Genomic DNA, 72,089 nt, shown 5'->3' with positions numbered 1-72,089 from the left:
TGCCAATGCCGGCAGAGCAGGGATTAAATTCTTAGTGGGGCGGCAAAGAGCAGAAGGCCCCTGTAGGCTACTGATTCTGATGTGTGAAACAGCAAACCCAAGACATAGGTGACAATTCTGAGTGTCTGTGTGTCAAGTCGAGCGCGTATTCTTGCTCAGGGTTTGACAGTGTTGTGTAATCTCGCCGCCTGTCAGAGGGATTAACTCGGTTGACGGTCGACTCAGGAGTTGCACAGTAAACAATGGTTTGTATAAAACATCACAGAGGTGTGAGCCCGGATTTGAACAAGGATGCATCCCGTTTAGGTTATTTGAAAGCATGTATTCTGCAGAATGCTTATTATCATTCCGCAGTGGGCAATTATTGCCAAACGAATCCAAAGGCAACATATACTCAGGCTGTTGTAGACAGAAAATAACAAAACCCACTGCACTCACGTTTTTTCTGTTGCAAGCATCATTGCTGGCTATAGATGCTGAGAATTCAGCAGGGCTGTCAGCTGCCGTCATCTCTAACCATGGATGATCACTGGTTACCATGGCGACATAACATCTTCCTAATGCTGTTGCCAGGCACCCTCCATGCTGGTTGAGGGTGTGGACATATGGTAGTCTGACAAAAAACGTGCTGGTTTTTTTGTTGTTGTTGTTGTTAATCTGATCATATACAATCAATGCAAATTAGACTTTTAGTCAAATATCAGTATTAGCTGTTATGAACCCCCCCCCCATTACAGCACTGGTGTGGCTATGCATTTCTTTCCACCCTCACCCACTGCACTGTGTCATATTATTGCTATAAGGTCATGGATTACATAACTGATTGTGCAATATATCAAAATGTCAGGATTGAATCCAACCCCTCCTGTACCTCTCCCTCCCCTCCCTCTCTCTCTCTCTGTACTCCTCCTGTGCAGAGTGAGAAGCTGTTGATCAAAGGAGGGCGGGTGGTCAATGATGACCAGTCTCTCTATGCAGATGTCTACATCGAGGATGGGCTCATCAAGTGCGTATATAAGGAGCTAATCATGTTCACCCACTGCAGAGGCAATAGAAACATTGATTTTTTGTGCTATGGATATTTTTTTGTCGATCATGATTTTGCTTCTTCCTTCTCTTTATGTTTTCCATCCTCCACATCCCCTTTTCATCCCCTCTGCTATACTTTCCTGCACCACATCTTTTCCCATCATCTCTCCACCTCCTTGTTCCTGCCTCCCTTTTATTCCTCCCCTATTGCTTCTTAATGTATGTGATCTTGGCAGGCAGTTGGGGGAGAATCTGGTTGTTCCAGGGGGTGTCAAGGTGATCGAGGCTAATGGCCGTATGGTGATACCAGGGGGGATAGATGTCAACACCTGTCTAATGAAGCCCTATCTGGGCACACAGCCTGTTGATGATTTCCTCCAGGGCACAAAGGCTGCACTTGCTGGAGGCACTACAATGATCAGTGAGTGTGGATGCCTAGATGCATGCAGCATACAATACACTGATTATGTCATGATGTTTGCGCTCTTTCCATCTTAACCATTGACCTCTCTCGCCTCTCAGTTGACCATGTGACCCCCCAGCCTGGGGACAGCCTGCTGGAGGCATTTGAACGCTGGCAGGAGGCTGCTGATAAGAAGGCATGCTGTGACTACTCTCTGCATGTAGACATCCCCCAGTGGAATGAGGCTGTTAAAGATGAGCTGGAGCTGCTGGTACAGGAGAAAGGTACATCAGGTTTTAGTTTTTCTATAATATTTCAGAACTGTCACTGCTGTAGTTCTTGTTTCTGCTCCACGTTCATCCCCGTTTTGGACCCACTGCACAAGAACAATCGGGACAGATTTAGAAACAATTTGGCCAAGTGCTGAATCCTCTTATAGCGAAGGCGCAGCCGAAAGCCATTGTTCTCATCATGGCGCTGCCATGGTGGCAGTGTATAAATTTTGCTTGTAATCGGTTTTAAGTAAAAAATCACTTTTCTTTTGGGACAGCTACAAAACAATGCAGTAACAGAGCCAAGGCAGCTGCTTGTGTGACCAATTTTCCTTCAGAAATAGAGTTGAAATTATTGCTCTGCATGTATATGCATGTATATGCAACATATATGCATGCATAGTTTCCCTTAATCACTTTCTTCTCATGAGTACATTGTTTCTTTCCCCTGTTGTAAGGTATCAACTCCTTCCAAGTGTACATGGCTTATAAGGATGTATACCAGATGTCAGATTCAGAGGTATGTTTCAAAAATCACTCCTTCCACTAATCAATAACACTGCACTAATTTCTTGATGTAAGCCTCTAACTTTATGTTCTTTCCTTTCACTATTAATCTCTTTTTTGTTCTTCGGACTCCTCCTCCTCTCAGCTCTATGAGGCTTTCTCCTTCCTGAAGCAGCTGGGTGCTGTGGTGTTAGTTCATGCTGAAAATGGAGACCTGATTGCTCAGGTAAGTGGTCCATTACCTCTTCTATTTTTTTTGTCTCTTTGTGGCAACTGACAACCTATACCTCTTGCAGAACCATCGCAACCGGTCAGTGTATTTACTCAGCCTCCAGACACAGCAGTTTACTGTGGTAAAATAACCAACAGCATATAATGGCTGAACTAAATCATGACCAGTCATCTACCTTTTGTAGTCCTCCACTGCAGTGAAATACATTTTTGTTGCATAACTCTCCAGCTCTCAGAGGGAGAAAGGATTAATGCTGCTGCTGCTGCAGCTGCAGCTGAGAATGACAGGTTTATCTTAGGCCACCATTACTGTTGACCATTATTGTACTAATGATGATGTAATGGTGATTAAAATGGTGAAGGTGCTGATAATGCTGACAGCAGTGATGAATAATGGTAGTCGTGGTCATGGCGATGATGGTCCTGCTTGAGCGGGAAATTATGGTGAAAACCATGATGTATTGTGGAGATGAATGAGGGTAATGAATGATAATGGGCGCGCTGATGAACGATAATGATATACTTGTTAACCTGTAATGGAAATAGGTATCTGGGTGATGAAAAACCAGCAGAGGTACCAACCATTTTGAAAACAAATAGTGGAACGAGAAAAGGAAGGGGTGGGGGCGTCTGGTTTTCATCCTCATTTCTCTGTGCTCCAGACAGCGCTGTCAGAGGCACAGCGGCTGAAGCCAGCACAAGCTCCCCACGGAGCACTGGCATTTTAGGATTACAATACACACTTCATGTTCTTTGATAGTGTGACAGACCATGAGATTTACATTTCACAGCCAAGTAAAGGCGTTGAAGTGTGAGTCTTGTGTGTAAAACATGACTTGACAGTTACTGTAGGTAATGCTGACAGTTACTGTACTGTGTAGGAAGATAATCATGTAACCCTTTCCATCTGCGTTTTAGGAACAGAGAAAAATCCTCGGAATGGGAATCACCGGACCCGAAGGACATCCTCTGAGTCGTCCTGAAGAGGTGATTTTCAAACACCCTCACTGTCCAAGTAGCCATCCTTCATTGTATTAGTTTTAACAATTCCTCACTTCCTTTCTATGCAGCTGGAGGCTGAGGCGGTGTTTCGTGCCATCACTCTTGGTAATCGGGTGAACTGCCCCGTCTACATCACCAAGGTGATGAGCAAGAGTGCAGCTGACACTATCACCCAGGCCCGGAGGAAAGGTCAGCCTCTTTTTTTTCCTTCCTACCTTTTTTAAATTTTGCTCATCAGGTTTGAATCATTTCATATATCTTATTTTCTTTGAATGACTCTTCCTGTGTGCACTGACATGTTATGCTCATAGTCTGAACTTTATTGTCCTATCTTCCTATCCAGGTTCTGTAGTTTTTGGGGAGCCAATTACAGCTAGCCTGGCCACTGATGGCTCTCACTATTGGAGCAAGAACTGGGCCAAAGCGGCTGCTTATGTGACCTCTCCTCCTCTGAGTCCTGATCCAACAACTCCAGACCATCTCCACACACTCCTGGCCTGGTACGTCTTGAACCTTTTCAGCAAACAATAAACTCCCCAGTGTTTTACAATAAGCAATGACAACCTTTGAGGAAACCTGATAAAATATGTGGCCTACAGTATATTGCATAAACACTAAACATGTAAAAACTTTTCTAATTAATGCAGAGTGAGGACAGACAAAGTGCTTAATTTTGCTATAACCTCTGCACAAAGTTAAATGCAAATCAGCCGGATGTCACCAAAGGAGACACCAACAAGGATCTAACTTTCACTGTTTGCCCCTAGATATTCGCTTGGTATTCATGCCACAGACAACTGCTAGTGTAATACACAATGTCAGCCCACCGTTTCTGAAAAAGAAAAACAGATGGAGAGAAGGTGAGGGTGTATGTATAAGGAGAGCATCGGTGGAAAAAAGGGTGAGGGAAACTTAATGGTGGATAAAGGACTGTATTCATTTTGAAGCAACTTTAAGCTTATAATGTGAAATATATTATGATGATGGTAAGTTCAGCTGTAATTCATTAGTATCACAGACAGGGATAAAGTGCCCCACACCAAAGCCACCTCACTTCTTACCTCAGACCTACACTCACACTCACACACAGACAAAATACACAGACAATTCTGCTGTACACTTTTGACTGTCCCCGATTCCATAAATAGCACAGGAACTAGAATCCTTCATCATCTGTTGCCTTGGCTACCAAGTGCCTCCCTGCTCCTTCTCATCCTCCTCCTCCTCAGTGCCCTCCACACCCCCCGCTCCTCCAGCCTTCGTCTGCAACTCCAGCTTCTCAAGGCGGGTCCGTGCTGTCACGCCAGTGGTGTGATCCTGCTGTTGTCTTTGAGCTTCTGTTGAAGCGACAGGGTGTATTTTTCAGTTTTTTTTTTTTGCAGTGATGTGAACAAAAGAACAACACTTTCTCTCACATTTCAGCAAGGCCCATTATTTCCATAATGAGCACTGTCTTGGCATTGGGGCAATGATCCCACAGCTCCCTATCATGGAGTAATCACTGTAATTAACAAATGAATAAAAGGCCTTGGATGAGAAATGATTATAATGATAGCTCTTTATCAGTCAAATTCAGCTCCTTGTGTGCTAGCAGGTAAAGTGAGGAAACGCTATGATGCTTTTTGGAAACACAGTGAATCTTTGTGTGCTCTTGTTAATGCTTAGGGCAGTGGTACTGCAGCTGTGATGCACTATTCTGGATGGTTCAGCTGGCTGGTTTTTCTGCCCCAGGCCACAGCATGACTTGTAGTTTAACTCACATGCTCACTGAGGACACCTGGTGGCTAATAGAAGAAGTGTCTCTTTGTGTTTATCATTATTGCTTTAATGTGAATTTTTTCTTAGATTTTTGTAGCTAAATATCCTTTAAATGAGCACCTCATCATAGAGTGTGAGCTGTATTCAGCAGTTCAAGACATTTAAAAATTCTGCAGAGAATAATAGAACATTTGACAGCTTCATAACTGCAGGGTTAAGGGTATGCTGATAATTTTGTAACTTTTTTTTTTTTTTTTTTTTGGCCTTGATGCAGTGGGGACCTGCAGGTGGTAGGCAGTGCTCACTGCGCGTATAGCACTTCCCAGAAAGCAATTGGTAAAGATGACTTCACCCTCATCCCAGAGGGAACAAACGGAGTGGAGGAAAGAATGGGTTTTGTCTGGGACAAGGCCGTGGTGAGCAATGAGTGTGTGTGTGTGTGTGTGTGTGTTTGCGTCTTGTGTGTAGCTTTGAGTGTGAGTTTTGTCGTCTACCAATTTAAACAGCCATCTATCTGTCTCTCAGGCTATGGGGAAGATGGATGAGAACCAGTTTGTGGCAGTCACATCTACCAACGCTGCTAAAATCTTCAATCTATACCCACGTAAGGGCCGGATAGCGGTGGGCTCTGACGCTGACATTGTCATCTGGGACCCTGACAGCATCAAAACTATCATGGCCAAACTCCAGCAGTCGGTGAGGACAAAAAGAAAATACTGCACAGGGAAAGGAAAGATGAGAGAAAAGGGAGGATGGTTAAATCGGCAGCTGAGGGAGAAATGCTGCTGGAGGGAAGGTTTCATATGGAAGACTGCAAAGTGTGAAAAAAAAAACAAAAAAAAAACAAGTGAAAGATCATGAGGGTGAAGAGAAACCTGAAATCTAATTGTAAGTGATATTCAGTCAAGTCTGGGATTACTGTGTACAGTGTGATGCCTCATTGCATGAGTGCAGTGGGATCAGAAGAATGCATGCATCACTGTCAAATTAATTGAGACTATATGTTTAAAGGAAGCTGAAATGCCATTTGACAAGTGAATATGAGATTTATCTTTTAAAGGGACAATTCACTCACAAAGTATTTCTACTACCTTCTAAACAATGGTTGGGTGTGGAATTTTGTATTGTCAAAATGACACTGAAAATAACCATCTCTTCAAAAGAAAGCAGTTCCAGTGAAAAATGTTCACAGTGAGAACTGCGGATTATTGGAACCCTGATGTTTTAATCCTTAAAGCACCACAAATGAAACTTCACCCACTTTGTGTTGGGGTGGTAGCAGATACCTCAGAGATGAGATACCTATTCTTTGTCTCTTTGCTTTACTCCCTTTTTCCACTTTCTTGTCTTGTATGCTTTATGTGTGTCCACACACAGGCTTCAGAGTACAATATCTTTGAGGGGCTGGAGTGTCATGGAGGTCCAGCGCTGGTGCTGAGTCAAGGCCACGTGGTTTATGAGGAAGGCAAGCTGCAGGCTCAGCAGGGCACCGGTCGATTTATTCCCCGCAAGCCCTTTCCAGACTATGCTTACCAGCGCGTTAAGTTCAGGAACCAGGTACAGAACATGGATGATACACACCAATGGCAGTATTAAAAATGGGACATTAACTTATTAATTAATTAATATTAGATGGGCTCTCAACATCCAGTGTTGGCTTTCCATCTAGTGGCACAATTTATTCTCTTAGTTGTCATAGAACATGCTTAAAAATACATATCAAGAACACATACATAAGTGTGATTTCGTTTGGTATTCCAGTATATTTATAAAATGCAATATAAGGCTATATTCAGCATTGGATGATGAAGTCCTTGACTTATTTCCATTGCTGTCCCTGGTGTTTTTCTGATGCATCAACCTTCAATGACAGGCGGTAGGTGTACTAAAAAGTGTGGTTTGTCTTTGTGTCTCTGTGTCTTCTGTCCAGGTGAAGGGGAAACAGGGTGTTACTCGTGGGATGTATGATGGCCCTGTGTATGATGTCGTTCCTACCCCCAAATACATTACTCCCGCTCCGTCTGCCAAAAGTTCACCCACCTCTCACCAACCACCACCAATACGCAATCTACACCAGTCCAACTTCAGCCTATCAGGTAACGTGCCTTTACGCGAGATGGAACATAAAAATCAAGATGCATTAAATGACACATGGTGGGATTGTATAGGAAATATTGCTTACCAGATTAATTTTAAGTACATTAATCTAATATTTGAATTTTGTCTCTATTTTTCTCAGGGGCACAGATTGACGACAATGTCCCTCGTCGGTCTGGCCACCGTATTGTAGCACCCCCCGGTGGTCGCTCCAACATCACCAGCCTTGGTTGAACACTCGACTGTGCGCTAAGTGTGGTTGTTGCGGGGTTTCACCTCCTGAGTGTGTGTGAGTGTATGTGTATGACTGAGAGTGTGAGCACACGGGCATGAATGAATACCTTTGTATTTTTTTGGTACAACGGTGACACGCTCTTTTTAGACCATTATGATTTTATCAGTTTGCCTTGAGTCCATGGTCACTGAGAAGAAGCACATATATACTTCCAATAAAGTAAGAGTGTGATTTACAATCAACCAGGTCATTCAGAAATATGAAAAAACTCACAGACTCACGATCGGGGCACTCACACACACACACATACACACACACACACACACACAGATCTGGTGTTGGACCCCCTCCAAGCACCTAAATGTGACCCCAGTAATATGTCATAATGTTGTTGTCTCCTTTCCTGTGAGCATGACTTCCTCCTTAATGTTCCTCACGTCCCCACGTCTCACTGTGTGAGTCTGCTCAGACATGGTGCTCCTGTCCATCCCTCTGGTGGACAGCTGAAGAAATAACAGATTTCTCCTGCATCTGGTTTTCAACATCTTAGAAATATTTGTTTCAATGTGACTCAAGTGGATCAGTTATACATATTGCATGGACACATCTTTAGATTTTGCACTACCTGTGGTTTATTGTTACAATGGAGGAACACTTAAAATTGTACTGAAGGCACATTTGTTTCGAACAGCACAATCATACAGTATCCTTATATTGGTAAATGTCTGCTTTGAACACATACAGCAATTACATTCACTGTGGGTAGAGCCAGTTGTTACCAGGTTGAAAACACATTCATTCATTTTAACATTATTGTGAACTTCAATAAAAGCAATGCAACTTCCAGTCCACCATCAGATATTATATGCAAATGTGTCAATAATCTCCTATAAAGTGTTAAGTAGATGAGCAGTCGAAACAAACACAAAAGCAGCTGTGGAGTGCTAAATGCGTTTTTAGATTGCTTTACCTACACATTAGCATTTCACAGTGAGAGACTTTATGTGTGTGCTAGTTTTCTGCCAATCTCTCATGCCAGAAATAGATCTTTGTTGTAATAACATGCACAACTCACTGCTGTAAAAGGGCTTCAGCTCTCGCCACCACTCTATCAAACTTCACTGAGAATCTTTTTAAGCTGTTTTTATTTGATTGTGTCAATTCTGGATGTTTTGGTACAGTTAGTGTTTCTATGCCGCTGTTTTTGTTGCTGTTGTCTGGTGTCTCCAATGGAACCACTAATGATCAATAAAGACTTGACTGTTGTCAAAAATGATGGAAAAACATTCTTGAGAGTTTGATACTAACTTAATATGTTAATATTATGTCTAACTGACTGCAACTATAATTCAAGTACTTTCTCATACAATGTCTTTGTTTTTGTCTGCTGCATTTCTGTGGCATGATTAATTTGTGCCTATAATTTGTGCCAATTTAAATTGGTGTTTCAGTTAAGACAATATGGGTTCAAACACACACACCAGGAATTGTTAACACAGCCATGCAGGTGAGACCCAATAATATGATGGTAACCTGAAGCAGGATTTCTACTGTAATAAAGAATCTGGCTTATTTTAATTTACTGCATTATATTTTCTTTTAGGGAGGCGAAGAGTTACTGGGCCCAATCTTTTTTAAGGGTGACTCGTGACCACATGGACTGACAATTATCCTATGAAGATTTGTACACCTTCACAAGTGGCTGCTAGGCTGAACACCAGAAGCAGAGAATAAATGGCCTGTTCTCCAGTGACCCATCCAGCTGTGAGGGAATAATAGCACAATTAAGGACAGTCCCACCCAGAGCTGAGATTGAGCAATACTGGAAGGACCAATGGGAGAAAGAGGCATTACACAGCCCCAATACTGAAGTGCGTGGTGCTGCACCCAAGAGCACACCAAAGCAGAACAAGAACCTGTTAACATCACAAGCGCAGACATTCAAGAACAATTTCAGACATGAAGAGCCGGACAGGACCTGGCATGATCCGCTCCATCCAGCACTCCATGATCACTTGGCAGCACAAATGAGTGAGATGGCAAAACAACATGCACCCACCCAGATTTGCCAATAACCTGCCTCTTCACAACATAGACGCTCCCCTCAGGGACACCAGAGTAAACACATGAGCAAAGCTCAGGAGGCCATTGGGAGCAACACCAGAGGGTCAAAGCTCTACTGGAGAGAGTGAATGACGCTCACCTGCCAGAGGGCGGTGCTAATGCTCCAAAAAGCTGTTTGCCAACTGTCAAAAAACATCAGAAGAAGGTCTGAGTTTTATGGTGACGCTCAACAAGGCACAAGAACACAGCTTCTGGTACCGCTGACGTAAGTTTATATGAACATTCGAAGAAAGACTTAAATGAACAAATCAGTGCAACGAATTTGAAATGACACATTGAGTTAAAGCATCAGACCAGTCCAATGAAATGTCTGCAAGTGAATCATTGATCACAAGAAATCATGAAGAAAAGGTAAGACAATGACCCAACAGCTGCAAAGTTACAAACTCACAGCATATACACATACACAACCATATACTCTCACTTCTCAGTAAAATAGTTTGACAAATTAATTATGTATTTTGTTTGTGCACATGAAAAAGGTCTTTTTTGTGTCCAGATTTTATGAAATATAGAAATTGTCCTTCTTTGCTTTGCGAGTATGAATGATCAAGACACTACAGCGCCTCTGGCCATAACCTAGTAGCTATATTATTAACACACAGAGATGTGTTGATAATGCGGCCTGAGGGTGCTAATGTCAGTCAGAGCAGCCAGTTAAAAGTTCAAATTTACTTACAGAGGCAACAGAAGTCCAAAAAGCAGGCTGGGGGTTCATTACATGCAAAAACTGGCAGTCAGGGGAAAAATGGCTTTAGGACATACTACACAATCTGGTGTGAAACGGGGAAATGGGCTGGTATAAATGCTTACAGAGCTGAGGAAGGGTTCGAGAGTGGGTGTGGTATTCAGCTGACAGGGAGTGGCAGAAACATTGGTGGTGTGTCTCAAATCGGATACTTCAGTCTTTATACTCACATGTTGTACACTGTGTACACACTATACTCTGTGGCGTAGTGTGTGAATTCTGACAGGGTAGTGTGGTCCCAAATCATCGTGCACTCACTGGAAACGACAATTACAACATGTGATTGTGATTGTCGCCTGCCAAAACGTCTGGTGGTTGCTTTGCTCACTTGACTTGAAAGTAAACCAAAGTTTGAAAATGCGCTGGTGGTCGCTACCCTTCCACATCCAGTGGTTTAACTGAAAGTATGCTTCCTCTTATACTTCAAGACCTGTGACATCACGGTTGGGTGTGGTTACAGGTGCGACACACAACACCTCTCACCGCACCCAACCACATCTATCAGTGGCACTGCATGTTGTCAGCTGCGAAACAGGCCTGAAACTTTCAACCACAGAGGGGCAGCAAAACACTGCTTTTCAGTCTGGCATTAAGTAACTCTTTCACAAGTGGCTGGTGCTGTGATACAAAGATTTCAACAAACTACCTTCCAGATTGATTGTAATGATGTTTGTCTATAGTGCAGTTGGTCTGTGCCACTATCAAACTGTCTAGAAAACTAAAAAATAATCAATTTTTCAATTTCGACAAGGTTTGCTCTGTTCAGGCTTCAGAGAAAATCAACCCCACTGTGTTTGACCACCTTATCTTCTCTGATCCACAAAAAAGCTCACAGGCAAACTGTCTTCAGTGAAATTAAAATCTCAGTCTCTAAGTGGCATTAGTGAAACTTTATAACAAGCCTTGCATTATAAAACTCGTTACATGCTGCAGTTGTCGGCTTGTTGTCACCTTGAAAATGCTTTCACTCCCAGTGTGTCACAATGCTGTTATTCTACATCTGTAGTATATCTACACCCATCTGTGGTCCCAGAGGAATGTCTACTTTCAGTATAGTCCTTGACAATAACAACTAATTTACTTCACTTAATTTTCACATTTCATCTGGTGAAGATTAGCATCACTTGTTCTAGTTTTCTCAAAGGAACACTCTTTAGTGAATGAGCTTGTTTGAAATTGTGTGTGTGTGTGTTTTTTTTTTTAATTGACATCCTCATGCGATAGTTGCATAAATATTATAAGCATCACATTCAAATGCTTTCATAAACTCTGACTCGCTTAAAAGTTTATTTGCTGTAGTTTCTCTAATAAGATTCTCCACATTATATTATATTCTTATATACATATACTTTACACACACATATATATATATATATATATATATATACTATACACCAGGCAGGGAAGTACTACATGAAAATTACTACACAGACAGATCAGATATGCAATTTCTATTACACCCATAATGATTGATACATTATGCATTTCTTCCAAGCATTATCTTGAGATGCAGTGCGGTGCAATTTGCAGTGCTAACCCATACTATATAATCATAAAAGTCTGTACGATCACAAAGATTCTCAGATTACCCAAATAGAAATAGAAGAGAATTTGAATTGCCATATGTTGTAGACAGGGGAGTTCTGTAACATTGGCAAAATGTTCTAATGTGAAGTGGAATAATAGCAGCACAGATTTTAGTGTTTCTAAAGTTATGTGATCTTCTGAAACCGAGTCTTCCAACTTCATGTGTTTTTTATTTATAACATAGAGACTCTACATATAAATTGAACATTTTCTGGCTTCTGCTGAAGATGAACTGATTCCAGACAACATCACCTTCACAGAGACCAACAGAGACCTGCATGCTGCCGCTGCCATCTGCTTGGGGAGCCAACCAAAGGGATGTAATATTGAGCTTGTGAGAGTGAAATTATGCAAGTCTTCCACTTTCTGCAATAGGTCATGAAATCACAGAAACTGAAAACATTTGCTCTGTGTATGTGTGTGTGTTGTGTACTGAACAGGTGCCATAACAATACAGAGACTCTCCATCCCTTGAAAGGGTGCAGGCTGCTGTTTGGTAATAACAGGGGATTGACTGGATCCAGGCAAATTACTGAGCCAGCTGTGCTGTTCCTCTAACACTGATGGTCCCTCTGGTCCCTGCTGTGCATATCTGAGCTACATCCAGTTACTGTGCAATAAACAAAAAAAATATCTCTCTTCTGAATGCAATAAAAAAACAACAACAATAAGGCAGCAATTCAGTAGTACTTTCTAATGTCTGTTGGCCTACTGTATATATTTAATGTATTTGATAGCAATTTCAGAAGTGTATAACATGGGACATTGATCATTCACTGTCATCCGTACATTTCTGATTCATTTCAGGCATGGACAACAATGTTTAAGGTACTGCTTTTCCTACATGATTACACTGGACATCATCACATGTTTTTACCTGACAAATTTAGGCTACAAGTATAGGCTACTTAGCTGCAGGCTATGAACAAAACGATAGTGCTGTGAAGCTGACAAATTAACTCACTGGGGAGACCTGTCGAAACTGCTGCATGACTGTCAAGGTTGTAACACCCACTTTTGTCCAGTTGATGTCCATATTGAGCTTTGTTGTAAGGTCAAGCCTGTTCTCGAATCAGGCCTGAGTCAGACTGATGTAGATTCATTTGAAGTTTATAAAAACTTTGCCCCAGCCCATCCACAAGATGGTGAGACTCAAGGTCAAGGTTCAAAGAGGAAGTTTTATATGTTAGCATCAAGGTTGTAGCAGAAGTAAACTAAACTGTTACAAAAATCTCTCAACATCCCTTATCAAAAAATACAAAAAGAAAAAAAGAAAAGAAAAGAAAAAATGAAAGTGTAATCTACTAATATATACAAGTAATTACATGTTTTAAATTTATAGTCTTGAGGTTCCTAATACCTACCCACAAATCACTACTGTCACAACTGCCACTTGGAGCTGTCAATTATCTACACGCAAGAAAGACAGTTTCATTATTAGTAGACAAACTGCAGAACAGGTGAGGGGCTGAGCACTCACTGAGTTAAAGAACAAGAGAGTGGGGCCACAGAGGGATCTTTGTCTCTGGTCTTTTAGAAACCAGCTGTTGGCCAGTCAGCAGATGAAACACGCCTCTGCAATCACTTCAAACTGCAAAATCACACATAACCACCTGCAGGTCATCAGCCACACACACACACATGCATGCACCCCGCACACACACACACACACAAGTCTTTATTACTTTCTGAGGTCCATAGTCTCAGTGTCTCATCTGTGAGGACAGAGAATTACACTTCTACACTAAAATAACCTGCTATAGAAATAGGAAGTTTTGAGTTTCTGTCGATTTTTGTTTGACATGGTGACTTTCAGTAAGCAGCAAGTTTTGATGTTGGCCTTGTCAGCCACAGTATAAAATCCCAGGAACATTACATAAAAACTGAGCAGGCAGACATGTCAATCTGGACTGGTTTCATTAATCCCCACCAGTTTACAGTGAGCAAATGCTAATTTAACTCAGAAGATGGGTCATTTTTTGCTGTTGAGTAAAAATTCATTAAATTGTTTCTTTATTTTCAATCTTTGAGAAAGACAGCATATAAATGTGTTTACTTAAAATTTAATGGTAACAGTGATATAACATATTTTTGCATTTCCGAGGTTTCTGGCTCATATTTCTTCTCAACATATGCTGCATTGCATATTTTCTCCCCCATCAATCCATCATAATAATTCCAGCTGATATACTGACTGTCATGGCAGCCCATGTTTAGTAGAGTATGTTGCTTTCTTTTGAATGTAATTATTTAATTTCCTGCATATATTTTTCTGTGTTTTTGTGTTGCCAAAGTCAACCAGAATGAACTAGAAACTTCAACCTTCCTTGATCTCTTCCACCGAAAAAAAAACTCCATGGCTTGTACATCTGCATGCTTGAAAATAAAGATGGCCCAACACTGTTGACAATTCTCACTTATGCAGTATCAGAAAGTTAAAAAAAAGTGAAATAGCACACACAAACCTTAATTAGGTCCATGCAGTTATCACACATTACAGTAAAAGCAATGTGACAATTAAGCCTCCAGCGCATAATTGCTGAACAACTATGTTTTATGTAATTTAGGAATTAATGATGTAAAAAAAAAAGAACCTAAAAAGTAATTTTTGTAATATTACCAATTTTTTTATGATTTACATACATACATTTTCAATTAAATGTTTTTGTTTGTGTGGTCAAAAGCTCCAGAAGATCCATACATTTCTCTTCCTTCTAAAGCATATGCTTTCATACAAAATCTTTTTGTATATGTGGTATTTCCTGCTATTCTACCAAGAGTGCTGATGGCACAGCTTTGATGAGTTCAGGCTGATGTGACCATGAAAAGATGAATAGACATAAATGACAGCCTACGGAGGAACACAGGGAGGATCAAATCTCACATCAGCCGCCTGGCATATCAGCGAGAAAGAATGTTTACAGCTCTGCTGTAAGGTTTTTCCTGAACAGAGGAACATTGCACTCTGACAGAATTTATCACATCTGCAATGCTTTATGCTCAGCTGTATTGATGCTGAATGTTTCTTTGGTGTTGGAAGGTTGCTGCACCCCGCTATCGATGTCAACTGACTGGACATCAGACAGGAGAAGCACAAATGTGTAAGATTGGGAAATTTCAACATATTCCACAATTATGTCTTCCCATTTTGAAGCCACGAGCCCAGGGTTCTCTCTCTCTGCATGTAAAGGCAACTTAAAGGCAGTACACTTCAGCTTGCTTTCGCCCAGAAAGAGAATCTGTTGAAGCCCTTGAAACCAACTGAAAAACTCCTGATGTCATTTGATATATTGGACAGTGTGTGAGAAGGGTTAAAATTCTGGGGTATATTTCATCAGGCATCTCCTTGGCAACATTTCCTCTGTCTTTATAAAATCAATAGAATGCACGTCCGCTGGGTCCATCCCTGGAATTTAATTAAGAGTTCAAAGAAACTGATGTCCCTTTTTTTTTTTTGCAGTGCAGACAACTCTTTGTCCGTTTATCTGGGGAAACAATGTGATTTATTTACACAGACTTTTATGGTTGCCACTTATATAGATGACTTATGAGTACAAGTAGATTGCTATTATACCTGATGCTTTTGATGTCTCAAAGACGGTTGCTAATACCTTTTACGGTGGTTTAATGATTTTCTTTTATGTGTGTTTTTATGACTTTATTGCAGGCTGCAGAACAATTGGTCCTTTGGGGATGGTAATGTCTTGACCGTTTTTTCCTGAAGACCTAAAACTGTGGTCAGTAATTCTTTTCTTTTTTTTTTTTTTTAAAAGAGATTTTTATTGGATGTGACACATGCTGGCATTTTAATACAAGTGATTATACTAATTGCAGATAATGAGGATACAAAATTATATGGCTTCAGAATCCATGAACTCACATTTCAACTAAACCCTACATCAAATGTGAAATTGTTATAAGTCATTAGCCTAGGAAAACACAATAAACTGAAAAACTGTTTCAATCCTTTCCTCAAACAGTACAATTCATACAACCTGTGATGTGAATATTAAGTTGTAATTGTTTGAGAAATCAAATTAGTAGGCTACAGTGGATCTGCATTAAGTGAATAGCCCGTGACTAGTAAAGAGTGAAGCCAAACTTCCTGGCCTGTTAAATTGGAAAACAGAGTAGAGTTTGCTATGTGGTTGTTTTGATGATGATAGTGAGTAATCAAACACTAAAATGAGCTTGGTTTGTTGATATTATCTGCACTGGTGGTTTTACTGCACATGAAATAAGTGATTCAAATAGATTCAAAATTGGAACTGTCTAGAAAGCTGTTCTTTATCTTATTGGTGTATGGTTGTGGTATATAACATCCAAACCATTCACAAAGGCACAGCTTCACTTTTTTACACTTCTGAATTACACCATCAGTAAATGTATTATCCACCTATTAGAGATTTTATATCTGATATGACACACATTGTGAAATATGAAGAGCCTTCCATTCACACGATCATTTCTCAGATTGTGTCACATTGAATCTTTTATAGAAGAATAAGCACAAGAGGCCACATTCACAGCTATAAATTAAACTGGCAGGTGTATCGTCTAGCTGTCGGCTCAAAAGAAATGGCTCTTGAACTGAATATGCAAATAAATGTATTTGTAGCTCGTCAGTATGGGTTGTAGTTTCTGATGTATCTTTAGAGAGACTGATTTCTTGACCTTTACTCATCTATCTGTCACTATAACTAACATGTATTTGAAACAAATGAAAACAGCTCATTACAGAATGATAGTATGTGCTGCCAGAAAACCGGTAAGTAATGCTGATATATGACCACATGGTGTCAGTGTTGCATACTGGACAAATGAAAATACAGATTACAAGCTTTTTTTTCTTGACATTTTGAGTGTTTCACACTAATCTTTGCTGCAGTTAACACCTCCGAAGCATTTTCTGATAAGTCTGAGTACAAATTGCCCTCTACATTTTAAAAGTTTTCTGACAGCAGGACCCTGTTTAGAAAATTCACCTTCCAAAGATAAAGCTGATGGATGGAGTCATATTCTAGTGATATTCTAAAAATGTATTTGGATATCAGCCAGGCCAGCCAGGTGCAAATTCACATCACACATAAAAGTAAGGTGACAAGGTGACATTCTGCTAAATGGGAGGATTTTGGTTCTGTTGGTTGGGCATGAGTACTGTTTAACAATTGAGTCTGACAGTTCATTTTCGACCTTGGAAACAGCAGGTAACTTAACAATCTCCACTTAACTTGTTCACCTGTTCTGGAGCTTCTGACTGCACCATAATGGAAAGTTCCTGAACAAGTTGGTAAGTGGACCTTGAATGTAGGCAGTTTTGTCAACAGTTAAGCAATGTGGTACTATTTGAATAAGGCACCTTTTTTTGTTTTTAAAGAGATGATTCACTGGAATGGGAATTGGCAATTTTTGGACCCCACTGTAAACATTAGTAAGGCATATTAAGAGTCAAATGTTTCTAATTTCCTAATACGCCATCAGCAAAAGTCACCTGCAATTATAAACGTTAATAGATAATTAATAAAGAGTTCTTTTACAATCTATCAAGTCTACAGCTGTCAGTGTTAATTAACTGTTAATTAATGGATTGTAGTCCATATGCCCTGGAGCCCTTTTCCAGAGGGGTCACGAAGTCCATTAGACGGGCCCTTCTTGATGAATTAAAGAGCTAGGTAAACCACAAAGCAAGGATCATGCTGAGTGAGGATTTCCTACAACCTAGCAACCCAAAAATTGTTCTTATTTATAGATAAAAACTGCCTATATGGCACTGGGAAATGATTTATTAACATTAATAGTGTCATTAATTACAGAAAACAATTTATAATGCTGCCTCTTTAGAAAGTATAAGTACTTATGTGTGTGGACTGGTTGGCATTAACAGGTCATCTCAAACTGATACTCTGGAAGAAAATATTGCAAATGCCTTCTTTGTGGCCCCAGCTATTGTAACTGTGTAGAACATAACCTTCAAAAAGTTAACAGACAACCAAGAGTGTTTCAAGTTTTTAATGTCAAAGTCAAACTTTTACATGATTCATCTTCATACCAAACCATTCGTCGACAGCTCCTCTTCCTCCTCGTCATAGCAAATGCAATTAGTTCATTAGGTAATTACAGGAAGGGAGTAGCAAAAAACAATGCCAGCCCCATAAGAAAAGAACACAAAGAAGAGGAAAATAAAAATAACATTTTTTTTTCTTATTTTTTTCTCAAGTGCAGATTTGAAGACCTTAAGCATGCCATTGTCTGTTATGGATTCCAGTTGTCTGTTCTACAGTGTAGTTTTATCTGTACATGGCTATACGGATAACAGCACGAGGGGGATGACAGGTACATGATGTCCGCTGAAGTTTCTGTTTTTAAAAATGTCTTGATTACTGGGCGACAGATCTCAGACGTCTACGCTCCCCTCTGTCTGTCTCCCCTCTCTGTTTTTCAGTAGACTGAAACATATTCATGTTTAAACGTGCAGTATAAAAAAGATACACATCCACACAGATTCTTGTACAGCAAGTTCCCTTAAATCCAGATCGGAGGGGTTTGAAAGGTGCCATAAATGGACCTGCCATAAAACAGCAGTTTGAAGAAATATCTGCCACTGTGATGAGGCAGGGCTGTGTAAAGAGTCTCTTTCCAAAACTCACAAACTGGACATTAGTTCTTCAAGACCTTTCTGGTGTCCAAGGGATTTAGACATATTTATCCAAGAGAATGAGCACATGTCTCAGTGTACGTACCCTGCAGGATGTTGTGATTGTTTTAACAAATCCCTTTTCAGTGTGAACTCTCCATGAACAGTAACTCCGTATGTGAGGCTTCAAGTTTCATTACATCATCAACACAGTCCATCAATAACAGAGCTCTGTAAACAGCCATTTTGGGGAATTGGGGGTAATGAAGGCTTAGAGAGAAAGTACATCAGTGGCAGAACAAACTACAGAGTAATAAGGTTGAAGGTATATACAGGTATACAAACTGTAATCACACACATAGAGCACACCCATTTCTTGGCCTGATTACTGTTGAAAAATGAAAGGAGGAGTCACTCTTAACTGTTTCCACACATTAGGTGATCTTTCAGTGAGGGGAGAGTCAAGCAGCAACAGTGTGAGGGTTTGTGTGTGGCCAAAACCACAAGTAATTAGGTAACAGGTCAAACACTGTTGTGCATCTTACCTGAGTGTTACTCGTGTTTCTGACTCTTAGCTCTGCAAGGATATATGACCTAAATTGCAATACATCCTTAACAAGTGTGTCTCTTTTGCCTCATCTGGTTCAAAACAACCAGAAAAAATGAAGAGACACACTGGCAATTTCCAGCAGTGTTACATTCGCCTATCCAGACATTAATGAGATCAGTGCAGATCAGGGGAGGGGAAGAGAGGAGAAAGGAAACTCATTAAGACCACAGGGACGACCTAACCCTATTATCCCTATCACACCACTGAACCACACACTGATGATGGGAATTAAGATGTGCTGGCCTCGATCCACACCCACTCTTCAGCCCAGTGCAGCAGAGTGTGTATGGAGTCGTGCAGTACCTGCTGGGAAGGACAAATGTGAAGGAGTTTGTTATCTGCACGGTTCAGCACAGCAGTACAGGCATGTTGAGTTCGGCACTGTGTGGTGAAAAGGGTTGCAGCAGAACTCTGTGCTCCCACTACATTGTGTTCTTTTTTGTTACAGCCTGCGGCACCATTCGTGCCAACTCAGGGGTGTGGAAACTGAGAGAAAGGCCCAAGGTTAGCCCAGACTCGCTCTGCGATAAAGAAGCAAAAGTTTAATCCACTGAAGCTAACTCCCCTGCTGCCATCATTATCTCCATTTCCCTGTAAGCGCACACATTTTGTACAGATGTATCCAAATAGGCGTGGTATCCAAAAAGGCGTGTGGTTTTAAAAAAGAGAGAAAAAAAGTTAGCATTATCTTTCTTTCATGCAGTCTTTTTTTCTTTTCCTTTTTTTTTCTTACAGAAATTACAGAAATTTGGTTTTTCTATGAGTCCTACGTACAGAATGCAGAATATCTCATATTCCCACATTGTTCATTATTACATACAGTAGATGTCATTGAAATTCCCTTTAATGTAGCCCCACACATCAGTCAGAGAGATGAGTAATTATTTAAATACATTTCATGTTTAAATACTGGCTGGAGGGGAGCAGGCAAAATGCTACAGCTAGTTCAATGAGAGGCAATATGTCAAAAAATTATGATTAAGAGCACATACACACATAGTGCATATGAATTTTGCGCAATGCACACATCTTAAAATGAGTTTGTGTTTCTACTTACGTTTTAATATGCTGTATGAGTGTTTGTGTGTGTGTGTGCTTACTTGATGTTTTCTGTATGAAAGTTAATGCAAGTTATTATATACTTTATGTTACACTGCCACTGAATCTTGTCATAAGCTGTGGCTCTATGCATGTTCACATTCTGTTAATGCACTGTTTGACTTTGTGTTTTACATGCTAAGGTCTGTATGTGTAAGCGCGTGCATGCGTGCATGTGTATATGTGTGCGCATATGTATGTATGAAAGAACTTTTATGTTACATGAACATTGTTAGGATACTGTAGGCGTGCCGTGAACCCAGCACCTCAGTCTACTCTGAAACGGTGGACAGTACACACATACAATATATACATACAGACTGGGTGTGAAGGCAAAATAATAAACACATATTTTCACACACGCTGGAGAAAGTGTGGCACTAATGACACTCTATGAGAACCTTATATTCTGAATGGTTACATTTGATTATCGTAAAAATGTCACATTGTTGCAGTTTGTTCTGAATCATTTATATTTTTAAAGAACAGTACCTGATTTTTTTTCCCTACTTTGTAACTGTACAGCAACCACACTTTTGTTGGTACTTTGATACTGTGTTTATGACTTAAGATTCTCACGGGGTTAGCAGTTTCATTGGTTAATATTCCCGTCTTGTGTTACGATAGAGTTGATTAGGCATTAGAAAGTTTGATTGGTTTGAATTAGATCCAAATAACTCAAAGACCCATGACTTCCTTTTATCTATTTTGACTGCTTAAGACCTCAGTGGTTTTTCAGAAGATGGTTCGTCAGCTGAGTCCAAATCTGGTCTGCTGTAGCCTCAGAGAAAGTTTTGATGTACACGAGGCATTTATAACATCAGGATTTACTCAGTCTCGATCGCTTTCTTCTTCACACAGATCCCTCTGTGGCAGAGGGTCAGGCATGCATTGGATTCAGGTAAAAAGGAAAGGAGATGACATTGTCCTCCTCCACAAGGACATAATAGGATTTTTGCCTTTAGGCAACTTTCCCTGGTAGTTAAAAAAAAACACTTTTTTAGAAAGTACTTGTGGTCAGTTGATCCATCATTGCTCAAGTTTCAATGCCTATAAATATTTGTCAGAATCCAAAAGTTCCAATTTGATACACAGCTTTTGGAAACATCTTCCCTGACATTTTCATATTTTCACAAGGCCCTCCGAACTGATGACTGGCAGGTAAAGTCTTAACCCTCCCCCTTTTTCAGAAAAGAGAGTGGTGTGGTGATCGCTCCATTGCAAGGCTGTCACAGGTAGACCTCGCGGCGTGACAGCGTGAGACAGGACGTGGTCTTGTAGTCCCCTCCTGTCCGCGTCAGTGGTATGACCTCAGGTGGGTTCTGGCCTTCTCCTCCTTCCTCCTCTTGCTGGCGCCTTCCGAAGCCTGCACTACTGAACGTGTCGTAGGATGCTGAAGTCATCTTGCGGTTCAGAAGGTTACGGTTGTGATCGCCTATGTTCCTGTTGCGGTCTCCACTACCCAGAGTGCCAAGAGGATCCCCGTTGGCTAAGGGTAATCTCTGACCTTCTCCGCTGACAACTATCCCAGGTTCTGAGCTCCCTGCACTGCCGGCACTCTCGCTGTCACTCTCATGGTCGTTACCACGGAGATTGTTGTTATTATCTCCCGGGGCGAAGGTGGAGAGCCGTGGGGGGTCGCTGCCATGGCGCTGACGCTGGCGAGGTGAAGGGCGGACGGGCATCCAACAAGTGTCAGAGTGGCCGAATTCATCACACTCCCTGGTACACTTTCCTGTCAGAGCTACATCTGGCAGCTGTCTGGCATCTGGATACAGGAAAAAGACAAAAAAAAGTGTAAAAAAAACAAAAAACAAAACAAAAAAGCCCCCTTAATTTTGTAGTTTTAAGCAGAGAACCAGACAGGAAATATGGGGAGAAAAAGAGGGGTATCACAAGTGGTGATGCTGCAGTTACATGGTATGTACTAGGACAATTCAAGAAAAGAAAATTAATTAAAAAGAGAGAGCAGATGGATAAAATACAAAAAAAGAGATGAGGTGAACATTGAGAGAGGACGATGGGACAAAGATAAATGTGTAGAAAAAAAAAAAACCCGGGGACAAAGGTTATAAAGGACAGGATAAAATTTGAAGGAAGCGAAAGAGGCAAGAAAAATGCTATTAAAGCAAAATGAAAATTGCTGACTTCAAAAGAATGTTTCAGAAAATATCCTAGCAGTGCTCAGCACTACAGGAAAGGTGAAAGGTAAGGTCAAACCAAACAACTAATGAGGCCAAAGAGAAGATAATTACCAGCAACTTGAATGACATATCTAAATTTCTTCACATGCAAGGAAAAGAGTAAGTTACATATTGGCCCTGTTATATCCCATGAGTGTTGGGTGAAAAGGTTAGTGAGGCCACTGAATGCTGATTTCCTACAGAGTCAAGTGTCAAAGGTTATGGTTATTATCTATGTAAACAAGTCATTATATGAATCAATACCGACATCATGTTAAATTAAAGTGAGACAAGAATTATCATGATGATAGATGAAGTGACTTGTAACTGCACAGGTGTCATGTTACAGAAAGTTAAAGGTAAAATAACATATTCCATACACATCCAAAGAGCAACTTAGAACAATATATTAATATACTGCTTGATTCTCTATATTCTGCTGAACCATGATTAAACACAAGAAATTCAATATTTTTGTCTTATTCAGAAAATTAATTCTAGTTCTGGTGGCTAAGTACAGCAACAACAAATTCATGTGAAACCAAACAACCTCATAATCATACAGCCTGATTACAACCAACACAATGAATCCTCTGTTCAATTCCTCTCTCCATCTGACCGTGACGAAAACTTATTAAACTCCACAATTCCTCAAGATTTCACATGTCTGTGAAAAGGCGGCATTCGACTGGAAGCACGTTTACAGTCCCAGAAATACAGCTGGTCACCAAAGGCATAGTGACCTTGGCGTATGGTCACTGTTGTTCCAGCTCCAACATAACCACAGAGGAATGAGGAAAAAAGAAGGTTAAATAAAAAATGTGTTTGCCTCTCTCCATCCTTGACAAAGACACAGTAGAAAAAAGTAAAACACTATTTCCTTGGTGAAAGGAAGGAAGATTTGGGCTGCTGCTGACTGCTGGCAAGGCCACCGATGAGCAGATGAGCCTCTGGCTGTCAAGAGGTCTTTCTCAGCCCTGTTTATTGGCCTCCTGTCATACTCCACCTGCCCACCAGATGTCCCTGGACTTTCTTCCTGTTTAACATTTCTTATCAGTGCAACTTCCCTACCTACCTACACACCTCCTCCTCATTTCCATCATCTGCTCCCTGATTTTTAGACCTGCCCTTTTTCCCCAGTCAGTACCCAGATCATTGCTAATTTTGCTGTGTGTTTTTCCTTTGCTCATGCTGTGGACTCCCATTAATGCTACCTGTATGTAGTTATCTGTTGTCTGTACCTGCCTGCCTTCTTGTCCATCTGTCTGTCTGTAAGCCTGGACCTCATCGCTTACTCTATTAAAGTTCCTTCATTGCACTGTATCCTCCCTGCCAGTGCTCGTACCACCAACCGTGACAGTGCAGTCTGGCCTAATGTGGATCCGGCAGACAAGCTCCTACTTGGCCTGCCTTGTACCCGGGAGGACTTTTGATTATATAAAGACAGATTTTTTTATTGAAGAGCCAGACTTCCTGGAGCCACTGGTTACCTTTTGGAAGCAGGCTGAATTTGCCCAAGAGAAAGGTGGAAGTTTGTCTTCAGCCCTGATCTAAGTCCTGTTTTTTGCAAACCTTTGCAAACCCATCACCCTAACAGCCATGAAGCATGCCTCCTAGAGACTTGCTTCCCAGCCTGCGGCTATCCCTTAGCGTGCTTGCCACCAGCCTGCCGCCCAGTCAGCTGCCGTGTGGCCTGCTAGCCTCCAGCCAATGTTTTTCCCATTCCTGAGTCTGTTAGGGGTTTCTGCTGATGACCAGCAAGCTCCCGATGCCGTCAACTCAGCCGACGATGACCAGCACACTTCGCACCAGTGCCATTGTTTCTGCTGAAGCTGTCTCTGCCAATGACCAGCCTGTTTCTGATGCACCACCTGCTCCTTAGGCTGTATTTCCAGCAGAGGATGCTGTTCCAGATCATCAGGCCGTCTGCTCAATGCTCCAGTAGTCAGTTTCCATTGCGTCTGGTTCTCAGCTTTGTCTGTTGGCCTGTCTGCCCCCCCTGTTGCTGGCCACTTACTCTGGACCCCAGTTCCAGAGTGGGTGGCCAGCTCTTTGTCCAGCGGGGATGCGCCTTTGCCAGTGGCCTCATCTCTCAGGGCCTCTAGCCCCTGGGCCGGCTGCCCGAGGTCTTCAGCTCTTCAGGCCCCAGGTCACCCACCCGTGATCACTTAAAGCTCCTTCTTTGCACCAGCCTTCCAATGTGTCTTCACGTGGGTCCTCTCTGTCTGTGCTCCTACCATCAGCCGTGACTACTGCACTACATACTACCACACATCAGCTTTTCTAAAAAGAGCTCTTCACATAACACATGTGCAGCACGTGCAAATAAAAACAGTGCAGTTGCTTTATTCTATAAAAAAACATTCTCATCACACGAGAAGAGAAAAGACTCCTCAGACCTAGAAAAACAGCAAGTTTCAATGAAAATGCTTATCTGTGTCTGTGTGTGCATTTTAGAGTATGTATGATATCAAAACATGTCTAAGCTTTTCACAGACTAAAGCACAGAGAGACTATATATGTAAGTAAATGAATTTTGAAGCCTCTTGACCACAATTCTAATATGAGTTCAATGAATTTTATTGGATGTTTGTGTGTGTGTGTGTGTGTGTGTGTGTGTGTGTGTGTGTGTGTGTGTGTGTATGTGTGTGGTTGCTCTGACCATTCTCCACATGCTCCTCCTCGCCCACACTGCCCTCCGGTGTGGTTCGCTCATAGCCTTCCTCGGGCAGCGGCAGGGCTCCCAGCCGTGGCCCTGATGAACTCTTGCTGCTCGGTGTCTCTGAGTCCTCCAGGCCACTGTCATAGCAACCGGCGTCCTGAGGCTGGCTGACTACCGAGAAGGTCACCCGGCGAAGGGTTCCCTGCAGGAAACATACACACACAATACGGGATTAATCATCCAGGATTCCTAATCTGAGATTCTAAATCTGGGGATTAGGCTGGTGGGCAGGGGTCTGCAAAGACATATTGAGATTATCTGATCTTGTTCGCGTTGATTATGGGTTTAGCTGCTACAATGCAGGGTAATAGTCATCAACCAATCACGTCTGTCTTTCAAAGTTTTTGGTTGGTTTTTAATCCCAGTTTAGATTAATGCTGCTGGACATGGATGATGTTTACAAACCTCTGCCTTGCCTGAAGACACTTCTTTTTCATCTGGAATGGTGCCCAGTAGTAGCAGCAGCTGGGTAATATAGAGTCCCCTCTCAAAAACACTTACTTGGTGCTCTATTAAGACAAGTGAAGGATTTGAAATGATATTCAATATTTTTCTTAATATCAGCAAATCCCATGGCGAAAACCAAAACCAGCAAAAAGTCTCGTCTGTATATCGAGAGCCTCATGTAGCTTCTCCCTCTGCAGCATACGTCTCCATTGTTGCCACTGTTGCATTTTGTGACGTACTCCTTCATAAAAAATTACATGGCAACCGTAGTTTATTTTAACTCAGTCCCACCTACACCACCCTGCTGTGCATACAGGATAAATTCTCATCAGTTCACAAAATGTGTACAAATCCACATCTGAAAATAGTAATAATTAACCCCTGTTAGAGTTATGTTTGGTGAAGATTACAGCGCCCTGCTGTTTTAGGAAATTATTTTACTTAAAAAAATAAAAAACAAATAAATAAATAAATAAAAATAAAAAAAATATATTTGTCCCCCATTTTTAAAGACTTGCATCCTCAGAGGGATCAAATGCGCTTTGGGCTGAAAGCCATAGATAGGGTCAGAAGTTGTAAACTGGAGAGATAGATGAATACAATAAATATGTTTTGATCTTTTCACTGGATTTGTTGACAATAACAAAAATATAGAATATCAACAGCCTCATCTTTTCAGTTAGTTTACATTGGCCCAAGGAAGACCACCAACCACCATTTGGAAGGTAATTGGGATCTGAATATAAAGAAATATGCCTTCTACTTGTCAAAGCTTGAAATGCAACCATGAGGGCTTCAAAAGTAAGGTGAAGCCATAACCATGAATGCAAACCAACAGGCCATCAACCACCAGTGACAAATCTCCCAATCCTGCAGTGAAAGTGGCGGCAATTCAGTAACGAATCACATCATTCACTCAAACTGAGCATCACACCTGCTGCGATTTCAACACACAAATCATCCCCAGTCTAGTTAGCGGACAAGTTTCCACTTTGGAGAGGGGGAAAGACTGTAATAAGTCCACGCTGAGAGAATATCACAGGGAGTTAAATGATTCCGTCTGGCCTGGAGGGATGACTCTGCACCAGGAAGCCCATTTCTATACAACACCCCTCCTATCTCCCCTCATACTCATTTATCTGCTCGCAAAATTACACCCCTTTCAATTTAGATCTGCTTTGAAACACACGGCGTATAGAGAGGAAGTGAGTGAACAGAGGGAAGAGGCAGATTAGGGCGGAAAAACTTCAGCTCGGAACGTCGCCTCAGGATAATCTGGAGGGAAACTGATGGATGGCTGGGATAAAAGCCAAAACTGCCCCAATTTTTATTTTTTTTAAATTTTTTTCTAACTTTCCAAAGAAAAAGGAACATTTGAACACTTCACCTAATGAACTTGCGAGACAAGAGGAGAGGGGCAGAGAGAGCAAAATTAATTAAGCAGAAGGGGGAAATTAACAGCGCATTTGTTTCTTCTGCCATTTCATAACAACGTTTAGATGAAAGAGGGATGAGAGAAAGTAACTCAGACAGCAGGGATGGTGAGCGCAAGCAAGACTGAGGAAGAGGAAGAGATATTACAGTCTAATGGAAAAGCAGCAGTTCTTGGAATCTCAGTGGCTTCATCTTAACTCTCCACAGAGAGAGCAATGTATTTTTAGAGCATTAGCTAGATGAAGCAGTTCAACCTCTTTTCCACTTGTTCAGTCTAGGGGCAATGGCGCAGAGAGGGAAAAGTGGGTGACAGAGTATAAGAGGCTGAATATAGAGAACTACAGTGGGCATTGGGAAGGATCTTTTTCCGATGAAAACGGAATTTAATTGTGTGATCTCACCATAATAATTTTTCTTTTTTTTTTTTTAAGATCAGTGATGTTGACGCCACATATAATTCCTCTATTTCTTGACTTAACAGGCTGTCAAAACTGTTTTCTTATCATAGAAGAATAATAACAATGCAGAATGCCTTTTAATGATCACAGGATAATTATTTCATGATATAAATGATGTAAAAATGATATTATTTCTGATCACAAGATGAGGGAAATCATTTTTTTTAACAACTATTTCCTTTGCAGTCTTTTGTTCAGTGAAACAACATAAAACAGGAAGAAAATTTGATTACTGAGGAGATAAGATTATTGTTAGCTCCAGTTTGTGCCATTCATTTATTACAACTACTTTCAAGTCTCAGAGCTACATGTCTGATTTTCTGAAACATAAATACCCAGCAAGCTTTGAAAACCCTGAAGGTTGCTTAACATTTACTGATGTTCTGGAGGTATTTCAGAAGGTTTTAACTATTTGAAAGAAAAGAAATGTTCAATCTTTTGCACAATAGCAAAAATGTTTGAGCTGTTTCCAGTTATGCATTCTTCCTAATCCAAACACGGATCGTAGCTGGAAATGATGCGCAACTTGTAAAATCTGAACTAAAAACTGTTGAATCGGTCATAATGATGCACTGCGTACTCACGTTAGTTTTCAATGTCTTTAGCGGTGATACAAACACTAATATTTACAAAAACAGCAAGGACATACAGTTTATTGTTTCCAGCAGCCTGAATTAGGAGAAACTACTTTGTCAGTTGTGCACAAATGGAGATGGTCAGAAGAGCATATCAGGATACTGGAAAAACCTTCACAACAGCGGTTAATGTTGCTAAACAAGTCTTAGAGTGTACAGCCACTTAGGCACTGAGGTGCTTTGAGGTAAATGCTACCATGCTCACAAAGACAATGCTAACATGGTAATGCTGAGCAGACATATTATTTACCATGTTCCATGTCTTAGTGTAGCGTGTTAGCGTGCTGACATTTGCTAATTAGCACTCAGCTCAAAGTCCAGGTGTAGGGGAGACCATTCAATTTGTAGGTACATGTATCTGGTCATGAACCAAAGCACTGGATAGATGTTGATCTATTGATGGTGCTAGATAAAAAGTCAGGGGATCACTGAAATTATTGCAATTTATCCTCAGTGGGACATGAATGTGTGCACTAAATTTCATGGCAAGCCATCCAACAACTGTCAAGATATTTCACCGAAAAGTCAGAGGATCAGCGCAGTCAGCGTGCTGGCAAACCATCCAGTAATCTATAATCTAGCCCATTAGATACTTAGGTCTATGACTCAAATGTAATGTTAATACATGAGAGGCACATACTGGAGCAAGGATTACTTTATGTACACTTGATTGACAGACAAAGGGTGAGTTACTACCATTTGTGGCCTGCTGCCGGTTGCTCTCTGTGTGTGTTCTATTACGAAATTCATCTGTTCAGCCATGATTCCATCTAATTCAATTTCCCTCTAACCCTCTTTCTGGCCAGAGCTGCCCCCTTTCATTCCTTCATCCTGATTATTTTATTTTCTATTTCTCTCCTCTATTGTGATCCTTGCTTCCTCCGGCCGATCCCGCCGTCAACTCTGCTGTTCACAGCTGTAACTCTCCCTCTTTTCTCTGACCCTCCCTCTTGCTCCCTCCGCCACCCCCTCTCCTCCATCCCTTCTTCTCTTCTCTGCCAGTCAGCTTTATGATGTGGCGATCGATGATGTGTCCTTGACCTCGTTATGAGTCCCACTCCTCTTCCCCACAGCAGGCTTTATTGACCCATAACTTCTCTACTCTCCCTAACCCCTTTTCCTTCTTTTTCTCTCATCCTCCCTCTTCTCTATGTCAAAGTCTTTCGCTCATTGAAAAACCTCTGTTCTATTCCTTTGCCAAATCCCATATTTTGGCATATTTTAGTCAATAAATTCTACTTAATGTACACTCCACACAGCCAGCCTTGTTCCTCTCGCTTCTTATCATTGTTATCTCACTTCCATCTAAATTTGGCTTTATACACCCTCATATTCTCCTGCTCCTCCCTAATCATTCTAATATTTTTCTGTCACTGCAGTCTTTTTTTTAAGCTTTTTGCATCTCTTTCTTTTTGGCTCATAGATTAAAATGATCTGTTTTTATTCCCTTTCTGCTTTACCAGCTTCTACCATTCCCTAAAAAAAATAACCCTCCATACTCCTTGATGTTTTCCAAACTGAACAAAGCACAAAGCCTGTTTGTGTGTAAGCATATATGTGTGTGTATGTGTGCATGCTTTCTTTTATTTGGCTGAGCAATAGCAATAGGCTGAATTCCAAATATGTCAAATATCTACTGAATCTTGACATACATTCATACATGTGAACATACACACACATATGAATGAATTGGCTAGGGTCCAGAATTCATGCCTGATAGGATATTAATTGAATTTGACGGAGGACATAAAAAACCTTCCTCTTAATCTGACACTCGCCATTACGGTTCAATACTGACATGGGAGCTTCACTCATCTGCACAGCATGGTGAGTGTGCATGAGTGCGTGTGCGCGTGTGTTTGCGTATCTATGTGCATGTCATGCATCTGTGCTGTACATGCATATGCGTTTCCTGATACAGTATGGAAGTTGTTGTGAAGTTATTTCTGGCGGATCAGCGAGAATCAAACAGAGGAATGATGGGTCTGAACTCAGAATAAACTTAACTATCTGAATCTTGCAGCTCTGAAAAAACTGTAGAAGAAAATGTTCCTAATATAGCTTTCATTTCAGGGCAAGCTCATGTTGCAGTGCATGCACGTGTGTGTGTGTGTGTGCATATGCTTACACTTACGAGTGAGACTTCACACCTTTATGTTTGTGTTTTATGGCTGTGTGTGAGTGTGAGACTTTCAAAGCCTGCAAGATGTGTTATGTCAGCCTTTGAGAATACACGTGTGTGTGTGTGTGTGTGTGTGTGTGTGTGTGTGTGTGTGTGCATGTTCGTAGTGTGAAGATGTGTGTGTGTGCTTGTGCACAGGTTGGCTTAGTCATCAAGGTAATTAGTGTGTAAACCTCCTTGCTGTCGGTTCAAAGAGAATTAACGAGCTCTAGTTAATTAACAGTCTCCCTCTCTTCTCCTTACATGTGTCTGCATATTCAACACATGTGTGTTTGTGTGTGTACGTGCAACATCTCCACATCTGACTATTTGGGTATGTGTATGAGCACATTAGTATGTGAGTGTGTGTTTGTCTATGCCCTGCTACACTCTGGTCTGCATAATGAATTGACAGGATGCGGCTTATGCATAAACCAAAACTACAAATATGGTTGTAGGACTAGAGCCACATTTCCTTTTGGCTCTCTGCTGATTCTCATTTATGTTTGACATCATAGGTAGGGGGGAGAGCCACCATGTAATGGCTGATTTCATTATTCATCAGCTTGTTATATATACATTATATTGTTTAGTTCCTCTTTCATACATAACAAGTATTGTGTTTGTAACAATGCTCAGATTCGAGGTCAGATTTCCACTGTGTCCGCACATTTGTTCATCCATTCACTAAACTTGAAGTCTCATTCCATGAAAAGAGAGGACAGGATGTCATGCATAATCTATAACTGACCACAGTGTATGGAGCTACTGCATATCCTGCTTTTGATACACTGCAATATATTACTGTAATAACTGTGCATACTAAAGACAGACCCAATAAACTCACTTCCTGCACCAAAATATAATTGCAGTTTGACTGATATGGCTTATTTAAGAGTGATACCAAAATAATTGATGATCAATATCCGCTGACAGTGTCTGATGGCTTTTTGCTGTTGGATTTATATTTGACAGACAATAAGAAGCCAAATTAATTGACAGAGCCTGTTCAATAATTACATTTGGGCTAAACAGCACTTAGGTTTTAATTACATAAAAGATATGTTTTTTCTTGCCTGCTTGCTTTTGTTTATTAAAAATGTAACAGACTGTGGCAGAAGGAATTCATATGTTTTAATGACTGAGAATGAGGGATGATATTTTCTAATATTTCACAAATGTTCATCAGTAATGTTGGCATTTGTTTGTGCTGAAAAAGAAAAAAGGAACCAGTGTTAGAAAAGATTTTTTTTTTTTCTTTGTGATGGTTTCGTTTTTGTGTTGAAACAGGCATAAGTCAGACAGCTTTGTGAGCCAAATGTCAATCAAACAGACACCTGACATCCAATTTGCAATCTCCCCCTCCAGACGCCTGAAATTTTCCTAACGTTGACTGAGGGGTGTAGCTTTGCGTATTAATTTCTCCGTCAGTTGTCCTTGACTGGTGATTTCAGCATGTGGACACATGATATTTGATGCCAAGCATCAATATCTTTTAAATGTGATTAGTTTCATGCCAGAAATAGGATTGTCTGACCCTCATGGGATACTGAAAGTCTCAATTAAAGGCCAGATTTATGGGATTCCTGAAGTGGCTTAGCAGCTCAATAGGGCAGAGTGGTTAGAATAGCTCTGCCATTAAAACATAACGTATTTTCATGAAGTAATTAGTTTACAAAAAACATAACTGAGTACAGAAATATTTACAGAGTATTTTGATGTAGCAATCAGGAAACATCTCTACTGTACTGGACAAGCAGATATTAGATACTCAATGCAATATCAATATAACATCACTATTCATATGGTCAAATTATGTCACCTCATCCTGTTTCTTATAATATGATAGCTCATTTACTTCCTAAAAATAAATGATATTGATATTACACTATGCTACCACAACACACAATGAAAACTAATATGGTTCTGTTGACACCACATGGGTATAGTCCACACTTCATATCTGGAATGCTGATCAGTCAAAATGACCTTTGCCTCTGCTCTCACGTTTCGCCTCTGTTTCGAAATCATGTTGTGCTAAAGCAGCCAGCAAATAGATGTATGTATGTGCTCACACTTTGAGAGTAGAGTCAGTGCTGGAACGTGCGAGTGAGCTCAATAACTGTGACTTTATTAGAATTCAAACATTATTGAAAAGCAATGAGTTTGTATTGAGCAGGAATGCTGTCTTTTTGCATGATTAAACTGCCACGTAAAGATGTTCTGTGCGGAGACGCTAACTATACATGGATGGATTCACACTATTGTCTCATTCACACATTCAAAGTCTATGTGGCTCTTCTGATGCCATGTTTCGTGTCTTGCATTTGATTTAGTGCATGATCTTCTTTACCATTTCAATTGTGTTGCCTTTTATATTCTCATATCCACTCCAGATACCTTTTTTTTTTTTACAGGCAATGTGTGAAAGTGTGAAATTTGGTAGAGAAAAGTCACATAACACACTGTATTTTTTTTTTTTTTAGTACCTCACTTCAACACTTTTTTCTGTCACTTTTCTTCTGTATTTTATCACCATGCCAATGATGCCTATGAATAAAACTAAAGTAACTTTGACTAAGTGATTGACTCAACTGGTCAAATCTCTATTTTCTCAGGTCACATTTGCTCAAAAATCTCTGAAACATTTGCTAGAAAATCTTTTGAAACCTTTTGACATTGACTGTTAAGTTATGCATCAAAGGCAGCGAGAAGGAGAAACAGTGAAATATGCTGACAGAAAGCATCTTGCCTGGGCTTTGTGAACAGGACAGATGTGTTAACAATTCATTTGATGGTGACATATTTACACTGGTTATTTAAATATAGAACTGATCTAAAGCTGTATCCAGGACCTTGTGCTGTAACGGAGTGACGTGTGCGGTGTTGGAATGCAGTTTCCTGAGGCTATGCTGAAAGGTACGTCCTGTTTACACAGTTCAGCCATTAGGTCAAGCAGACAGGTGAAGACAAGTGGCGAGGCAGAAAGCAGGAGGGAAGCAGTAACTAATGATGAATAAAATAACTGGTAAATGGGTGAAAAAAAAGAAAAAGATAAAGACAAAGGCAAGACAAAAAGGCTTTTAATCAGCATGTGTGGGAGGGCAAAATGTTAAAAAAACAAGAAAGGGACGGACCAAAAGGCTCAGCACGACCACAGGCTGTCTGAAGTTGAAATGAAGAGACAAAGAATGCCGTTTAGAGCGGAGAGATGATGGGCTCTTGTGGTATTTGCAGAATGCAGAAAATGGTTTGGAGCAGGTTGAAACTCAGCTTAGGGATGAGGCAATATGAGCGGTGATTCTTCAGCTGTCTGACTCGCAGATGTTGATGAGCCAAGGCGCCTTGTTACCACAACACACACACACACACACACACACACACACACACACACACACACACACACACACACACACACACACACACACACACACAGACACACAGACACACACACACAGACAGACACACACACTCACACAGCTTCCATGCAGATACCGTAAATCCACACATTAGGCACACCTGCTTGCTCACACTTGCAGGCTTGCATGTACACACACACATGAACACACACGTTCACAAGGAAGCAGCGTGTATGTTGCAGTGGGGACCACCTCTGCAGTAAGAGCAATCATCCCTTCTGCATGCTTCTGCTCTCCCCTATTTTTTTTTCCCTCCTGTATTTCTCTTCTCCCTCTCACCCTTCGCTCACTCTCCCTTCTCTCCTCTTTCCTCTTTCATCCTTCTCATTCTGCAGTCAACCAGTCACCCACCCTCTTTTTCCTCCCCTTCCCTTCTCTCGTTCCTCTGTCTCAGTCTCTCTCTCCATTGCTCCCTCTAGAAGCAGGTGATGTAGAAGGGTGCTCAGCAGTATCTGACTATCAGGCCTGACTCTGTGAGAGGAATGATAATCACTGTGCTGCACTGCAGAGAGAAAGAAGAGAGGGAGCGAGGGAGAGACAGGGCGAGAGCAGAGGGAGGGAAAGGGGGCATGAGGTAGAGGGAAAGGGGGGCAAGTGCGGCAGTAGAAAAGGGGGGCAAAGTAAAGTGGGGTGGGGGAAAAGAGAGAAGGACGCCACGGCAGTGGGACAAAGAGGAAAGAGAGAGAAGAGAACAAAGAAAGAAAGAAAGAACAAAAGAAAGAAAGAAAGAAAGAAAGAGATTGAGTACTGCTTTAGTAACATATACCTTCTCTGTGTCATGCTTCCTCTTTCCTTCTCCACCCCCATTCCCCTCATCTTTACCTCCTGCATACACACTCACTCACACACCTCCAACAACACCACCCATACCACTACAAGAGCTTGTAGTACAGCAGCCCTGCGATATGAGGGAGAGCCTTAGCCTTGTGTCTGAGCACCAGAGAACATTAACTGCAGCAGCGAGGTCATCTGATCGGCACTATGCGGTCCCTCTCTCTCTATTTCTCTCTCGCTCTGTTCTTCTTCACACTGCTGCAGTCTGCTACCAGCCCCCCTGTGGCCACCACTGGAACTGCCGGCCACGCTGCCTACCAGCACGCCTGTCCTGATAATCAGTTTTTGCATCGTACAGTGTTTGTATGTAATTTGCTGAAGCTTGCTGGCCATAAATCACTTTCTCTTACTGGGAGCAATTTAAGCCAAACTCTGCAGCCAGTGTTCATTATCATAGCCTTAACTAGCTAATGTTACTATGTGGGTGTGCGTGCTTTTGTTTGTTGGTATGTTGTGCGTGTATGTGTGTGTGTGTGTGTGTGTGTGTGTGTGTGTGTGTGTGTGTGCAGTTTGTGTAGCGAGAGACAGAAAGAGAGACTGCTTCACTGCAGGTCTACTGCATCCCCATCCACCACAGCTCTCTTACTATCAAGCTGTCCACTCTGGCATTGACTTTCTCCCTTCTCCCTGTCTCCATCTGGGTCCTCCACCCTGCAGATACACACTGAAAATCACTCACTCTATTCACAGCGCCGGGCCTTTGAAATGTTTATCCTTTTGTGCAGCCGTGGCTGTCTATAGGGGGAGAAACAAAACAGAATCAAAAGCTCATAGTGTGAGATGTAAAGCGAGGTTTACCGGACAAATGCCCATGATTCAGATTAGCTCCTTTGTTAGTGTGTTTGTTAGTGTGATTGTGTGTGTGTGTGAGTGTGTGTGTGTGCGCACTGATGTTCATCGCGTTCCACTGCCTGTCTCTAAAACAGTCATCTCTTATAATATCCATGACAGCACTCATTGTTAAGACAGATGCAAACAGGATGGTGGCGTACAACCGGCCTTCTGTACGCGCTCGTGAGTAAGAGAGACCATACATATGTATGCCTGCTATTTAGATGGCATTTACTGCTCATTCTGTGGGTACATGTGCGTGTGTGTGTGTGTGGATTAGACTAATAGTATGCGTGTTAGGAACAGGCTTTTCCCACCCACTGCTATTGTCCATTAAGGCTGACCAGAGGAGAGTGAACAATGGCTTCACTGTGGGGGCAAGTGTATGACAGAGTAAAAGTGAGGATGAGGCTAAAGATACATAGTGTTACACACAAAGCTGGTAGACAGGCACACACACACACGCACACACAAACACAACCTCCCTGTTGAGAGCGATTAGGAGTGCTGCTGTGAACAATAGACAGAGTCAATAAAGGACCTCAGAGACATCCGGATACAAGAGCAAGGTCTCTATCCCTCCACAGACAACCCCCTTTCTCCTCCACCACCACCTCCACCTCCGTGTCCTCCCCCATATTTTCTCTTTCTCAGCATCCTGCACACTTTCTCCTCTTTCAATTTCTCATTATTTCCCCACCAACATTGTCCTTTCTCCACTTTCCAAACTATTTCATTTGTCACATCTGACCCAGCCTTCTCTATGTATCTCTCATTTTCTTGTTGCGTCGGTCCCCTCTCTTGCATTTACTCTGTCTCCTTTGTGGCGCTCCTGTCTTTTGTAAAATGGTCGGAAGGGCTGAGCTGACAGAGGCTGACACGGCGGAGTGCCATGGCAAACTGAAATCCATCCTGTCAGTTTACAGTCAGTGTCACTCACTTTGTAAGGTTAAAGATAGCTTTGCCTAATGTGCTGTCAGATACAAACGAACACAATGCACCACATGGCCCTAGCCACACATACGCAAACACACATATTAGCTATAAATTTATGCTGAACACACACACACACACACACACACACACACACACACACACACACACACACTCACACATGCACTCCAGGAGAGGACTGCATCAACTCACCCACCTACATATAGATATGACCCAAAATGGTAATACAGCAAATCTGTGTATGAGTATTGAATATTTCTGAGTGTGTGTGTGTGTGTGTGTCTGTGTGTGTGTGAGTGAGTGAGTGAGTGAGTGAACCCCATCTCAGCTCTATCACCCCCGTGACAGACACAGTGCCACAGAAATGTCTTGGGGCACCTCGCCCAACGTCTTGACAATAGTCTCAGTGTGTGTGAGTGACAGAGAGTGGCTCGGGGACACAGAGGGGGCGTTATACTGGGTAGACGACATGCACGCACACACACATACGCAGACACGCACACACATTAAAGAGGGAAGACAGTGCACTCTTTCTCCCTCTCTGCGCTATTTCTCATTCCCTCTCTCCCTGACGTAGAGAGACTCAATCATTCTCACACTCTGTCTCTTTTGACGCAGAGGAAAAACATAAAACAACTGCTCCCTCGCTCTCTCTCTCTTTTTCTGGGTGCGTGTCTGTGTGCGTGTGTGTGCGCGCGAATGCAGACTGTATAATTAATATGGCTTTCATTTTCTTTGAGCTCTGAAGTATGCTTTTGGTATGCAAACAGACTTCTTGCATGTGAGTGTGTGTAAGTTTGTGTAACAGTGTGTGTGTGTGTGTGTGTGTCTGTGTGCTGTTCGATACACAAGAGACCAAGTGCAGAGTCGGGCCATTGAGCGAAAGGAGAAGGAAGGAGGAGAGTTAATGAGAAAGCAGGGGAGAATCCATCCCGCTCCCATCGATAACCTCACACCACACTTCAAGTATATACGTACATTGGCTCCATTTTTGCAGCCCTCTTTGAAAATTATGGTTCAGCATTAGAGTCTTCAGTGAAGGCATATCCAGCAGAGTTTCAGAGAGCTGAGCCTTTGCTGAGGAGTCAGCCTGATTATTATGCGACTCCTGGCATTAAAAAAATGTTTAAAAATGCAAATTTTTCCACAGCTACTGCAGTAAAATGGTTAAGCTGCAGATGAAAACATAATGTTTATTGCATATTAAAACCCCAGGTATATACTGCACTAATTACTTGTGTGTACTTTGCTTACTTACCAATGTGTAAATGTATACTCTTACGCGAGAGTATTAAAGTGTATATGTCAACTTCAGCTGATTATAATGGGCCATGTGGGGATATAAAGACATAAGGTATGTAAAGTATTTCATTTATGAGTGAGCTCATGCTAGATAACAAGTGTAGGGATTAATTTGTTGTTAGGTCTTCAGGGCTAAAAGCTACTTCAGGACAACAGCTACTGATTCCTTTCATTGCTGAATTATCTGCTGATTATTTTCTTGATTAAGTGATTAATGATTTGAAAATGACAAATTGCTTGTTTTATCCAAGCCACAGTCCAAAACCCAAAGACGTTTAGTTTCTTGTCATGGAAATCTAAGAAAACGAGACAAATATTCATATTTCTGAAATTACAGACTATGATTTTTTTGGCATTTGTCTTAAAAAATGACTCAAACAGTGAACTAATGATCAAAATTGTTGCTGATTGAGTTTCTGTTGATCAAATAATCAATCAATTGAATAATCATTTCAGCTCTAAACTGCTGCTCTTGAATCTCCAAAGTGTTGATTTGTCATTAACTAAGACAAGCAGCCTTGTTTTGAGCCGGTGTATTAATGAGATAATCCAATCTCTCTTTAAATCTTATGAATAGGAAAAGGAGCATTAAGCCTCAACTTCATCTGAGAACTGAAATATCACCAGGATAAATTGCTTTGATAGGACAGCAACAGGATGTGTAATGTATATAATATTTGCATGACTCAACTGTGTGTACTGAAAAGCTCAAACTTTGAGCAACACTTTGTAGATGCAAGTGCGCAATTTATGTCTAAGTCAGGACATGCTGTGTATAAAGTGATTTCCTAACAATCTACATCTCAGACTTAGATTCTACATAAAGCCCCATAAGGGAGTAGGGAATGAATTATTAAACCATTCATAATGATCATGCCATGTGAGAGTAACACAGCTTCGTAAAAGTCACGCAAAGCCATTTTCTGCGGAAGCGACTCAACATGCAAAAGAAACTACCAGTGGCTTCTTTTATATTCAATTAGCGGTTCAGTCAATAACTTTGATTCAATGTTTGATCAGCCTCAAAACTACAGTGCTGCTGCTGCTTTGTGGTTGAGATCCACTTAAAATGTGGCCATGCATGGTGGGCACGCTTGACTTCTGCCTTTTAGAGAATTCAGACAAAAAAAGAAAAGAAAAGAAAAAAAAAAAAAAATCATGGAGAGCATGTTGAGGTGAAATCGTCGATTCAACATGTTTTTGACGGAAGGCTCCCTGCGACGGCTCTGCTGGATTTAAAAGCGGCCGTCGTCAGCAAAGGCCGGCATTAAGAAACACTCTCACACATCAAATTCTAATCAAAGCCTGCTCCTTTTAACAGCCGTGAAAGCTTTCATGTTAACACGACACCGCGACCAAAGCTTCATTCACGCTTTTAAAAGCGACTGACTGGTCAATGATCGTGTGTGTATGTGTATGTGTGTGTGTTTGTGTGTTTGTGTGTCTGCCTGCGCCGGACAATGCCCCATATCTGTGTCAACACACTCCATCCATGCCTCTCATCTTACCGGTGATACTGTGTGTGACTCCCCCAACCGCGCATAAATTGTCTGTGATCCCCACTTACACCGTGTACACCTGTGTGCGTGCTTGCGCGCGTATGATGTGTATATTTTCCAAGCCATCTCAAGTTGTCGGCTCAGATGTGAGTATTCTTTCATCCAGCCAATTAAAGGTTGCCATTTCATCCCCATGGAAACCTGCTTGGGGCCCTAATTGGCAGATAGATTTGCATTACTTTGTTTGCAGATGTTTTTATGCGCTTTTGTTTAAGTTTGTGTGTGGATCTGAGTAATGCTCAATAAGAGTTGTGTGTGTTGTGTTTGGTTTTGTTGGTTTCATTTCCTTTTTTTTTTTTTTTGTCTCAAGTGCTGTTAGTTGCTATCTTCATAATATCTCTGTATTGGGAAAGAGGAGGATGGAGCCTCTTAAATAATGCACGTCTCACTTGCACCTGTGCAGCGTTGACCCATTAAGAAGCAGCTTTACGGTAATGCTCTGCAATTACTGTGCTGCATATTAGGAGCATTGATTGATTTTAAGTGCGGTTTAATTCTCCAAAGTTCAGTTTGTTTTGGTTTGGAAGTGTCTGTATGTAGATGGGTAAAGAAAGAAACCAAAAAAACAAACAAACATGTGCTTACATATAATGGATGATGGTGGTAGTTGAAACAATTCATTTGTAATGTCTACAGGAGAGAGTTGAAAGTGGTGTGGTATGAGTGCCTGATTACGCAGTCTGTGTGAGTACGTGTGTGTGTCAAACAGGTCAAACTATTTTAATGCCTCTGTTTGAAAGCACCAGGGGGATTTCTCTCCAGCGGCTTGAGCAGCTAGTTCTTGTAGTTCAGCTACCTGTCTCTATCTGTGTGAGTGCGTGTATAGGTAGGCGTCTCTTATCTGGTCTATTTCTGACAGGAATGACGATCAAAACGCACACACATATAGTATGTGCGCACATACCTTGAGGAAGGCTCAGGTCAGTGGTATAATATGGAGCATGGCTGTAGGCAGAGGCCTGCCCACTCACATTTATGTAACTTCTTCGATAGGGCAGGTGGAAAGCTCTCATTCTCTCTCTCTCTCTCTCTCTCTCTCTCTCTCTCTCTCTCTCACACACACACACACACAAACACACATACTCACACCAAAATAGCCCGAAGAGTCTGAGCTGGCTTTGCTCGCAGAGTGAAGCTCCCTCCCCTCCATTCCTCTCCTCCCCTTTCCTGTCTTCCTCTAACCCTAGACCCATATACCTCATTTCTATCTTTTTCATTCCATCTCCTCCCTCTCCACACTCACTCCTTTGCACCCCTAGGCGGTACCTAAGAACTCATTTTGTAGTTTCACATCTCCCCCCTACCACTCATTGAAGCATTGCCTTTTCTCCCACTTGCTTAATTTTTCTTCGTCTCCCTACCCAACTCTCATAACTCCAACCCCCCACACCCACCCCACCTCCTCCTCCCACCACCACTATCCTGTTCTGGGTACTGACCAGCCATGTCTTTTCTCCTCCTCCACTCATTTTCTGTCTCTTCCTCTGACTCTCCCTCTCTCTTCTATCTCCATCTTGATCTTTCGATTTATCTATCTTCCACCAACAATTCTAAAACAGATGGCTACACTTAGCCTGGGGCAAAAACATTGGCTTTGGACTACAGCGCTACCAGGGCCAGTCTTTCGTAGTCATGCAAGATCTAATAAGCTGATATCCGGCGAGAAATGTGCTCTGATTTGCCAGTGGCAAAAATGCATAAACCATATTGCTCGGTGCAGTTATTCACACCTTAGGCTTGTTCCTTGGTAGCATGCTTAATTTCATCCAATCAGGAAAATGAAAATGAAAGATTAAAGCTGACTTTAACTACGGTTTAAAAACAGAAGAAGAAGAGGGGGAGGGGCACATGGAGAGGGTTGTTAAGAGCCATTTGTAAAATTTAAAGAATCTATTAAGTGTTATTAAAAAAAAAAGTTTGGAACCATTAAAAAAACACATTTTAAAAAGATGGATCCAGATGGAGAGGGATGAAAAGAAATGAAACCGCTTTGGGAAAACAGAGAGATCAATCAGAGGGTAGACAGACGGAGGAGGATGTGGGTGTGTGTGTGTACGTGTGTGTGTGTGTGTGCGTGTGGTGGGGCAGGCAGACAGATGACAGATATTGGGGAGGGAAGGTTGGAAAGAGACACTTTTTTATTGGATGAGATACAGAGGACTGGGTTCAGAGGCAGACAGTGCAGGCGACTAGTCTGTGGAATATTCAATCATTCATAATGATGCGCCTCTTGTTATCCTAGTTTTATAACTTTGTACATTTAAGTTTGTCCCCGTGAACTCTGTTTGGAAAAAGAAGCTTGCGGGACTTAAGTTTTAAATCCTGAACATAAGGTTTCTGCCTCTATACTCCTGCAGATTTGTGTGCTCAGTTTCATGACTTCAAGCTTAATTTTACAAGCTATGGGGTAAATAAAAAAAATTATGTGCAGATGTCTGCCTGCATGCTCAAAGACTTTTGACAGGTTTACTGGGTGGTGAGATTTGGAAAACAGAGGGTCCATAAAGAGAGAAGGCGAAGACATTTAACAGCTGAACAATCAGTGCAATTGGCTGTTCAAGTCTGCCAGTCATGTGGCAGTGAGACAGCTGTTGTTAGTGATGAGATCTCAGACAGATGTCTGACTAATGATGTCACAGAACCAGGTAATTATTAAAGAACACTTCAGCCCATGACATATCTCTATAAAACTTGATTAAAGCCTCAACATGCCCCCCCCCCCCCCCTCAAATGTTGGATTCAGGCGGTGATGACTGCCTCTGACAATTTTTGTAACAGACAATACGGCAATCACACCCACGCTGTGCATTGATTGGCCAGATGGGCGGAGGTGATAAAGTAAGACAGGGTTTGAGCCTCTCTCTCTAGCCCTTCAATCCTCTCTGCTAAGTCCATCAGTGTTTGTGTGTGCAGCATCATAAATGCTTTAGAAGAGGGACTGTCTAAAAGTGTGTGCACTTATACCATTTTTACGATTCACTGTGTAGCTTCATAAAGAGTTCAGGGACACAGTGTGATGCAGCCCGGTATAAATAACTTGGCTTTTAGACGTGGTTGGACGACACACTGTACAACTGAGTTAGCTTCAAGCATACAGAACCCTTTGTGCAACTTTTTACCGCACAGACTGTAAAGCTTAAAGCAATGAAGTTGAATGCACAAAGACAGTTTCTGGGCAGAAACATAAACGTTGAAAAGCACAGACCTGATGTACAAACTTTCCAAACAGAGTTTACAGCCACAAACTTCACTGTACAAGCTTACAAAACAAAGATGACGTGTACAAAACTACATTTTCAGCACATCTTTGACAAAATAAAGTTATTAATATTATGTCAATCCACCTCATATAATAAAAATCTCTCACATGCTGCCCACAGAGCTGACAGCTGCATCATCCACAGGCAAGGCAAACAAATTTAAATCACTTCAGTGCGCTTCAGTTCAATTTGATTCAGTTTGACTCAGTCCTACTCGATTCCATACAATCTGAATTATTCAATTGAGCTGAGTTGGGCTCGGTCCAGTTCAATTCAAAATCCATTCAAGTCAATTTAATTCAACCCAACTCAATACCACTTAATGCACTGAAGATTCTTTTGTGTAGGTGGATAAAACCAGTCACAGGGCTACTAAGCTGTCTAGAATCCCTGTCTATTGCGAGAGAGACCACTTTTGTTTAGCAATATTGGGTAAAATTGCTCAACCCACAGACAGCCATTAAGGTAATGCTGGAAGGCAGATGAGCATGAATGCAGGGCTGTACAATGCAGAACAGAGTCTTCAAGAAGCAAATAAAAGGAAGCATCTCAGCAAGGGGCTTGCTATGTAGGTCTTTGTGTACGCTCGTGTGTGTGTGTGTGTGTGTGTCAGGGAGTTAAGAGAGTGTGTTTGTAAGCCTCTACGGATGTGTGATTCTAGGAGACAGAGTGTGCCTGGGCTTGCGCATGTGATTCGATCCAGAGGGAGTGGAAGAAGAGACTGATGTAAGAGCCGGAAAACTTCTCCTCTCCGCTCGTGTGTCATCATATTCTTATCAGAGTTGGTCTGCTCGCGGTGAAAAGTGTATATGCATAAGGATCTGGGAGGGTGTGTAATTATGTGCTATTATGTACACACAAGAGCATGTTTCAGTGGGCACGTCCGGGTGTGTTAAGATCACACGTCTGACAGTGGCTGCTGTGCGCGTGCGTGTGTGCGCGCGTGTGTGCGCGTGTGTCCCTGCCTCAGCTTGTCTGTGCGTGTCTGTGTGGGAATGACATTCCCACATTCCTGCCATTTCCCAGAGAGCTTGAAACAAAAGCTGAAGGGGGGAGTCGTTAACACAGTAACATTATCAGCTCAACAGCCTGTCTGTATTATCTCGTGTTGTAAACAGCCAAGACAGACAGAGGACTTCCAATCACATTCCCACTCTGGGTGACCTTGACAAGTGAGGAAACAGACAATTTCTCTCCCTCGTCCCCCCCGCAATCTCACTCCCTCTCATTCTCTCCTCACTTTGTCTTTTCTGTCTTTGTCCCGCTGTCCTGGGCTCACACAAATGAAAACACACACACACAAATACACACCTTTGATTTAATAAATTCATGAGGAGGTTTCACTGACTTTCAATTCATGACTCCTAAAATTTAACATAAACCCCACTATGACATGAGTCCCCTTACCTTTACCTTCACCTGATCATTATTCTGATCTTCCAACAAAACAATTTTAAAGAGGAAGGATGACCAAAACATCACTTTTTATCTTCATCCCACTGAGGGCAATTAAATGTACGCCGCAGAGCGATGGCAACGTGACAGCACAGGAACAGTAACTGCAGTCCTCCGTCACTTTCTACACTGGATGCAGTTAGCCACAGTGCTGCAATCAGGCGAACAAGTTTAGACAGTGCTCACATCCAGTTCACAGTGAGTTTGGTAGACACATAAGAGGAAGGTGGAGTTAGGGTGTTGTTAGGGTGCTTTCACAGCTACCACAATTTGTGGAGCTCTAACAAAATCTGGTGTTAAAGTAAAGGGGTTAAAATCTCCCCCTCCACATACACCTGTTACCTCATGACCTAAGTCTTAGGACTGTGACTGAAAGCTCCCAGAAGAAGCTGATAAGACATTGACTTTAATTTTCTTTTCTTTTTTGGTCCAACTCTGGTGAGGTTGCCTGTTCGGTTTGTAATTTTTTACACTTGTATGAATGATGATGTAATTTCAGTCCACGAGTGCAGTGCAGACCAAACAACTGGTCTCCTTCAACACTACTTTGAAGTGAACTTAAAACCAAAAACAACATGCAGTTCATTCACTACAGATTCTGTGTGTGTGAAATTATGTGACAGTGGTATAAATTAAAATAAATTAAAATAAACTTTACTGAATAAATTTACAGGATTTCTGTGTCATAGAAAATGTTACATAATCTTTCTTATAAATAGTTATCATACATTATTGGGTAACCATAGTAACACATTTTTTTTTCCCACATCTGAAAAACTTAAGTCTGTCATGATTTACAGTGCAACAGATGTGGTCTAGTACCAGTAATTTTCACAACCAGCAGTTCACAAGCACTTTGTCACCAGAGGGGATGAAGAATTCAGCAAAACAAAAATTTCAAGTCTGTCAAAGTGACTTAATGTTTGCAGTTTTGGTTTTGGTTGTAATACATTAAGTTAAACACAAAAGAGACAAGAACTAAAAGGCACTAGTTTTCAGCGTTTTCCTTTGTGCTGGACCAGTGGAACTGAACAAAGAGTGGAAAGCACCTTTAAGCACAGCATATCTGTAAGGTATCCATATGATCCCGGTCAAGCAGAAAATCAATGTTTACAGGGTAAGCATATGTTTCATCTCCACTGCCGAGCATAGAACACAAACATCGCACAATAGCCGTCTCTTTTTTCCCGTCATGTTTGAACCTTTCTTCATCCCCTCTCCTCTTTCTTCATCGCACTGACTCTCACCTCCTCCCCGTCCCCTCCCCTCGCTCTTTGTCTCCAGGTCAGTGGATCAGTTTTCAGTTTGCCTCGTTGGGTGCTCCCCGCTTTGGTTACCTCGTCCTTCTCACCTCTCGCTTACCCCACCTCCTCACCTCCCCACCTACTCACCCCATGAGCATATGGCCGGCTGCATGGCCTGAACTCTCTGTGGCTTTAATAAATACATCAGTGCATTGTGGTATCATCATAACAGGGGTCACGGGTCGGTTACATTGTGTGTGTGTGTGTGTGTACCAGAGAGAAAGAGAGAGAGGGAGGGGAGTGTGTGTGTTTTTTGTGTTTGTTTCTGGTTGACAGTGCCTTCACCTCTATGACCATATTACATGCTGCATGTTATCACAGGAGGTGTATGTGTGTGTGGGTTCATGTGGCGTGCCTAAACGCATGGAGGGGTGAGTGTGAGTCTATGACAGACGCTCATCATATTTAATCCACGAGGGATTTCGTTGAAATGAAAAGCTGCTTTTCAATTTTATAATCCAGTAGACCTAATCTCTCCCCCCGCGCCTGTCCATACAGTCCAATTAGATGAACAAGACTGGCCGGATGAGCCCTATTCACCACAAAGTCATCTCCATACCATGTCCTTGCTGTGTCAAAACACAGAGCCCACAGAGCACGAGCCCAGCACTGACCTTCACCGGGCATCGTAGAACTGTGCAATGCGCAAAAAACTGTGCTGTCAACCCACCTGTTTCTACTGCAGTCTTGGCCTTGTTAACGGGGCATTGATTAGGCTTTGGATGTGTGTTTATGTGTGTGTGTGTGTGTGTGGAAGTGGGTGTGTGTCTGGTTCGATTCAGCCTTTGTGGCACCGCACCCGCCCCCACACACCCGCTGGGTCCAGAGAGAGAAAGTGCTCACTACAGTGAAAGAAGAAGTCACACTAGTGAAAACGCTGAGTCAATTCATTCTCAGAGGTCAGTGTGGCGCATGGAAGATGCAAAGGTAGCAGCGCTGGGGTGTTTAGATTTATGGCCTTGCTTATGGCAAAGAAAAGTACAGAAAGGTACAAAGGGTGAGAGCCCAAAGAGAAGAAGAAGAAAGAGGATGGTTGCAAAGTGCTCATCAAGATAGGGTACACGCTGCAGTAAAAAGACTACTGAAGTATAAGAACCCAAGAAAACTGAAACACAATGTCGAGTTCAAACAACCACTACGACCTTTGTTGTGGTTGACTGAGGACAGCAGACAGCAAAAACGGTTTTGTGGTGGAGTGTGTGTTATATGTGTGTGTGGTGGTGGTTAGAGGGGAGAACGAGGCCACTTTGCCCATATTGACTGCAGTGCCATGTGACTGCTGTGATCATTAATGTGTCCTGATGCCAACGGGTATCCTGATGACCCACATCTCAGCAGTCCACTCTCTCTCTCTGGCTGCCACCCAAACCAGACCTCTCTCTCTCCCTCTCTCCCTTGCTCTCCCTCCCTCCCCCTACTTGGAAAGCACATACTCCAACCTTCTCCTTTACACTTTCTCCATCAGCATTAGAGGCTGGGTATCGAACCTCAATACTTTTCTGGTACAGACCAAAGTGTGACTGTGGCTCTGAGTATCAAAAACACAGCAGTTGTCTGGATTTGTTTACTCAGTCTCTGAATGAATATTTACTGTTTTCAGTCAGAATTTTGCTTATTAGGTTTCAAGTACTGAAACCCAGGTATTATACAGGCATTAATATTGAGAAGTTTCAGATGATACCAACTCTTAATCCACATACAAAACACGCACACTCTCATCCTCAATCCCCAAGTTTCTCCTCTTTCTTTCCATTAGCTGACACTGCCTTTTTTTTAATGTCATTGCCTCCCTCTCTTCTCCCACCCCCTCTTCCCTTCAGCTAACCTCTATCTCCCAGTCCTGTGACTGCTCTCTTGAGTATAACAGCCCCTTACTCACTCTTTTACTCTCTTTCCCACTCTCCTCCTGCTCAGTTTTGCATTTATTCATGCCCATTGATATGGATATCCTCTCCCTTCCCTCTCCTGCTCTCCTCCTCAGTGAACAATTTAGATTTAAGAGATTCAACATCGTTGACTGAGCTGTTTTATGATCTTGTTGCCTCACTGATGCAATCTTGCTCTTCATCCATGATGCCCAGTTTTTATTACTCGCCTTTTTGCATTTGTTTTTTATTTCCTCTCTCCCTATTTGGAGCATCCTAGTTGGTCTGATGATGTGCTGACTTCAGATGAACAGTTTTTAGAGTTTTCACTGACCCAGTAAAGTAGCTTTGAAATTCAAAGTCTCACCCTCCCACCCCCCATCTCGTTTACTCCATCTTCCTCCCCTCCTAACCTCCTATAATTCTCTCCCACTCCTGATCTAATGCTATTCCAAATTCTGTCAGCGTCCCAGTTCCTACATTTGGCGCATACTTGCCACCTATTACTCTCTGAGTCTATCTCTCACTTACACTCACATATAAAATGCATATGCATTCGTTAAATAAGCAGTCCCTCAAGCGCAGTGACAGGCACCCACCAACACAAACCTGCTCATGTCGCCAAACTGTTCGACTTAACAAATTTTGACACGTCGCACACACGCGAGCATCCAAAGTCTTAGACACGCACACACTCACACACACATACACGGCTGTGTATGAAACCACTGGTGTTGAATATTTTGGAGGTGGGCTGGGGTGGGGTGGGGGTACACGGCAGAGGAGTTAATTACCCCATACGATCAATAATTCATTATGCTGTCAGTTTGTGTGTCTGTGTGTCTCTGTATGTGTGCTGGCATGCTTTGAGTGCACGTAAGCATGAACACCAAACTCTCCAAGTAAGCATTTTCTTTCCCTGGGAACGACAGATTAAGAGGATTGACTCCGTAATGGATTAACCTCTGGAGTGTGTATGATGTGTGCGTGTTCCCCAGTGCGTGTGTGTGCATGTGTGTTGAGCAGGATCAGAGAGCCCATGTATGAATTGATTAGCCTAAGAAGCTCCTCTCCTTCCTTTTTAATGACCACATCAGCACTTTTTCACCACGGGGAGGATAAATGTAGAGCTGTCCGTCAAGGAAATGAGACACCACCCCTTTAAGAAGGGTTAGCTGTCACTCAAACATCACTCGTGGGAGCACTCCCCATGGACTACGGAGACCCTGCTGTGTCAGTGTGTCTACATTGATAGATGGTGCCTGTGTGTGTGTGGGTAGAAGGGAGAGTGACCGTCTCTATGCAGCATTTATTTGTCAGCAGGACTTCAGCTTTTAACTGGAGCTTCCTGAGCAAACACCAAAGCCAGTGCATCCATTATCAACTGATATTGTTTACAGCATAACCATATATATACTGAATGGAAGAAACATAGCCGCTTGATAAGGGGAAACAGAAACACAACATGACCAATTACTCTGTTGGAAGCAACTATTCGCCCACTCCCTCTGTGTCCTTACTCCAACTGAACTCCTCGGGGGTTTATACACATGGTCACACACACAAGCACGCAGTCATGCATGTATACACAAATGCACATTCACATATTGTTTGGCTACAGTAGGGGGTTGACTCATGTCCCCTGCATTAGATCTTGCTAAAAAGAGGGCTGATGTTTGACATGGAGCACACACACACACACACACACACACACACACACACACACACACACACACAGAGACACACATACAAACACACACACACACACACACACACACATGCACTGACAGCAGGGTACCATCACACAGCTCACAGGCTTAGGATGCTGACACGGACACACGAGTATGTGAGCTGCTGTGCACACACACTGACAGCTATTTTGTGGAGATAAAAATGGTGTTTAGATGTTAGCGACGGGGTGTGTGGTATGGTATGTCGGCAGATATGAGAATAAGAAGAGATGAAGCTGGTGAGGACGAGGAGAAGACAGAGATCAGGAGCTAGAGATAGATTGAAATAAAGAGGGGCTAGAGCAAACCAAAATTGATGAACCATAGACACAACGTCAACCCGGTCCCTTCCCAGAGCTCCTACCTGTTTGCTGTACTTGTTTCCAGTCTGGCAACCATACTCTGAGCACTGGTCAGATCCCAGGGACATGGCATCTGCATTGCCACTTCCTCCACTACTGCTGCTGCTGGAGCCGGCACTCCCCACACAACCTCCACTGCCCACAAAGGTGTTGGAGGGAGGCAGCTCCTGGACCGCCTGGTGCTTCTTTCCCTCAGCTGGGGGGGAGTGGGGCTGTAGGTTCACCGCAGGGAGAGGTGAGCTGGATTTGTAGTGTCTGGCCAGATCTGGGCTTGACTGGTGCCTCCTGCCACCGCCCATCCGTGGGCTGCCAGGGTCACCATCCACAGCACAGTAGCGGGCTGCCAGACGCTCACTAGCACTACTCAAATCCTCCTCATCATCATCATTGGCATGGCGACGCAGTCCATTGACTGTGACGATACCGCTGTAAAGTGACCTGTCTGACTTCCCTCCTCCTGCAGCTGCACTACCACCGCTTCCGTTACGTTTATCCCGTCGAGGTTTGCGTCCACGGTCCGATCCCCCGCCACGGCCGGCCTGTGGTTGAGCCCCTGGAGGACTGAAGAAGTCTTCCTCGGGCTCCTTCTTGCCAGCCTCATAGCCATTCTTGCCCTGAGCACCGCATTGCCGAGCTGTGACTACAAGGAGTATCACTAGGATGACGGCTGCGGCTCCCGCCAGGACACCAATGGCTACACTGAGCCGCTGTTTCCCTAATGCACGCTCACTGTCTGGGTCCCCTGCAATGTCCAGCGACAGTGGAGCCATCAGGCTTCGGGCCACCTGTAGTGAGAACAAGAGAGAAGAAGAACAAGAGAGAAAAGATGTAGAGTATAAGAGGAAAAGAAAACAAGAGACAAACCATCAATGAGAAAAAAGTCCAAAGCAGTGACTGCAAAAGATGACACAGTGGGTGTGAGCCACAGAGAAACATCAAACAGCATCTTCAACTTAATTAAACTCATCACTGTGTTTTAGTGGAGGAGCTTCCCCATTATTCCCAGACACATAGTGTCACTAAATATATAATTGCTCTTGCTTCCCTGTTGCAGCATCTCAAGATGAGCCTGTAATTCTCCACTTGTGATCTCGCATCATCTGCAGTGTTACAGGAAATGCCTAGGATTATACTGTTTAAAGCTGATTAAAAGACTAAAGCAAAACTTTAGACGTTGAGGTCCAGGATGGTTGGGAGAGGACAGGTAGTAGAAACAGTCAATAAATGTGCAAATGAAGGCAAGAGTCATGCTACGACTACATCCCGAGGACACAAACACATCTTCTGTCTCATCGATGAACAATGTCCCTATTGTGAATGACAGTGTAGGAGTGGATTTGTGTAGGATTTGCTATCATAATTTCTTTGCACTGGGAATTGGATGGACAGAGAGATAGAAGGCTACTGTATGTGTGCTCTGTGGAATATATTTTAGAGTTGTTTCTGTTGTTCTTCTAAGTATAACGTTTTGTTTTTTTTTGTTGCAAGGCAAATCCATGCTAATCCATTTTGCATTTTGATCAATATATATTACACTTATATTTTGTATTTGGGTTTAAGACAAAGGAGAAAAATAACAGTGATCCTCCATTGTGATCACACAAAACACACACAAACACACACACACACACACACACACACACACACACACACACACATATATACATGCTGTAAGCTTGTACACTAATAAAAGGATCATTAGAAGACAGTGGATTATGATCCTAAAGCACAAACACAGCCATTACTGGTTATGAAGCCTTGTTGGACAGGAGACAATGAGGCTGTGGAGTTGTGGTCTGCAGAGCCCTGCTGGTAATATTGGACAGGGTCATGAATCTGAATATAGCTAATCAATACATAGCAAGTATGCCGGGAGAATCATTATGCAGGGACAACACAAAATACAAAAACACACGCGCACACACACACACACACAAAGATATGTGTGCATGTGCCTACACCGGCCCACACAAAGTGTAAGCTGTCCGTTAGAGAGACAACTCATTTTGCAGCCCTGTGACACCTTGTCTCAGAGCTCATATGACAATTCCTTTGGCCTGTCAGGGCTGGAAATTATATACTCATGTAATCCCTGCTGCTTTAAGAATGGTCGGTAATAAGGCTTGCAGGAATGAATGGGAGAGAGACAGAGAGTCCAGGTGAGAGAGAAAAGTTTAATTTCAGCCCCTGTGGTTTGTGATAACCAAAAAAAAAAAATAAAAAAACCTACATTAAAACCTGCAGTAGTGGTAATACTGCAGAGAGTGTTGCTCACACAACTGCACTGTGTAACTTGCTTATTACATTAGCCAAGGCATATTAGGCTTACTCATATAGAGCCACATTATTCACTCTCACTTCTTGATACCCCCAAGCTAAGAATGGGACTGTGTTATATTTCATTGTTTCATCACCATCTATCTCTGGGTTAAGTTTCATTGTTTTTGAGCAAGTTGTGTTGGTTCTATTCCATTATTCTGCTTCCACTGCAGAGGGCCTCTCCGGCAGGCTCCACTCTCCCCTCAGCCCCATTGTTCTTCTTTTGCCTGCAGTATTCCTTTTCATTCGCATTCTGCTGGGCATCTCTCTGGCTTATAGTGCATCCCTGCACTGTCTGCTGTATTGTGTACGCATAAAAAAGAGGGAAGATAGCGATGCATTACCATACGTGCATTTACCATGTGACAGTGCAACAGCCATGTTTTTTTTATTTGGGAGCGAGCTTGCATTAGAAAGTGCCAGGTGTAAGGTCGTGAGACAACTTGCATGTGTGTGTGCATGTGAGAGGAAGAGATACCCCACTCAGTGCGAGCTATGTATGGTCATCTAAGTGTAGGCATGTGTACTGTATATGTGTATGGGCACACACGCAGTGTATAGCCAAGTGTTCAGCAGGCTGAGTGCAGCAGCCACCTCTTCTGCTGCGTTCGAATGCATCCTTCTGACGCATCCCAAGCTCCCAACTGATTCTTCCATTCTACTGCACGAGCTTTGTTCCAGCTGGACTTAGCACTACTGTCTATCTGTTCCCCTCTCTAAGGATTCTGTTGTCTGCATGTCACTGCAGATGTCGATGCCGTAACCAAGACAAGGAGTTCTCCCCTGACCACACTATTGACCCAAGCTTAGGAAGTCCCTGATTTCCGATGTAGTTCAGCACGTTCATACCTCAGCAACAGGATATAGAGCTGCAGTTTAGTAATTGTTCGCTATTCATTAAATAATAGGAAGCAGACTGTACATATTTAAAACATTTCAAGATAATCTGAATATTATCTTGAATGTTATCACTAAAAGCCTTCATTAGCTTCACTTATGGTGAACATAACACCTTAAAGTTTCCCCAGTTCACAACCATGTCTAAAATATCACAACTAAATTTGCTCGTTTTTCTAGCTTAAACTCTGTAGTATCACATCGTAACTAATTACCCAACATGTGGTTCACCCTGTACAGTTGGACAGAAAAGACTGGAGTAATTTTCTGCCGCGGTGCTGCAGCACTAGCAGCCGTTTTCCTTCCCTAATTACCTCTGGCATCCATCCACCTCTCAGTTTGACTTCATTATGAGATGGAGGTATTCTCTCTTCAATGACTTCTACTCAATTACTCAGCCAAGTTCCTCCCTACAATCAAACTAAAGTATGCATATTGTAATCAAAGACGGCTTTTATACCAGCTTGGACATATTACACCCTATTGTTCGATTCAATGGCCCCGGTCATTTAGGCACATTGCAGTTAATTCCACCTGTCAAGGCCATTGTTCCACCATTTACCCCTTAAGTGTTCGGCTCTAATCCTTACCCCCTTGATTGTTCAATTTGCACATTCAACTCTACTTTTCAAGCAACAATGTTACATTCATGAGGTGTTGTGTTTGATGGCTAGCTTTCAAATCCCACACCATCTATCTGTACTCAGTTGCTTGTCTTTGTTCAAAAAAAAAAAAAAAAAAAAAAAAAATTAAATAATAATAATGCCATCAAACATTTTTGGATGCCAAATTCTCGCCATATAAGGTCAGGAAGAAATCTCAGGCTGTGATTATACTCGATGTGTTTCTCCTGCTAAAACACAAAATTTAGCTTTAAATGTCATTTAAAACAATGAAAGTCAGAGGACACACAAAGCACAGTTATTCTAGTTGCCATTGCGACTGTCTAAAATAGCCACACTGTAACATGATCGAAAATGAGAAATCATCCGAGGTTTACATTGCTCACTTGGAAATCGTATACATTACTTAAGGTGTTTCTATTTTATTTTCTGTTTTGTCACAAGTTGAAACACCCAGGGAAGCACCACCGTGATGACACGCATAGTTTGCAGTAGAGGAGCATTTGCTGCATTGTATGATGTGTCCTCAAGATCACAATGTCTGGCTTCTTCTTTTTCCACACAGGTTAGGCAGAGCAGTAAAAGACTTCCTACTGAGTTTTTTTGACACAGAAGGGCCCGATCAAGGTATGGCATATTCATGGTATTTTGGGGGTAACAACAAAATCTGTGCTTTGACACATTTTTGGAGATTTGTGCCTCTTATCTCCCTGACGGTTCTTTTTCCTCTCAAATGTCTCAGAGCTATTTTAGTGTTACACTGTTTACGTCATGTTACATGCACAGACCTGACAGTTGAAGACCTTCTCCTCAGAGAAAATATGGGAATGTGTTCCAGTCCAAGTTTCAGGAGGGCCTTGAAACACAAGCTCTTAGTCTCAGAACAAACACTGTAACTAAGGCTACAGAGGCGATTTATTAGTCAATACAAATTACTTGTCCAAACCAGAGAAGGAGTTTTAGTAATTATTACCTGCCAGCATTTATAGCTTAATTGAACATTTTTAAAGCACATTAGGAGGTTCATTTGATTAATATAAGAGGGGCAGAGAGGGGAGAAATATTTCCACCAGCATGGCATATGCTAAATTTGAAATCATGCTGCTGTAGTTATTTCTGGTATCTCAGTAATGTCTTTGAATCTAGTCAATTACCTCTGCACCCCTGTGTGGATCTTTCAAGCCAGCTCTAATCTTGCTGTGAAGTCGTTGGTTCAAGAAAAACAACACAGATTTATTCAGTAATAGTGGGCGTATTCATACACATGTATTTCACATTCCTTTTATTCCCCATGTAACCATTATTCATTTAGATTTGATAATGGTTTTTATTTAGGCTCCTCTAGATATGACCACCTCTGTTCTGCTCAGACTGTGCTGCAGAACACAAAGCAAAATCCAAAACCTCATCAATATTCAGGGTTATAGTGAAGAGACGCTGCTAAAGCACAACTTCTATTGAAATGAATATACTTCAACTTACTCTGTATCACAGGGCCAAAATTGGGACAGGCACATTTCTCTCCCTCTCTCTGCCTCCCTAACACACTCACCACTAATGCTCTCTCTCTCTCTCTCTCTCACTCTCTCACACACACACGCGCGCACACACCTAATGCTCTCAGCTCTGAGTTCAATGTACCATAAAAGAAGAACCACTTCAGTAATAACAGTTATTTTAACCACATAGTCATTATAAGAATGCATGCTGGACAAAGAACACACTCCAGTAGGATCCAAACTACAAAGAAGCCGACATTGCCAATAGCCTTCAAAAGAGAAACAGGGTTCTATATCTGGCACAAATATAGACACAATTATTTCCTAAAAAAATGGGCAGAAAATTGCAACACCGCACAGACTGTGAAAATTGTGCATTCATCTCATTCTATCAAGAAAATAATCTTCTTACCAGTTTAGTTTGAACAGCTACAATCAGATGTCATTACCACCCTCCTCCATTGTAATGTGTGGCCATTATTTGAATGGGTCAAAAGACAGTATCATCACTGTCATTATTGGTTGTCATTACCAGCTCTGTGGAACTATAGAGGTCTGCACACGCCAAAACAGAACAGTGGGATTCATTACCTATCCTACTTAAGTTTTCTATCATCCGAGTTACATGCATTTTAATGTACTTCACTTACTGCTGCTGAAATCAGTTTAAAAAAAAAAAAAACCTCTGTACATAAACATTACCTGTGCATCCACCAGGGTGGCGTTGGCCACACTCTCATTAATGAAGACATGAACCAGGGCAGTGGCACAGAGAGAGGGGACCCCACTATCGTTGACCCTGACGACCAGGCGATGCAGGCCTCTGTGGCGCCGCTCCAGGGGTTCTGCCAGGGTGATCACTCCATTGGTGTGACCAATCTCGAACAGTCTGAAGGGATTTCCTCCCACTAGAGCATAGCGAAGGTCTGCATTTGGGCCTGTGTCTGAGTCTATGGCTGTTACAGTTCTGACCACGGTGCGGGCACTGCTGGCAGGTGGAAGAAGGGTGTAAGACTCATTTGCTGGAGAGGTGATTGAGGGGGCGTTGTCATTTTCATCCGTCACAAAGAGTGAGACGGTGGCGGTGGCAGTTTTGCGGGGCTCCCCTCCATCCACAGCCCGGACACGGAAGGTATAGGTGGAAAGCTTTTCACGGTCAAACGATGCAGAGGAGAAGATGGTTCCTGTGTTGTTCTCAATGGAAAACACTTCTTCACCTTGCTCTTTCTCTCCATCTTCACCCTCCACCTTCTCTCCTGCCTTCTTCTCATCAACTCCGTCCATTTCTACAAACAGACTAAGTTCTGCGTTCTGGCCTTCATCAGCATCAGTAACAGTGACCATGCCAACTGGGCTGTTGGCAAGCAGGTTCTCTTTGACGTAGAATGTAAAGATTTCCTGGACAAACTTTGGCGCGTTGTCATTTCGGTCGGTCACCTGAACAACAACAGTTGCAGAGCCTTGCAGAGAGGGGGTGCCCTTGTCCTTGGCAATAACCCGGAGTTCATACCTCTCTCGCTGCTCACGGTCCAGAACCCCAGTGGCACGGATATCTCCATTATCTGCATCTATGTAAAATGGCCCATTGCCAGCAGGATCCAAGGAGTATGCAATCTCTGCATTCTTGCCACTGTCTGCATCCGTAGCTACCACAGTGACCACCCTCTCACCTGGCGAGTTGTTCTCTGCAAAGTGGACCTCCACAACACTCTGGGCAAAGGCTGGGGCGTGGTCATTGATATCTACCACTCGCACCATCAGTGAGCTGTTACTGGAAAGACTGGGGCTTCCAGAATCGACTGCCACAATGGTAACACTGTACTCTTTGGTGGCCTCATAGTCCAGCAAGGCAGAAGTATGTAAGAAGTATTTTTTCTTGTTCCTGTGAAATAATTAGAAAATACATTTCATGAATGTAGTTGCGACCCTACATGGAAATAACATAGGTCTTGTCCCCAAAGCAGTCAGATACAATACTAATGCTGCTCCGTCTTAAGCTGATTTGTCACCAGGGTGTTGGCTGACTAAATATTGTTTTGTCAGTAGTAGTGAAAAAAATATCCTATTTTATTTTCACAAAGCCCAAGGTGACATCCTCAGGTTGGCTCTTCTGTTGTCCGAGCAACAGCCCAAGAAAAGCTTCAAATCCTCATCCTCACATTTGAAAAACGAATTGAGATTTTGTCTGAAAAATGAGTGAAACACTGAATCAACTGTCAAAAAAGCTGGCGATTCATTCTCTTTCAGTCGACTGGATAAATCAACTAATTGTTTCAGCGCTGATCTTTTATACACACTAGCCCATATTTTAAGAGATATCTGCAGTCTTTAGCAGAGGGACAATACTGGAGAAACTGTAAATGATTTTAAAAAAAAAAATCATTCAACTAATCGATTTGCTGAAGACCTCTCATTATTATTATTCAGAGTTTCTTTTGCCAAGGACATCCCTGCAGTCAATACAATAACCAATCTCACTGTATAGGTGTCATAAGTGGTAGCAGTAATATCCAAATATGGCCTTCTCTATTTCCAATATTACCTCCATTTAAAAGCTTCATAAAATATCTTTACAATTGACTTAAGAGCATTGACATTCACAGTCTGCTGAAATGATATTTCAAAAGCCTTAAACTCTCGACTTTAATGAAAATGTATGCACAGAGTTTACAGATTGTATGACATTCCAACTACTCTGTACCCTCAGTGAATGAGTGGCAGCACTTGAACTAAACTAATGAAATACGCAGGCAACAGCACTTGAGCCACTGTTCTCTGAATTCCGTGTGTAAAATACAAATGGTAGAAATTCCTCCTGGATCATTAGTGTAAGTGGTGCATGTGTGATTCTCAAGGAAGCCCCGCACAAAAATGCATCAATACTGTTTATCTATGAATTATGTTAAATGTTAAATTTAACTTTACATAAATTGTAAGGGATCAAGGAATGAGTCAGGCACTATCTTCTATCAGGAACTAGCATGCTAAATGCCATTATGACCTTTTCCTTAATGAATAATGACCATTTTCAAATTAATTGCTCCTGGTAACTTTGAATCAGGTGCTTAATGGCACATAACCAAATATTAGTTGCTCATTATGTATAAGTTAGTTAATGTTTTTGTTCGCCCACGGGTAAAAAAAAGTGGTGCATCATACTTTACTAATATTTGGAATGCATCATTACTTTATAATTACATTAGCATTACCATTTTTTGTTGTCCCTCAAGAAAAGCAATACATCATCGTACCAAAGTCACAGGAAGTTATCATTGGATATTGGTTAATTATTTCAATATTTAGAAGTGTATGCTTAAGTACTTATAAACATTATACAGACACTGAATCAGAATTGCTCAGCAATTACTTATTGAGAAGAAGTTAGTTCTTGTGTCCTTCTTTTGTAACTGCTCAGGATTTGGTATAATTTACTTTTAAAGGTTACCTTTGATTTGTCTTACCTGTCGAAAGCTTCATCTGCAGGTAGGGGTGGGAGCGCTGTTTCACCAGCTGGCTTCAGTGTGAATGGGACATCTCCTACGACAGTGCACGTCACAGCCCCATTCTCTCCCTGGTCTCGGTCTGACACCTGTACCAGAGCTACTGGTGTGTCCACCAGAACATTCTCTGGTACTAATGCTGCACCATCTCGAACAGGGATCCGTCCAATCTTTCGGATCTCTACAACTGGGACATTGTCATTTTCATCCCGGACGGCCAAAACTACAGTGGTCCGGTCAGTGCGGGGAGGCTGACCTCTGTCCCTGGCCATTACCGTGAACCTCAGTTGAGCCACCTCTTCCCTGTCAATCCTGTGAAGAACGCTCAGCCACCCAGTTGCTTCATCCAGGCGCAGGAGTCGCCTGACGGATTCAGTGGCAGCTCCAAAGACATACTCCACCTGCCCATTGACTCCAATGTCACGGTCTGAGGCTCTCACCTGGAGGACAGGTGTACCTGGGGGTGCATTTTCTGCCATTTCTGCCTCATATGTGGACCTCTCAAACTGTGGGCTGTTGTCATTCACATCAGTGATGGAAACACGAAGCAGGGCTTGGGAGGAACGTGGTGGGTTCCCTCCATCTCGAACCCTGAGGATGAGCTCATATGAGTCTTTTTGCTCACGATCCAATGTGCCTTTCACAATTAGCTGTGGTTGTTTTTCACCATCTGGTATGTCCGCAACTTGTAGTTCAAACACACTGCTCCGGGCTCCTCCTCCATTATCTCCACTTCTTCCTCTCCGGTCCCCAAGTCCATCTACTCTAGTAATGGGGTTTCCTCCTGCTGTGCGCCTTGTTGAACTTGACCCGGCTCCACCATCCTGGATCAGCTCATAGCGGTCAATGCCATTTCGCCCAAAATCCCTGTCTGTTGCTGTGGGCAGCAGGTAAAGGGTTCCTATCGGGCGATTTTCCTCAACTGAGAGCTGGAGCACAGGTGAGGGGAAGGAAGGTGTGTTGTCATTGATGTCTGTTATGACCACCCGCCCTTCAAACAGGTCCACCCAGCTCTGCAGTGGCCCTATCACTGACACCTCAAAGTCCAAGAAACACTCGTTCTCATCAAATATCATCTGGCACTGCGGGAGCTTCTCTCTGTCGATGCGCCTTGGGCCTGTTGTCAGCTCGCCTGTCACATTGTCAATCTTGAAGTACTCTGAGCCGCTCTCCAGGGCGAAGGTGACGTCCCCGCTGCCTGTGCCTGCCGTGAGGCCCAGGTCTGCGGCCACGTTTCCAATCTTTACGTCAGGTGGGCCCTCCTCCGCCACCCGGTACCGGAGAGCTGAGTCGGCACCCGGTGGCTGAGTCAGCAGCTGCAGCACTAAGACAACGAGGCTGAGAGCCTGCGCCGCGGAGGAGTGCACTGCACCAAGCCTCTGCATGGCTCCTGCTTCCTCTCGCCTCTCTCCTTCCCGCTCTGTCTGCCTCCGAGCCGCGGCTTGTCTCGCCTTTATTGGTGTTTTGTGGTCTGGTGTGCCTCACAGCGTGGGTGTTTGATTGATCCTTTTTTTTTTTTTTTTTTTTTTTTTTACCTTCTCCCTATCGCTCTCTGCGGACTGCCGCCTGAGGTCCGGAGAAAAAGCTTCTGCACTCTCACAGTAGTTCACTTCAGCGGTGCAGGCTCCCTTCTTTTATCCTCCTTCTCAGTAACCTAGTGGTTTTACAACTTCTATAATGATAATCCCGTTGTCTTGCTGGGCTGCTTCATGCCACAGAGATATCAAAAAACCCATCCTGCTGCGAGAAAAGAAGGGGGGGGAAAAAAAAAACTAATTCACCAGCCTTTGATTAATCCACTTCACTCTTTCTCACTCCTTTCTCTCCCGCAAAGCGGAGAACTATCCCGTTGTCACAGGAGGACGCTTATCGGTTCACAAAGCCATTTGTAACTTGCTTTTTATTCCAGTCACATTTGGGACAGCGGCTTTTCTCGCGTTTTTCACAGTTAGAAACTGCAATGCAGCAGCACTACACAAAAGAAAGAAAGAAAGAAAAAAAAAAAAAAACACCGCTCGCCTCTTCGGACGCTGAGGAAAATGAACTCACATCCCCAAAAGAGGAATGAAAACCAGTTTGAAAAAAAGTCTTTGGGATGCTGCTGCTGCTGCTGGAGCTTTTCTTACCTTCAGCTCCAGCTGCGTTTTCCTCTTTTTTTTTTTTTTTTTTTTCCCCTTCCCCGCAGTGGAGCAACGTGCCAAACGGATTCGGATTCCTTCACGCAAGTTATGTGGAGACAAGAGTGCTTTTCAGAGCGAGTTTCTGGTCCTATTTTTTCACCTAAAAACCAGAAAATGAGAGCCTCTCCCGGTGAGCTCAAAGCCGGGGTCCCGACATCAGCATCAGTTCAGCGTAATCCCGTGCAGCCTGTGTCTGGGATGGATGTTTCGGTGATGGACCGAGTGTAGATGCGTCTTTTTCCAGGAGTCCCGCATTCTCTCTCTCTCTCCCTCTCTCTCGCTCTCTCTCTCTCTCTCTCACTCTCCTCCACATGCGCCTCCTCCTCCTCCTACTCCTCTGCCTTTTTTTTTTTTTTTTTTTTTTTTTCCCTCTCACCTGCACTGCTTGGGACTGCTGCTGCTGCTGCCGCCGCTGCTGCCGGTCTCCAGCGATGCTGCAGTCTCTCTCTCGCTCTCTCTCTCTCCCTCTCCTTCTCTCTCTCTCTCTCTCCCAGCTACTGCAACATTTTCCCCGGCCGCGTAACTCGATCGCTGAGCTGTAACGGGAGAGGCAGCAGAGGCGGTGTTGGGTCGCCGTGTGTGTGTGTGTGTGTGTGTGTATGTCGGTTACCGGGGACAGACCTCACACCCCCCTCCCCTGTCATATAGGAAGATTAAATGGCTTGGTGTCCCGGCAGCTGACAGCTCCTGGTGGGAAAATATCTTTATTCGCACATTGATACAAAGGACAAAGAGCGACGGAGGGAAAAGAGAGTGATCTGGCTCTAACACAAGTCAGCCCGGTGCTCAGCCATATTTCTGCTGGTGCAGCTATTTCGCCGGGGCAAGTGTAGAAGGCTTCATTCATTCCTTTTTGAAAGACACAGAAATTGTCATATAGGCTTGCCCTCAGAATGCAGAATGGGAAGTTGCTTTAATATTCATGACCTGCAGTCACGTACACTGTAAGCCAGTCATTTACAGCAGTGGTGGGCTACACATCACATAATCTGAAGTATCCTAATGGCACAACTACTGCAATATTTTGAGTGGCAAACAAATAAATAACAAAAAGTTGTGCATGTAGCCTATAATATTGCTGTCTGTGTTTATAGCCTATGTATTTTTTTTTTCCCCCTTCACTTTTATTTATTTGTATAATACTCCAGACTTTCTGTTTTTTCTTTGTCGGCAGTCCGCTCTGCCTCATGCACACACACAAACATGCACTCACTGGTGTGAGGATGTTGTGTCTCGGCGGACCGACCTGCTCCGTGAGGAGCGCAATGCAGCATCGGTCTGCTGCTGTTGAACACTGCCGGGGCTTCCACGCTGCCGCTGCTGCTCTGTTCAACCCGCTCTGCAAATTCTGATCTCCGAGCCAGTCAGGCCGACTGTGCTGCCCGGCCCTGGCTGGAAAGCAGGGAGTTCCCCAAACATAATGTTGTTGGCTGGGGTTGTGGAGTTCCGTGTACCAGCTATTAGCGAGCAGTTTATGGCCGGCAGAGAGTAAACAAAGACTGACAAACTGCAGAGAGAGGTCACATATCTTTGCCTCTCCCCCGTTTTTCTTCCCCACGGGACCCGAGTGTGTCCGCGGGCCTGTACGTGTATGCCCCCTCACCTTGGGTGTGTGAGTGTGAGTGCACCCACGCCCTCTGTCGCTCGGAACACGCGTGCTTTTATTTCCCTCACAATCCGTGGCAGCAGGCCCACCCGCCCCGTGGTGCGTGCGGGTGTGCGGGGATAAGCGTGCATGCGAATCTGCAGAAGATTGGTAGAGAAAGGAAGTTTTAGAGAGGGAGAGTCGTGCTTGTGTGTATGTGTGTGTGTGTGTGTGTGTGTGTGTGTGTGTTTGTGTTTGCTCTGCTGCCCGGGTCAGCGCAGTTCACTTTGAGACTACTTAAGTTGATTCAGGAAATTTAAGTCAGATTTGACCTGATGAAAAAAAAAAAAAACACCTAATAAAAATCTGTTGGCCTAAGCATGCTGTTATAGGCCTATCCAACCCATTAAGATATAATTGAGCATGAATCCTCTTTCATCAGCAAATGAACTGCAGTTTCAATTTGCATATTGAATGAAAAATGTGTGTGTGTATGTGTGTGTGTGTGTGTGTGTGTGTGTGTGTGTGTGTGCGTCTGTCTGTGTGTCTGTGTGTGTCTGTGTGCGCACACACTTGTGTGTATTTCGGTTAAAGACAGGATGTTCTTTGGAGAAACATAACCTGGGTTGACATCCATTATAGCCTAAAGGCCTAATCTACTGTTTGTACCATCACAAAGAGGATCACAGCTTTCACATGGTCTATACAAGTATAACTGTGGAAAAAAAGGAAGACAATCTTTACATACCTATTTGACAGCATCAGGCAGCAGAAGCTGATACTTAGAGAAATATCAGGGATCAAGTTTGCCAGATATCCTGAGATCATTCAGCGCGCTCTTTAAAGACATTTGGCTTAGTTATTGCACTTGTAAATAAATAACTATTTATTCAGCCATCCATTTAGTTTGAACATCCGTATTGGGTCAGGATTGCAATAGTAAAAATACAAATCAGAACATCAAAAATGAACCCTTTCTGCAACACTAACACCATGGTAGATTTCAATATCGTGAAAAAATAACTTTCACAATCGAGCATTCAGTAGACTACAGCGACAGTCATTTCGCAATCAGGTTGAAAACCAACAGTTATGTTTTAAACTTAAAAGAATAAGACTGGCATTAGTCCATATTTTGTTATTGTCAGGAAATGCCAACAATATATTAGCCACAAGTATATAGTTTCATTAAAAAAAAGATAAGAGTAATTTTTGTAGTTTTTAGCAAACATTACTCAAATGTGAGTAAATACTTCATGTGTGTGGCACTACTTTCAGCTGTGGATTAACAGACATTTGGTGTGTGTGTGTGTGTGTGTGTGTGTGTGTGTGTGTGTGTGTGAACATTTGCATTCGCTGAACAAATTAGGGACTGACTGACCAAATAAACTACAGTGGCCAGGATTACGATAATAAAGTAACATGTCATCTATTGCTCACTGATGAGTTTTGAAGAGTTTTTGTAGAACATGCTCAGCATCATCCCTTATTCATTTGTTTATTTATTTATTATTAATTTAAATACTTAAATCGATCATATGTTTGTTTTTAAACTGTGAGTTCAGGAGTATTCAGATGGGTAAAAATGATGAGGTTGGAAACTGCCAGGTGCCCTCTTCAAACTTAAATGGGCTGCTTCTCAATCCATCCGCTGAATTTTCCACTCTCATTAATGTGGATTTCAACTGAACTCAGGAGTGTCAATATTAGATGTGTGAGCAGGAGAAACTAGTAAAATCAGTGACATGAAACAGTGAGTAAATGGAGAAGTGGTGGGGTGTGGCATAAGTGAAAGAATTCACTACTGAGCCTTAGCTCAGCTGAAACTTAAACAGATCTTTCAAAGTTCACTACAGTTGCCTTGCCTCTTGAGCTACTTTTTCCTTGAAACATGTTTTTTCCCTCCTCAGCTCCCTCACATTTCCCACACAAACTGCAGCATAAATGAGCATCGATAATAGTTTATAGATTGCTGTCTATTTCTGTTTTAGTGCAGGCACACACATGAATTCCTGGCCCTAGATTTGAGGGGTTGTCTTGTGCCACATCACTAATTGCAGTGCACTAGTTATACCACATTTATTTGTTAGAGCATTAACAGTAATGATGGAACCTCTAATTAGCTGCTTTCAACCACAGTAGTTCCATCCACAGAAAACTCAGCATCAAAGGCCTTAATGACTACAAACCTGTCAGGGTGACCTCAGTAGTCATAAAGCCCTCTGACAGTTTTGTGTTGACTCACCTGAATCACATCATAGACCACCTACTGGACTGTCTACAGTTCACCTCCTACGCAGACCAGCACATACAAGCCCAGGGGTATATGGAAGGATCCTGTCTGGTGGTGAACTTTAGCTCAGCTTCACTGCTTTGAACTGCTTCACACTAAGCTCTACCAACTCGCCATGCCTGCCTCCACCCTTCAGGGGATCAGCAGCCTTCTGATAGGTGGGGGAAAGCAAATGAGGCAAGGCAAAGTTAAATCCAGGACCCTGGTAATCAGCGCTGGTGAATCCCTATGATTTCTGTGCACTGTCCACTGCCCTTCATCCTTTACTCAAATGACTGCATCTGCGCGGACACCTCTTTTTAATCTTCTGAAGTTTGTGCATCAGTTAGAAGGCACATCTGGGATGTTATAGGAAGTCTGCATACCAGTGGTAAGTAGAACAGCTCTGGCAACACCAACAACAAACTCAAAACAGAGATGAGGGTTGACTTGAGAAGGAGTGCCCACGTCTGCATGCCTTTAACATGCTTAGAACTTAGCATTCCTGTTAACCACAGTCTACATTAATGTAGAAAGCCAGGGGATACTGTGCTGTACAGAAGGCGAGGTGAAGAAGTGGAGGAAATACAACCTGTGAGTGGTACTGAGTCTATCCTGACCATGTCCGTTTACTTGGTATGGTGCTGAGAATAGACGTCACAGAACTACATCGGTTTGTGGGGCAACATCAGTCTGCTGCCACTTAGTAATTTTATCAAGTCATTTAGTGCAAAGTAACTTCAAATAATACTCCATACATCAGACCCTCAGGGAGATGTCGGATTACAGCGGCTCATCAGTCCGGTGTATCATTGCCTCCTTTCCATCTTTCATTTTTAGCAAATGTAGCATTTCATGTTTTATGAAATACATTACAGCGCAAATGCTTATGATGATGTGAGCATTTATGACGCAAGACAGAGCAGAAATAAAAGTGAAATAGTGTTGGATTGATGTCATCATTGAAACAGCCTCATCAACATTTTTTTTTATTAGGCCTATTCATTTCTATCATCATTACACTAGTTAAATAAAAATCCACACCATTTGCTTTTGGCTGCAGAGTGGAGCTGTTGTATGTTCAGGTTAGGCTCTACTACACCATCCAACAACCTGATTTCCTTCAGAAGCCTCTTTCCATTTGCTAAGCTGTTGTTGTCATGCGACATTGGCACAGCTGATGTGACTCACTCAGAGTGCCTTTATTTATCAGCATACCCTCTCCTCTGATTTATATTCCACCTCAGCCAGCCCTTTTGCACTTTGCGCTGCTGCACCTACATGAACAAGAACAGCAGGTATGCTTGGAGACTCCCACATACAGTAGTAAGTGCACCCAAGACTTACAACTTTGGGCTTGTCCTGCCACTTCTTTGGTTAAAAGCCCCTTGGCTCAGTGGTGTAAATGTTTATTGCAATGTAAGTGCTGAAAGATGGTGACTGGGGTATGGAGATCATGAGGTCAGGCAGTGATGGAGCTCAGTGCTGAGGGAACATCTCTGGTTGGAGTCTTAAAGCCAAATGTCCTTGGAAAAGAAGGAAGAAAAGGGAAATTAAAGACAGTAGTTGATGTAGGCAGATTTACAATTGGTGAAAAAAGCCATAGGAGATGGTAGAGCTCAATGCCACATTCTTCTGTCCTCTCTGTCAGGTGCTTCAGATCACAGAGCATCATAAGAATCAGCCATTAGAAAAGGTCTGTTACACATGCTGTCAATTTGTTGATGGTTAGCCCAATGTGATTGTATACTTATAGTTTTACTGTACATAACAGTGTGCTGATTCATTATCTTATGTAATATATAAACAACACACAGAGAGGAACAGGGAGGAAGCTTGTGTCCTTCACTATCTACAATAGCCGAAAGCAGGACATTCAATAGCCAGTGTGCTTGCTTTTTGCTGTGCTGGAGAGGCAGCATCAAGACTGGTAAAGCTAAATGGCTCAATAAGCCAGTCAAGAACACCAACTCTGTTGTAGGCCTGAGTCCAGATTGGCTGGAGGTTTAGTCAGTGAAGCTGGATGAGGACCAGTAACTACTGAATCTACCCTGCATGCATGACACCTATCTTCTCTATGATGATGACAGAACTGACTAAGCAGCACAGTACAGCACATGTACAGTATCCATACTTCAGTGTTTACATCTCACATTTCAAGTGTAATCAACTCTGTATTAAAGAACTCTGCAGGTCCATATGTGTATTCATACCTATGCTTAATACCATTCAAATGAATGGGAAAGTGGTCTCAGACTTTTAGACCCCACTGTTTATATTTAATTTTATATGTTGATATATTTTCATAGTTATAGTATCTCTGGACACACATGCATAGTCTAGAGGTTGTCAAAATAGTGTAAACACTCATTAAATGGTACTCTGAATACCTTAATCTCAAATGCAAACGCTGCTGCATATGTGGGCTGTATTAGGTGGAATGCCAATTAGTAGCTTTTGTCAGCTAGATGAGGCCTGGTAATCAACAGTGTGATGTCTTTTCAAAGTAACATGAAACAACTGCAGTAACAGGGCTGTGAAGAGGCTAAATCATTTGCTCTCTAGCTGCAGGAGTATCACTCAGAAAACTGTTGAAATGTCCAGAGGATGGTGTCTCCATAATGGTTGCATATGCCATATGCCAATACAGACACACTGACATCTACTTCTCTTTGCCCCTGGGGATCATCCTAAGCTCTTGTATTGCATCATATCATATTCTGTCCTTTCCTATCACCTATCCAATCCTACTCTGTCTTATACTATCCTTTTATATCATATCTTGTTCTATCCTGTTTTCTATCCCATCCACTTAAACTGACCTTCACATTTTAGTGCTGCATCCACTTGGTATTTCGTGTTTTATATTGAATGCTTACTAGCTAAAGTGCATATTTATATAACATCACTATTTTAGCCTATTGCTTACACCCCTATAGTAGCTGCATGCACAATCATATCTGGCTCCACAATTCAGATTATAACAGTGATTCTATATTCCCCTGTCTTTTTAAAAAAATCTCTGTTTAATCTAAAACTAGAGACCATCTCGACAGCCACAACGGCCGGCAGCATGTTGATGTTCCGACCCATTTGTAGTCACATGAATATGGCCTGCTCAGTACTCGTGGGTCAATCCACAGTCTTTAATTTGATCTCAACTACGCACCTGTAAAGTTTCATTGCTGCATCCTGCACAGTTGTGATGCTATTGTGGTGACAAAATCTGTCCACAGACATAAAAACCCTCTATATGGTAGGTACAGCAGGTGTCTCCATAATGACACAGAAACACACGCACACACACACACACACACACACACACACACACACACACACACACACACACACACATGCAAAACAGCCACTTTTAGACATGTGATTTGCTTATTGGAAATATTTAAGTGTTTGGAATAGTACTTGAGTATTTAAGGTATTTGAGTGTTTGAGAATTTGGAGTTGATCTCTGAGAATTTGGAACCCTTGAATATTTAAGCTACTCGAATTTAGATGAAATCTGCCCACGTCTCACTGTTTTATCGCCGAGATTCTGGTGTATCTGTAAGGAACTGCTGCAACACCTACTACTGCTGCTATGGCTAAAATTTAGTTTTAATTTTTACCGAGGTAGGTGAGGTTGACCATACAGACACTTGCTGAGAGTCCACATGAAAAGTGAGATGTGAGTGGGTGTAAGCACAACTGAAGCGTTTGGCCCATTCAGTCCACACCAACTCTGACCTGTGTCTGGCCATCTCTGTCGTCAGAACTAGCTGTCTGTCAGCAGCACAGCTCCTGAGGTGTTGAAAGGACGGCAGCCAGCCAAACGGTCTTCACCAGATTGACAAAAATTATTTTTAAGTAAGATGCATGAGGAGTATACAGGAAGAAATCAGCGTAGCCTTTATTTACTGATTCACTGATTTTATTTCCCCATCCCCTGCTGCAGGGTGAGGGCATCTGCCTACAGCAAAACTGGAAAGCTCATACTGACGCATGGAACTTTGATCACTCATTATAGATATTGTTAAAATGCACAGAACATACAAACAGTGGGAGATTCATGTTTTTTAAACTGCTGCCTGTGGATATTATGCAGGGCTAAGTTTGCCAGAGGAAAGAAAATAGACTGGGAGTGTAAAAAATGCAGGGGGTCCTGGGGCAATGTGCGTGTCTCGGAGTGAATGTCGATTTATGGATTTGATAAAATGGAAACATATCTGTTCCATGAGACAGGCGAGTGATGGGTGTTAGAAATGCTTTTTAAAACGATGGATTTTAAAATGTGGATAGCTCATTGGCTCTTTTCCTATGAGTAGGCAGTCAACAACTCAGTAATACAGCAAAAATACACAGGAAGGACATCGTTACTATTGAGTTGATAGTAAATGCACCTGAGACGACCTTGTGGAGCAAAACAATGCTACACTTCTCTTTCTCATTTTTATTCTGATCTGTGAACTGTAGCTTTGCCCCTGAGGAGATGTGCAGTCATTGGTAACGACACATACATGTATGTAAACACTGTTTTACCGTTCATGTTTTAGGTGACAAGATTTTGATTTATTTTTTCATTTTTTTATTTTTTTCTCCCAGTGGACAAATCAGAAACAATCTGCACCGGGCCACAGAACAAATCTACAGTGGATGTGGACCGCTGTGAATGTTTATGAGGAATTTCCCTTTGGGATTTATTTTCAACACTAGCAGGATGGAATGACTGCACAGACTCCACCAATTCCCACAGGGAATTTTTCTAGGTCAGGTGGGAGATGTAGTGCCTCAAGCTCAACCTGGTGTATCTGCACAGGCTCTCATCCCTGTCATTTTTTTACATCATAGACTGGTACGGTAACTGATTGATGTTTAAGTGGCCTAACACCAGTACATTCTGAAAGATACAGATGTTGTGTTTGCACCTTAATTAAAGGCGATAGTTTAATTGCACTTTGATGTACTGTTAAGGGAAACCCTGTGAAATTCTTGTTTTAATCTCTATTAAAGATTATGTCTTGTTTAGGATAATACATCTGGAAGGACTGCAAAAATTTAATTTGAACCTTTGATGTTTAATTTACTTTGTTCTGTCAAACACCTGGCACTGTCTGTAGAATGATTAGGATATAAAATGTATAGTAAAGCCTTACTATACATTTTATATCCTTGTATATATAATGGGTTTTATATACATTTTTTTGGCCCTATCATTCTGCTAGGACTAAAAAAAGCATATTGTGTTATTTTTGTTGATCATTTTTAATGTAGATAATTATCAATATACATATTTAATAACATTAATGAGGAAGGAAACACATTCAACATGTTTGTTAGATCTTAAGGGTGAACACAATGTGTTTTGGTAGGTAACACTGAATATCCACATAACTTGTTTGTAAGACTCCTCCACTGGGCACCTTTTAATGCGAATTTAAGGGGGTATATTTGGTGTAGGATTAAATCCTAGATCAGTGGTCGGCAACTGGCAGCCCACGGGCCAAAACTGGCTCGCCAGCAATAATATGTGGCCCACAGATTATTTTGATAATCAGATTTTTTTTAAATCTTACAATATCGAACTGATAGTCTCACATTAAGATTTAACTAATATCGAAATAGAGAAACTCCTCCCACCTGTAGATGCTTATTATACTTTTATCCACATTGAGAGTGAATGATTGAGTGACAGACACAACCAGGGTGCCTGGTTCAACAATAGATCTCCATCATAGCAGTAACAATTACCCACAGAATCACCTCCTCTTTAGCGATTTTTTTCTACAAAATAATAGCGCAAGAATATTCATTTGTTCTGCAATTCTATTGTTCAAACAAGCTTTTAGCTTTTATTATGAGAAGTTCAAGCAGTTCCTAAGGTTCTGTCGCTTGCTTCATAGACCTCTGAAATAGCGGACATATGATGTGATATGAAAAAATAACACCAGCTAAATGAATCAGTCAACCCCTGTCTTAGTTGAATCACGAAACCTATTATGGTTGTAAACAGTAGTTTATTTCTGAATCAATAACTTAATATTCTCTGCAACCAGCACAGTATGATACTTATGCTTATTGGGCTCATACAGAGCTTTTCTATGGGCTAGACTACGTTTGTCCATTCAACCACCCACCCTTCCCTTTACATGAACGTGACAATAGTGCTTAGGTTGATTGTTGCACCGGGGCCCAGTAACTGTCTGGGGCTCCATCATACTTACAGTTTTGAGTTGGAGTCTCTCATTTTTATTGTTCTAATTGAAATTTTCCAAAGCTGCATGTTTTGTGAAAAATAGATATTATTTCTACCCTTATTATTTTATATTAACACTTATTTGATTCAGTTAATTTCTTCTCAAAATTAATGATTTAAGGCCTTCATTAAACTGAGATTCGTTTCACAGCATAATGTTTAACAAGCCCAAACAAACAAGTGATGCTCAGGAGAGGATGGATAGAAGAGAACAGGAGGAGTTTATTGATGAACTGACGACTTTAGATAAGTTTTTACTCAGCGTGCCTCAAGTTCATGGAAGGTTAGCATTGTTGATGTGAGGCTAATGTTAACTGGATTGGCTACACACTCAATAGAGACCAGCAGAGCAGGAAGCTGGACTTTAGCAACGTTAATGACCCTGTGGATGAACTTCTAATGGGTGAGTACAAGTTTCTGGCTATGGGGCGGGATCAGATATTTAAATCTAAAGCTATATAATTGTTACCTCTCATATGTTATTATGAGCTATATAATCTGTGTATGTCTGTGTGAGAACATGGGGCAGGTGTACCATTGATGAATGGTGAATTCTATAAATGCAGTGATCGTGTGATCAGGTGCTGTCATCCATTCATTTATACTATGTAGACCTATAATGAGTTTATATGCTTTCTTTCTCCATACTTACAGACACATTGTGTAAGATATCATTTTGTTGGTTTGCAAGTTTTGGCTGGATAAAGTTATTTCAGATGTTTGATAGTCGCTGTGGTGGTTTGAGTCCAGGGCAGGCTGTTAAAGTAGAGTTGATACGTTTGACACTGAAAGGCTGCTGTCTGATGTGCTGGTCAAAGGCTGGTTTGCAGGATGAGGGTAACATGCTGAGCATCTCCATGGTGTCATAGGCATTGTCTGCAGTGCTTGTGTGCAGAGGAAAAGGAGGAGAGGAGGAACAGGGGGTGAACTGATTAGAATTTGATGGTCACTGTGACCTCACAAAATATGTTTTTGCCCATAACCCATGAATTCATACGCTAATTATGACACAATTTAACAATTTAACACTAATGTCTTGTAGGATAAAATGATGAAGTGATGATATTTTCTATCCAAACAGTTAAAGGTCAACTTCACTGTGACATCATAATGTTCTGCGAAACCACTTCTGGCCATTATTGAATGCTGTGACTCGGGAAGGAGAGATTGTGACCATATTTCCTGCAACTTTGCTGGTTGGTAGAGGAATAGAACTGTGAGACCGTTTTTTTCCCCTGTCCTGTGACTTTATACCCAGAGTCAACCTCATTTATTAGCTTTTGAAGCCCAGTCTTTCCAAAATTCCAACTGACATCATATCTTTTGCCATAAAATATAAAATTTGACTTACTGCGTCCCAGCTGGAGCTCCTACCGTATCAAGTAATGATTTAAAAGTGACTGCCGCTGGGTTTGAACTAGCTTTACCACAAGAGGCTTGTTTGCAAGCTTGGCTGCTAATGCAAGTGCTATTAGTTTGGGAGTGCAGACTTTCTTCAAATGGTAGAAATTAAAATATTCCCTTTCCTTTCAGCTCTGCTTTTGGTCTCCACCAGCTTCTGAGAGAATGTCTTGTTCTCAAGCTGCTCAATAATCCACCATATTCACCTACGAGTCACTAACTGTGTCTGTGTGCTTTTTGGGTGCTGGGCTGACAATAGAGGATCTTTGGAGCTTTATTGTTGTACACAACTGTCTGCTGCAGCTGAAAACAATTC

At 42.2% G+C, this 72,089-nt stretch overlaps 2 protein-coding genes across 3 annotated transcripts in view; one reads left to right on the top strand and one right to left on the bottom strand.

Annotated features, from left to right (window-relative positions):
• The window catches only part of crmp1 (collapsin response mediator protein 1), a 10,249-nt gene extending 1,429 nt beyond the window's left edge, over positions 1 to 8,820 (top strand). For both annotated transcript variants that reach the window (XM_071504005.1, XM_071504006.1), the window contains exons 2-14: positions 918 to 1,006; positions 1,266 to 1,450; positions 1,552 to 1,716; positions 2,163 to 2,224; positions 2,357 to 2,437; positions 3,361 to 3,429; positions 3,513 to 3,633; positions 3,788 to 3,944; positions 5,477 to 5,618; positions 5,728 to 5,898; positions 6,580 to 6,759; positions 7,133 to 7,298; positions 7,442 to 8,820. In XM_071504005.1, the coding sequence (XP_071360106.1) occupies positions 918 to 1,006; positions 1,266 to 1,450; positions 1,552 to 1,716; positions 2,163 to 2,224; positions 2,357 to 2,437; positions 3,361 to 3,429; positions 3,513 to 3,633; positions 3,788 to 3,944; positions 5,477 to 5,618; positions 5,728 to 5,898; positions 6,580 to 6,759; positions 7,133 to 7,298; positions 7,442 to 7,533 (1,680 nt within the window). In that variant the 3' untranslated portion in view covers positions 7,534 to 8,820. The remainder of the gene's footprint in view (positions 1 to 917; positions 1,007 to 1,265; positions 1,451 to 1,551; positions 1,717 to 2,162; positions 2,225 to 2,356; positions 2,438 to 3,360; positions 3,430 to 3,512; positions 3,634 to 3,787; positions 3,945 to 5,476; positions 5,619 to 5,727; positions 5,899 to 6,579; positions 6,760 to 7,132; positions 7,299 to 7,441) is intronic.
• Positions 8,821 to 17,987: 9,167 nt separating this feature from the next.
• Positions 17,988 to 60,735, bottom strand: pcdh7a (protocadherin 7a). Its single transcript, XM_071504598.1, has 5 exons — positions 58,050 to 60,735; positions 55,291 to 56,470; positions 49,253 to 50,035; positions 25,181 to 25,382; positions 17,988 to 22,103 (listed from the first exon to the last, which is right to left on the bottom strand). Exons 1-5 carry the CDS (start codon positions 59,471 to 59,473, stop codon positions 21,565 to 21,567), a joined length of 4,128 nt encoding a protein of 1,375 aa, XP_071360699.1. The 5' UTR covers positions 59,474 to 60,735; the 3' UTR covers positions 17,988 to 21,564.
• Positions 60,736 to 72,089: the final 11,354 nt, after the last annotated feature.

This window comes from Trachinotus anak, unplaced genomic scaffold (assembly GCF_046630095.1).
Source record: "Trachinotus anak isolate AG129_WGS33_773 ecotype Australia unplaced genomic scaffold, CSIRO_AGI_Tana_v1 ptg000019l, whole genome shotgun sequence".
Lineage (NCBI taxonomy): Eukaryota > Metazoa > Chordata > Actinopteri > Carangiformes > Carangidae > Trachinotus > Trachinotus anak.
Note: the sequence above shows the minus strand (reverse complement) of the source record. Positions and strands in the feature narration are given on the sequence as shown.

Coding starts and splice junctions, on each gene's coding strand:
- pcdh7a (XM_071504598.1), bottom strand. CDS start 59,473: ATGCAGAGGCTTGGTGCAGTGCACTCCTCCGCGGCGCAGGCTCTCAGC. Junction 56,471..58,049: donor GCAGATGAAGCTTTCGACAG/GTAAGACAAATC, acceptor ATTATTTCACAG/GAACAAGAAAAAATACTTCT. Junction 25,383..49,252: donor GAAACAAGTACAGCAAACAG/GTAGGAGCTCTG, acceptor TGTTTCCTGCAG/GGAACCCTTCGCCGGGTGAC.